At 33.9% G+C, this 72,089-nt stretch overlaps 3 protein-coding genes across 5 annotated transcripts; all 3 read left to right on the top strand.

The window, feature by feature from the left end:
• Positions 1-28,699: 28,699 nt before the first annotated feature.
• On the top strand, positions 28,700-34,967 carry LOC144552158 (NAD(P)-binding Rossmann-fold superfamily protein). 3 transcript variants are annotated; one of them, XR_013510961.1, is made up of 15 exons: positions 28,760-28,842; positions 29,031-29,105; positions 29,219-29,332; positions 29,848-29,976; positions 30,675-30,743; positions 31,524-31,646; positions 31,767-31,803; positions 32,102-32,184; positions 32,441-32,515; positions 32,888-32,962; positions 33,107-33,193; positions 33,278-33,393; positions 34,100-34,212; positions 34,358-34,407; positions 34,554-34,632. XR_013510961.1 is itself a non-coding variant. In XM_078300276.1 (14 exons), exons 2-14 carry the CDS (start codon positions 29,061-29,063, stop codon positions 34,691-34,693), a joined length of 1,143 nt encoding a protein of 380 aa, XP_078156402.1. In that variant the 5' UTR covers positions 28,700-28,842; positions 29,031-29,060; the 3' UTR covers positions 34,694-34,967. The 3 variants fall into 3 exon arrangements, 1 of the variants encoding a protein (XP_078156402.1); XR_013510962.1 differs by having other exon boundaries at positions 34,151-34,212; XM_078300276.1 differs by lacking the exon at positions 34,100-34,212 and having other exon boundaries at positions 28,700-28,842; positions 34,554-34,967.
• Positions 34,968-37,183: 2,216 nt separating this feature from the next.
• On the top strand, positions 37,184-40,575 carry LOC144552159 (splicing factor-like protein). The gene is made up of 2 exons (XM_078300277.1): positions 37,184-39,566; positions 40,337-40,575. Exon 1 carries the CDS (start codon positions 37,274-37,276, stop codon positions 39,530-39,532), a length of 2,259 nt encoding a protein of 752 aa, XP_078156403.1. The 5' UTR covers positions 37,184-37,273; the 3' UTR covers positions 39,533-39,566; positions 40,337-40,575.
• A 13,160-nt stretch (positions 40,576-53,735) lies between these two features.
• Positions 53,736-54,484, top strand: LOC144552160 (chaperone protein dnaJ-like protein). The gene has a single exon (XM_078300278.1). The coding sequence runs from the start codon at positions 53,854-53,856 to the stop codon at positions 54,166-54,168; it is 315 nt and encodes a 104-aa protein (XP_078156404.1). The 5' UTR covers positions 53,736-53,853; the 3' UTR covers positions 54,169-54,484.
• Positions 54,485-72,089: the final 17,605 nt, after the last annotated feature.

Below are 72,089 nucleotides of genomic sequence, written 5' to 3' on the forward strand. Positions count from 1 at the left end.
AACACCCTAGTTCTACTCCTATAATTGACTATATAAACTAACCTCGATCCCATAAAAAAAGTCCCTTTTGTTTTTAATTAAAAGGTGATGCACATAATAAATATTATTTAATTATAAAGAATATATATTTGCATTTCATATAATAATAATAATAATAATAATAATAAATAATTAATATTGTTATGTAATTGTTTAATATAGTTTATTTAATTACAAGTAATAATTTTATTAATAAAATAATAGTTTAATATCAAACATTTTAAAAAGAAAAATAAAAATTTTCACATCTAATTTTGTAGCACAACTGAACACTCATGTTAGCACTTTCCGATAATCAATCATACAAGTACTCATGAGTATGGGTTTCTGAACCCGTTAAATCTTATCTCGTATAATCTAACAAACAAACATGCTCTAATTATGAGAGCATACTGAAATAGGTATTCAATTGTACCACGAGATTAGTTGTGGAAAATCATTTTTTTTTATTCCAAAATACTTGATATTATATAATTATTTTTGTTAATAAAATTATATGAGTAAAGCTAGCGTGTGACATGCTCACCAAGAAAGTTTGGTGAGCATAACTCCAAAAGTATATCGGATCGACGTCAAATGTCAAATTCAAACCGTTGAAATCCATGTACTTCATGAGTGATGCATATATATGCCAAATTTTACAAGTTTCTAGTTTATTTGCTACACGGTCAAGTGGTCAAAGAAATGAACATTTTATTATAAGTTATTTTATATATTCAATTTTTATTATTTCTTTGACCACTTGACCGTGTAGCAAATAAACTCGAAACTTTCAAAATTTTGCATATATATGCATCACTCATGAAGTACATGGATTTCAACGGTTTGGATTTGACATTTGACGTCGATCCGATATACTTTTGGAGTTATGCTCACCAAACTTTCTTGGTGAGCATGTCACACGCTAGCTTTACTCAAATTATATATCATGAGATTATTTATTTATTTTTTTTTTTTTGACAAAAGGCAACAAGTGCCCGTTTCATTCAAGAAACTAGTGGTAACTTACGAAACAGTTTTTATCCATTCACATAGTCAAATAATAGCTAATTACCACATCACATCAGTAAAACAAAAGACATAAGCTCTATATTTAGTTGACCACCAAAACACAGTTATATATAGAAAACAAGATACTAACTAAGCCTCTTTTCAATGGGCTGAGGTAAAGTGGTAAACACATCCTAAAACTGAATCTAGACAAAAGGTTAAGTGTGGTATCTTCATTCAACCATCAATTGCGGCCCCAACATCTGCACCTTGATACGGCACTATATATGTGTGGAGTAACTGGGTCTAACATCTGTAAAGGGATGATGTGGATGTCTCCAGGAAGCCATTCTGCGACGTTGTCTTTGAGTTCTTTGGGAGTATGACCTGTCCAATATTCACTTACAAAAATGATAAGTAAGATAATGGATGCTTGAGAAAAAATAATGTCGTTTCTATGTTTTCATAAAGTCCAACACAGAGCACTAAACTCCATTAAGATAGCTTTTTGCTGTAATTCACCTAGTGTAAAAGAGAGATTAAATAATTAAAACATCGGTCTGTATCCGGACAATGAAAATAAATGTGCTTTGTGTGATAAAAAAAAACATCGGTTTGTTAAAGTTTAATTTAAATTATATATATTTTTATGAACTTTATGTGATAAAAAAAATCGGTCTGTATCTGGACAATATTGGAAATAAATGTGCTGTTATTCCTTGGGAATAACATGAACTTGTTATTCTAATCTCCAACTGTTAATTTTTGTTGAGATTCGTGCATGAAACCTTACTTCTTTGAGATTCATGCTTGGAAAAGTTTGAACAATTAGGATTGGAGTACACAAGTTTCTGTTATTTTTAAGGAATAACAAGGAATTAATTTGTCTGGACAATTAGATTAGTCCCACAATATATAGTAAAATAACACAAGTAGACTAATCAAGGTAGACTAATTTAATTAACCACGTAATATGTGAATCACGACACATAATCGACTGTGTCGGAGACGGCTCTACGTATACTGTCTACACCCGGTGTATCGATAAGGAATTGAAAGAAGAAGACAGTACTATGACTATGAAATGATGACTGTTCCGTGGTACTGAATAGTGAATAGTTAATACTGTTAGTGGGCTACGGTGTAACGTTCGGTCAACGGATCGTTGACTGACTTATCTCTTTTAGCTTTACTTTAGCTAGCTTTATCATTAATTATAGCTAACTTTGCTTGTTCCCGGTTAGCACGCTTTCATGCCAAGCAAAAGACACCAGGCAACACACCTCTTCCTTCTCTCATTGTTCATTAATGTTTCTCTCATGCAAGGATGCATGCCAATGAATCGGACCAATATTCTTTCATTATTTTTTTTCAATCCCATTTGTTTAACTCAAATGATTATTTATTATTTTTAATTTATTCATTTATATAACTAATCTTAATTAATATAATTACTTTGTAATAAACGTTAATTAATAATAAGTTTCAAACTAAATCTAATTAAATATAATTAAATATAATTAAAGAATTGGGTTCGATCCAACTAAACTGGATCAAAAATTTTGAGCTCATGTCTCCATTGAGAGACGGAGCAAAACTTTCAAGTTATAGGGGTCAAATGTGAATGGGGTCAAGTGATTTTCTAAAAATTTTGTATGATTTAAATCAAGTGATTTTCTACCTATCTAAAATAATAATAAAAAAATTCTAAAAAATATAAAATTTAGTTTATAAGTACATATTCATATGGAGATCACGTTGAACGGTTCGGATCGACCGTTAGGATTTTAAAAACTTAAATATTAAGCCGTTGCACGGAGGCCCTCTGAGCTATAGTGCATTGCAATGTATAGTCCCTATTGTACATTGGACTTATAACTGTTGGATTCGAAATTCAAATAGTCGAAATTGTAAAATCCTACTTGGTATAGCGAAGTACTCTGTACGTTAGTATATCAGTGAACCCTCCCCCCCCCCCCCCCCCCCCCCTCTCTCTCTCTCTCTATTTATATATATAGAGAGTTGAGCTATGATGCATTGCAATATATAGCCCCTCTTGTACATTGGTATTATAATTGTTGGATTCGAAGTTCAAATAATTGATCTGAAGTGCTAATGCATTCTTGACATTAAAATGTGTCTAGAGACCAAATTTTATATTTTTTAGAATGTTTTATTATTTTTTTGGATTTTTTAAAATCACTATTTTCATATATATATATTTTTATCATATTAAAACAGGGATTTTAAAAAATCCCAAAAAATAATAAAAGGTTTCTAAAAAAAATGTAAAATTTGGTCTTTAAAGACACTTTAATATAAGTAATGCATTGATCACTTCCGATTGACGGTTTAAACTTCAAAATCACTTGATATAACGAAGTGCTCTGTATCAACGTTAGTATCTTAACCAACCTCTCTCTATATAAATATTTTGTTTGAAATTCCACCACATATCTTCATAATAGACAAGTTTTATTATTCGATTCCTCCATCTTTTAAATTAAGAATTCTATCTAAATTAACTTCTATCACGTCAGCGTACTTGCCGTCACATTAGTATAACTATCACGTCAGCGTACTTGAATTTGAGTTATTAATTCCGATTCAAAAGTCACTTCTGAGTAAATAAATAAAATATCATGGTCCTTCAAGTACATTCAAATTCTAAAAAACTATCTTAAAATATTTCTTACAAAACTATCTTAAAATATTTCTTACAGCTGTAAAACGTCCAGCTTGAAAAATGTTGATCCAGGTTATTTGTACCAATCTTTCTGATAAATTCAATTATATAGTAATCTATCTATATTTAAATAAATATAAAATATTTCTAATATTTAATACAAAAAATAAATAATTCATAATATTTTCTATTTAATTAATAAAAACAAATCCGGAGAATAATTTTTCGGAAAGAGACTCTTTGGATCCGAAAAATTATTTTTCGGATCTAGGGGTTGGATCTGAAAAATAATTCTCCGGTTTTGGTAGAGCTGAAAATAAGTTGAATTTGAGTGTAGATTTTGAAATTTTGAATTCTTTTTATATTAATAAAAATTTCGGCACTATTTTCATGTGGATGTCATAATTCATTCATATACATTGTTGGTTTTAGAAGATGAGTATTGTCGTATTGCAAACTTGTATAATAATTTTCAAGGCATGCGCACAACATTTTATTTTAATTTTGTGCTTGCTTACCAAGAATTCCATTGGATTTGGACTTTTCCATTGTTATCTTAATAAATATATCAAGTCAATGGCTTCCACATAATTAATGCTAGCTTAAATACTATTGAAATGATGTTATCCTGATAGCAATATCGATCATCTTTAAGTGTATTATGTCTTATACATATAAAATAAGTAGAGGATCACAAAAACAATTTGAAAGTGTCAACTACTTTGAGGCACACGACTATGAAAATGACAAACTCTATAATATTCAACAAAATCCGGAGAATAAATCTTGGCTGAAAATATGTGCATATATTAATCTGATCAATTAAAAAAAAATCTTGTTATGTACTATATTATCAGTTTTGTTGAAGAATGAGACTAATATCATGACTATGGCAAAAAGGGTTATCTGCAACCGATATTAGCAACTGACAGTGCCGGCCCTGACCCAGGGCAGCCAGGGCAATGGTCCTGGGCCCCAAACTCCAAAAGGGCCCCGAAAAAAAAAAATTGTATGTATTAAAATTGCAAAACAGAAGATCAATTATATCCGTGATACGTTGCTATTAAAATCTCTGATTGATATCCGTGAATGGTTGTATTAAAATCTGATTGATATCCGTGATTCAATCATTCCTTTTTTTTTGTTTTTTCATTTCATTGTTGGTCAAAGTTTCTTTATTTTGAAACTTTCAATATATTCTTCAACAATATTGCTCACTAAATTATACGAAAGCATATATGCCAAGAAATTAATTGAGGTTATACCAGGAAACAATCAACACTATTGTTCAACAATCAACGATGACACATCCAACGTGATTCCAGAAACCTAGAAAATTGTCAACGTGATTCCATAAACCTAGAAAATTGTCAGCGAGCGCGGCCTCTATATTGGACTGCTCTACCTCATTGCCTAGGTTTTATCATTCTATTACTTTGTTTTATCTTTTAATTTAAAATAATGTTTCCTAGAAAATATGCATTAGGTAGCAAAAAAAGAAATAGAAAAGGATGTTTTGGTTGCTTATAGAGTTTTACTAACTGTACCTATTACTGTGGCATCTGCAGAAAGGAGTTTTTCAAAATTAAAGTTGATAAAATCTTATTTACGAACAACTATGACTCAAGATAGATTGAATGGATTAACAATATTAAGTGTTGAAAAAAATATGTTGAAAACTATTGATGTTGAACATATAATTGATGATTTTGCTTCTAAAAATGCAAGGAGGGGTCATTTCAGATAAGATGTGGTTTATACGTGCTTTTTGTGTAGGTACAAAATACAAGGAAGGTTTTAGAATTGGTTTATCAATAAGCAAGGAGTAAGGAGCAAAAAACAAGTAGCAAGAAGCATGATATAGGTATGTTAATCATTGACTTGTTGTATGTGTTTTATTTTGAAGGGTATTGGCTTTATGTCCCTTATATTTTGTATGATCTATTGATATATCAATAAAAAAAAATATTTATATTAAGACCACAAATTTTTCTCTCGCCCCGGGTCCCAAAATCTTCAGGACCGGCCCTGGCAACTGAGGCTGTGCGCTCCTTGTTGATATTATTTTTTTCAGAAAAAAAAAAGAAATTACGAGCTTCTGGCGACCAACAATATTAGTGACAATTTCAGCAACCAGCAACAACATTGGTTGCAAAAAGTTTTGATAAAAAAAAGAACGTGCGACTAACCCATCCCTCCCACCTTTCTCTCGATCAGACCCAAAACCCTCGACCTCCTTCATCTCTTCGCTAGATTCAAAACATTTTTATCTCAATCAGCAGCGGCGAAGGCTGTGCGATTTCAAACCTCATTGTTCCCTCTCTCCATTTCGACAGTACTCTTTCTGTGTGGATCTATCATTTAGGGGTTTTTCTTTTTGTGCTTAATTGGATCGATTGCATTTTCTTGCTCACTGCTTCTATTTTGGAATTGAAGCACGATATTGGCTCATGTTGTAGTTTGAGCAATTGAATACGGGAGGGAAGAGATGAGAAAATTTGAAGAGGCGAAGCTGGACATTTGAATTGAGGTCTAATACATATGAGTATTAATCATATAATTTTTTTTACGAAAAATAGAGATCAATTTTACAGTACTATGATAATTTTCTTTAAATTATATAAAAAATTATATATAAATATAAATTAATCATATAGTTTTTCTTTCTGTTTTTCTTTATTGTTTTCTTTTACGATTAAATAAGCCTAAGGGCAAAATTGTAAAACCTGACACCCCTGGTGTCTGATAAATGAAACTTAGAGGCTTGAACTCTAAATTTTCACAAAAAAAAAAAAATAATAAAAATAGAGATCAATTCACCACATTACTTCTACTTAAATCTGCTTCTAAATATATATACATTGAAAATGGTTGCAACGGCTAGTATATCATGAGTAATTAATTTCATAGTTAAATTAGGATAGTAAAAACTGATGAAAGCAGCGGCAAACAACTTGAGAATGAAATAAGACCACAAGGGCAAAAAGTGTGAGTGGGTTTTTTTTAGGACTTTCAAAATAGTCTCATTCAAAAAATTAGGTCCAAAACCGTTTGATATGCAAATTCGACTTTCAAAATAGTCTCATTCAAAAAATTGGGTCCAAAACCGTTTGATATGCAAATTCGTACAGTTTAGATTCAAAGACTATTTAAATTTTTAAATTTTTAAATCTGTTCTTACACATGTGAACACAAATTGAACGATTAAGACTGACTTTTTGGATAAATTTGTCCAAATTTCTATGGACAAAACCTAATTCCAAAAATATTCAATAATATTCATACGAGTAATAATAGTTATGATATTCAGTAGGTTATGTTGGAGATACTGAGCATAGTGTTGAGTATTTTAAGTATAAAATTTTATGTTTGTTTTTATACTCTTTAGACTTTTAAATTTATAAACTTAAATACTTAAAGAATGGTCAATCGCAAGTGCACAACCTATCTTTGTAGTACTTTGGGTATCGATTCACAGGGAAATCGGAAAATACTCTTTCAACTTTATCAATTCGTTTCAGATTTTGCAAGAAAGTAAAGGTTGATTGGGGGTTTGTTTGTTCTAACTTCCTAGGGTTTGGGCTCAATACCCGAGAAGAGGAGGTTTAAAACAATAAAATAAAAAAAGAAAAGTAAAATAGAATCTTGGTTGCTTTCAAGAATTGAAAAGATTTAAGGGCATTCGGTCTACAATCCCTTGCTAATTTCATTTCCTCGGTTTGTTTAAATTCATGTATGATTTGATTATGTTTATAACCTAATATGTTAAAAAGGGTAACTTTCGTGAATTAATAATGTGTCTAGCAGTCTAGGTAATTCAGATTTCATGGTTAGGTCCTTCGCCCTAGCTACCTAGACCATAAGCTCTTGTTAGTCTCTCCTCTCCTCGAATATCGGTACTTCACAATTAAGTCCTTCATACCAATATCCGATTTAATTTGAGATGTCCTAATTAGGGGTTGACTTCACAGTTACGTCCTTTACCAAATCAATAACCTTAATTTCTGTAGTTCCAGTTTGGATACCAAAGTACGGTCGCTTCCAATCCAAACCTAGGGTATTTGTGTTCATAATTTGGTACTCTCCTCTCATCCTAGCAATATTGGTTCTTTCGAATCCAACACGGGACTACATCGATTTCAAGTACTAAACTATGTAATCAACACAAATGATAAATCTAAGAAATTAACAATCAAATCCCATAAAACAATCATAATAAAAACAAATAACCAAATAAGATAGAATTAAACAACTTCATACATTGACCTAAACCCCTGGAGAGGAAAACTAGCCTCATGGAGATACAAGAATTCAACAAAAGATTCATTACAAAGATTGACTAAAACAAAGAGAAATTAAATAGAGAAATGGATTACAACCTTCTCTAGATGACGAACCTTTATTCTTGCCTTCTTGAATTCTTCTTCTTCCTCCTTGAATTGCTTCCTTGATTGCATAATTTTACGCTAAGTATTGGTGAGGAAGAGATTTTGAGATATGAGATGATCTTTGCGAAGAGATGGATGTCTTGAATGGGAATGAACCCCCTCTTTTATAGCTGAAAATAATGTCCAATTTAGAGGCTAGAATGTGGGGTTAGTGGGTGATATTTTTACATGTTTTCCAGATTGGCATGTCTAATTTTAGGTTCTTGAAAAGTGATCAGTAGTTTCAAAAATAGAAAAATACGTCCAAACTATGCTTCTTAGTTGTAGAGCTTCTCACTAGCTTTCCGAAAAGTGATTATACGCTCAAAACGGAGTTACGAGTCAAAATCTATGGCCGTTTTAAGTTCAGGCTCCAATTATGCTTTCTGCTACAATGTGTCCGCATCCGCACGAATTTTGATGCACAACTTATTATATTTTTTTAAAATTGGCGCACGTCCAGAAATCCTTCTAAGCAATGTTATCAAAACCGAACCGGACATCAAACCGCTAAAGCTCTAGTTCAACGGTTCACTGGTCAGACCGATGGTTTTACCGGTTCAATTGCTGATTTTAAAAAAATATATATAACTTATTATGATATTATCTGAATGGTGACTAATTGATATGCTTTTTTACTACATCATCTGATGGTGACTATCAGATATTTCATTAAAATATCATCGTATTGTTACCAGTGTATGCCAATATGAAGTAGCTCATTTGTTCATAAACCACAAAGTATCCAACTACAGTCAAAGCAACATTATAGTGGTCGTTAACTTGTTTTCATTGGTTTACATTTTGCCCCCAAGAAAAAGAAAGCTAACTGGAGTCTAAAATGACCTTTTCTACCTTTCTCAATATCACGGCTTTGGGACAATCTCTTAGAGTACAGATCAAACAGTTCATTTTAAAAGGAACACAAACAAATCTTTGTTTAATAAAGAACTAGATTTTGAACTTCTAATTCTGAATATTTAGAACACTGATAATTTTATTTGGAAACCAACAACACAAATGCAAGCTTTTCTTCAGCTCTATACACCATTTTACCTTCTACTACCTTTGTAAATGCAATTATGGTTTCGTACAAAAATATACTCACAAGTATTTGATTGAGAGAGAAACGTGTATAGATTTATTACTACACAATTAGACAAAGTAATTGGCAACTCTACCACTCTCATCTAAATGTTATTTTAATTTGAGCATTTCATGGAACACCTTTAATGCATTCATCTATTCAATACAATCATCTCAAAAATTCAAGCTTTTCAAGTGCATGAACTACAAATCTGAATTAAATGATCAAATGAGAATACTTATAGTATCTAATGCAAGTTCTTGGGTGATTTCGTTTCAAGTTTATGCCTTCAGAAATTAGAAGGTCCTTGAGCCTATGTGCAATATACCACAAGAAATACCAAGAGATTGTAGAAGAAAGCCTGATTGAAGTAGAAAGGAGAACAAATTTCATATTTATTTCCATCTCAGCGTGTGGAGAAAAGGCAGGAAATAGAGAATCCAGCGAAATTGGAAGATTTGCAAAATTATCGCTTCTGCAAGAGGAAGAATCTAGCGAAATAGGAAGATATGATTTGAACCGTGGTTTAACCCGGTTTTCTCTAGCAAATTTTTGACATGAACTGGCCGATAAAACCACTTTTAACCGATACAACAACATAAGCGGTAATTGAAAGGAACCGAACCGGACAGGTGGCCGGTTCTGGTTTTTTCTGGCCAAACCGACTGGTTCGATTCGGTTCTGATAACACTGCATCTATGTACTCAGTGCGGCCGTATCGCAATCCGTGCATCTGCACTGGGTATTTTTCTTCGTTTTTCTTAATTTTCTGCAAATTAAAACCAAGCAAATGCAGTAACTTGATTCTAGGTATATTCTATTTTCTTTATATTCAAAATGCAAAATATTTGATGTTATTTCGTAATAAAAATCAGATCGAATATATATATAATTTAGACCGATCACATAGCTTGTTTTTTTTTTTTTCAGATTCAACTCCATTTCTATTCCTTTTATTTTAGCCTTTATATATATATATATATTTGTTATTTTCGATATTACCGTAATAGGCTAAAAAAAACATTGCCTCCTTTTCCATTTCTAGACAAATTTCTAACGGCTAGTAAATCTTTGTAGAGTTTTATAAATATAGATGCTTTGGGTATTGTAAAAACATTGTATTAAACCAATGGAGGTTAACCAAAATCAAATTCTCCAAAAGTATTTTAAAACGGCTAGTTGATCAAAGCAAAGATACATCATTTTCTACAAGGAAATTTTAAGATATAAAATCTATTCAAGAAAAAAAAAATGGTCTTTTGTGGCTGGCTATTGGTTCACAAAATATATTGGCACAGACCTATGAAATCGGGTCCAGATATCCTAAAGTAACTTAATCTTTGGATTTTGGATCGAGATCGTCCGATTCGTATCTGTCGCTCGAGATTGCTTCGCGATTCGAATTCATCTCTTGGAATGTGTGCACTCCACTTTGAATAGATTGTTACAGATTCAAATCGAACGGTCCCAATTTAAAACTCAATCTTTGAATTACTTCACTGGATCTGAACTCTATGAAATCTTGGCAAAATACAATATTTTGTGTCTTACAATTTAAATGTATGATTTTTGTCCATTTGTTACAGAGAGATGCATGAAAGCTAAAATATCGTATGTTAGATTTCGATTAATAAATAAATAATTAAATATGTATAGATTGTGAGATTAGAAAATGTCCTTAAAATCTATATATCTTAACACTGAGAGTTAATAAAAAAAAGGTGTTGATTCACTGACTGTTGTTTACAATTGAACAATCAGTATTGAAATTCTTCTTATTTACGATTTTGCCACGCAGTCTTTACATTGACTGTTACACGTTAAAACCGTCGATGATTGAGGGTCAGTGAAAGAGTTTTTTATACTAGTGACATATTTTGAGCATTTTGGAAAATTAATAGTCGTAGGTGGCATTTTTGCCTCAATTATAGTGTGCCACATCATCTTACAAATGTTTTAAGTATCAACCATGCTCAAATTTAATTTGTGCAGACTTAACACTATACAAATTATGTCAATTCTAGACAAACTTAAATTTATATATATAATATTGGAACTTGACATAATAAATTGATACTTCGTAAAAGGGGGCGTGTTTTAAGGCTTCTAAAGCATGTACAGTCCTCAATCTTTTTCGATTATTGTATTAAATAATTAATTATTATTTAATTATTGTTTAAGTATCGAATCCAACATTCAAGTATCGAATATGTGACTGATTCTTGCAAATTTCCCAAACATGCTCGGAAAATTAGAGTAAAACTACGATAAAAAAACTGTACTTTCTGATAGGCTGTAAATGAGCTGAGTTTGAGCGAGTTACCTTCAACTCGTGTTGGGGTGTCAATAACGAGCTGTACATGTAAAGCCAACTCGGATTGGCTCACAACTCGTTTAACCAGTCAATTTTTTTAGTTATAGTTATATAATAGTAAGAATTTATCTAAACAAAAACAGTTCAAATGATTTAGTAAAATTTATCTAAACACAAACAATTCAAATATAATTCAGAAGAGAACTAACATAATAAGAAAAAAAAATCCAAACAACAACTTAGGAGTTATTTAGAAGTGCATGGGGATTTATTGTGACGAATTTTGTGTAACTCGAAGTGTTAATGGGCGAGTTGGGGTATGCTCAAACTCAGCTCATTTATTAAACGAGTCAACCAACTCGAGTTGTAAATGAGCGAGTTAAAGAGAGCACTTAGCAAGCGAGTTATGAGTTTGAGCGATTTTGTACAGCCCTACTTCCTGATAATATGTTTGTGGAACATTCATGCATGGTCTTATTAATAGAACAAAATTAGAGTGTGTTGTGTTCATTAAAAGAATCTAATGAGCACAATTTTAAAAATATATTAGGTTGACTTCAAACGACGAATTAATTACCATTGAAATTCATCTATTTCACAAGTGATGTGCTTATATGAATTTTTTTGAAAGTTTCGAATTCATTTATGTATTGAAAGTCAAGCGATTAAAAAAAAATAAACTTTTTATAAGTTATTTTATAAGCTAATTTATGCATTCATTTTTCATCTATTTTGTACAGCTTGGCTTTCTACTAAATAAATTTGAAAATTTTAAATTTTTACATGTACACACATCACCGTAAAGTTGTGATCACCCAACTTTCTTGGTGAACACACAAATTAACTAACTTTGCTCCTTATTAGTAATATTTATTTATTTTGAAAGAAGTTTCTGTTGTTATTTATTAAATAATGGTAACTAATGCTTCGTCAGAAAACCGAAGGAGGTTATCACGACCTAATAATACACCAATAAAAAAGTGATTATTTCATATTTGCATGCATGCATGCGACCTCTTAATCGCTGTATTGCATCATATTGTACCTAACTTATTTGCTTATGTTGTAACTAATAGATTGGTATAACAATTAATTTACTAATGAATTGAAATTATGATGTGCCTGCTGTACATTTTATTTTGCCATGTTTAGGAAGATAAGTATGAACCTTCATCAGCATGATGAATTGATGATATATATATGAACATGCTTGAAGTCAAAACCTACTAAGAATGGATATATATGTTGATACTTTGTCAAACAGCTAAATTTGGAAAATCAATATTTAATTTTGAACTTGTTTGTTTCAAACTGTACTTAAGCATATCACCATCACATCCAACAAAATACTGAAGTGCACTCCAAAAGTTTAATTCCTTGTAGTGTAACTAGCATGTATATATGAAGAATTTCATGCATGCCCTTGGAAAACTTCAAAATTTAATCCAATTAATTGTCTTATCTATCAAAGCTCATTTTAAATTTATAAAAGTACTTATTTTATCCTTATTTAACAAATATAAAAAAAAGTATGCAACATGTTGAAGAGAAATTTTATATCTTCTAATTGATTGGTTGTGAGGATATATTGTTCATTTTCTTGTCATGCGCACACAAATATATGTCTAAATGTCATTCTGTGTGGATCACAAGAAAATGAACTATTTCCCTTACGAACGGCCAATTAAAAGATATAACATATCTCTTCAACATTTTATATATTTTAAAAAAATAATAAAATGGAAACTTTATAAACTTGAAATGAATTTTAATATAAAAATCATAAATTGAATAAATTTGTGAGTTTATGAAACTTACAAGGATAAATACGATATTATGAATTTTAGACAGAGAAAAATACGTAATTTTGACGTTTTAAGGGGTATACATGAAATTATCTTTATGTTAATTTATTGATCGTGATAACTGATAAACTGGTCACATTAAAAGCAGGTATGACAAGGGAATAAATAAAAAACTGAAATGGAGAAAAACACAAAAAGGAGTGGAGGAGAATTTTTAAGCCAGATAAGATATATATAGTACAGCAGTCATATCAATTGGTCTCCTATTATGTTAATATCTGAAATACAGATATCTAATAGCAAATAAATAATATCTTCTCATAATTACAATTTACAAGTGAAGATAAATTATAATAAAAGAAAATCATAACATATCTGAATTTTATTAATCCGAAGTTTTATTTTGTTGTTAGTTATGGTATATTACACATTTGTATTTTGAATGCACCCTTAAAATTTTGACACGTACTTGTCGGATACATCCTATAAAATTTTAATAATACAAAATAAAATCCGAAATTTCTCACAAGGTCAAAATAGATTCCCCAATAGATTGTTCATATCTTCCGAGATTCTTTTATTGGATTTTCTCTGCTCAAAAGGGCTTTACCTGGTTCTCTTATTTCATAATTTATCTTTTGACTATATGCATTACAACTTTTGTCAAATTGAAATAATATCCATTAAATATTTTTTGTTATAATTGGGATGGAGATTTTGTTAGCGTCTTGTCGAGATTTGGTATACCTTCATTTTCCTTTGTTCAGAATTCAGATTCATGTTTGTTGGCAGTTATGATTTTAGGCTGTTTTACAAAGGATCTTGGCCGTACTTATACATGCATATCTCGTTTTGCTATTTTATGTAGGGAAGAAAATTAGTTACAGCGTGATCAGTCACGTTATGGAATGTTACAGAATATTACATCACGTCACATCATGTGTGCCAATTATGTAGGGAAGAAATTTAGTCACAGCGTGATTAGTCACGTTATGGAATGTTACAGAATATTACATCATGTCACATTATGTGTCAATTATGTGACATGACTTGCATGTTATATGATGTGACCGCATTCGAACAAAAATTATATGTCACGTCACATTACATCACCGTATGAAACATAGAGTATTTAATTTTTTTTATAAACATAAAAATATCTTGGTTTCTCTTTTATTGTAGGTTCAATAATACTGTATTGGTACTCATGTAGTTTAATTTAATAAATATTTATAATTTAATTTTTTAATTAAACTAATGTCAGATGTCTAATGGTCTTTTTAAAAAGAAAAATTACAACATTATTTACTTATTTCAGAATTTTTAAATTTTTTCATATTATTTTATATTGTTTCTAAATTTTCAATAATTTAAATTAAAATATAAAAAAAATTGGCATGACTAATTTACGTCACATTACTGTGACAACACGTGACGTGACCATCCGCTACTATTTTGATCACGTTATATCATGTCACGTGAAAAAAAAAATTAGTCACATTACGTTACATTATGTTACGTTACGTTACGGCATGTCCTGATAATGCTACCCGCTTCCGAATATGCATTAACTCAAATTTTGAGTTAAGAATATTATGTCACGTTATGGAATGTTACAGAATATTACGTCACGTCACATTATGTGTGCCGATTATGTGATGTGACTCGCATGTTATATGATATGACCGCATTCAAGCAAAAATTATACATCACGTCACGTCACGTTACATCACGGTATGAAACATAGAATATTTAACTTTTTTGATAAACATAAAATATCTTGGTTTTTCTTTTATTCTAGGTTCAATGATACTGTATCGGTACTCATGTAGTTTAATTTAATTTTTTAAATTAATGTCAGATGTCTAACGATCTTTTTAAAAAGAAAAATTACAACATTATTTACTTATTTCAGAATTTTTAAAAAATTTCATATTTTTTATATTGTTTCTAAATTTCCAGTAATTTAAATTAAAATATATAAAAAAATTGACGTGACTAACTTACGTCACATCACTGTGACAACACGTGACATGACCGTTCGCTACTATTTTGATCACGTCATATCATGTCACGTGAAAAAAAAATAGTCACATTACGTCACGTTACGTTACAGCACGTCACCATAATGCTATCCGCTTCCGAATATGCATTAACTCAAATTTTGAGTTAAGATTTGAAACGTTCGATTTAAATCGGCCATAATATTAAAGGGTCTTGTACGTTATATATAGCCATATAGGTTGAATCGGTCTGAATTCTGATCGTATAGTCATAAATTAACTTAATGATACATATTCCTAGCTTCTTGTGTCTGTCGTGTCTACTGTCAAAAGTGTCACATCACGTTATTTGAAATAATCCTTTGGATCTTATCTCTTTGGATCTTATCTTAGTGTAAAATATTCATCATGAAATTTTAATGTAAATTTACTTGAGAAGGATTAAAATGTCTCACGCTTTTCATATTTCATTACACCTCATGTACTTTATCTTCGTTTTTAAAGTGCAATTACTCATCAACATAATTTTCATATTAAAATATGTTTGGGAACCAAATTATATATTGTTTTAAAACTTTTTACTACTTTAGATAGGTACAAAATCACTGTTTTCATATCATTCAATAATAACGATATTGTATCTATCTAAAAAATAGCAAAAAAAAAAAAAAATCAAGAAACATAAATTTTGGTTTCCAGACATATTTTTATATGAATATTATGTCGAGTAATTTAGATTAAATTTTAACTTTAAAAATAGGGACAAAGAATATGAGACTCGATAAGACATGAAAGATATGAATTTGGATCCATTTCAATTTACTTAATTTCAAATATATATTAAGAAATGTCTAAGATTTTGATATTTGGATGTACCGTATATATAAATTTAAACTTAAATATGCTATAAAATTTGATGGGCTCACCTAATTTCACCAAAATATATATCTTCTTTATTCGAAATATGTACTTTTAACTAGAATAAATTAGATCCAAGTTGGGTCAACTAGTAGGCTGTCCCTGTGCTTAATTAGCTGAATATCAAGTTAGGTTGATTTGACATGTACCAATTTGTAATTGCAGAAATTAAGCGCACTAATTGAAATGGGTACCACTCCTTAACTAACTAGTGCTACTTAAAAGAACCCCTATTATTTAGCATCCTATGATCCTACATATATATATATATATATATATATATATATATATATATGAGGAGGGATCAAGTTACAATATTTTTTTAGTTACAACAAGTTACAACAAGCATTATTTATATTTTCAAAGTCCAAATCGTCGATTCAAACCGTTAGATGTGACGTGACCGTCTGCTACTATTTTGATCATGTCTTATCATGTCACGTGAAAAAAAAATTAGTCACATTACGTTACGTTACGTTATGGCATATTACGGTAATGCTACCCGCTTCCGAATATGCATTAACTCAAATTTTGAGTTAAGATTTGAAACGTTGGATTTAAATCGGCCATAATATTAAAGGGTCTTGTACGTTATATATAGGTTGAATTGGTCTGAATTCTGATCGTATAGTCATAAATTAAGTCAAACGATATGTTAATGCAAATGATACATATTCCTAGCTTCTTGTGTCTGTCGTGTCTACTGTCAAAAGTGTCACATCACGTTATTTGAAATAATCCTTTGGATCTTATCTTAGTGTAAAATATTCATCATGAAATTTTAATGTAAATTTACTTCAGAAGGATTAAAATGTCTCACGCTTTTCATATCTCATTACACCTCATGTACTTTATCTTCGTTTTTAAAGTGCAATTAGTCATCAACATAATTTTCACATTAAAATATGCTTGGGGACCAAATTATATATTTTTTAAAACTTTTTACTATTTTAGATAGATACAAAATCACTGTTTTCAGATTATTCAAAAACAACGATATTGTACCTATCTAAAAAATAGCAAAAAAAAAAAAAATTCAAGAATCGAAAATCGTGCTAACAAAATGGAAGTTTAAACCTTAATTAAGGTTCCTCTAAATAAGTAAGTTAAGTGTGAATCGAAACCGCGTTGAAATTTCGAGATTCTGAAACCTTATAGGCTGAGTGCGGATGGGTTGACCCGCACTGCGGGTGGGTGCGTCCGCACTCATGCAATTCTGTGTTGGTCTGAATTTTCTGAAATTCTTCCAAGTCCTGAGTGCGGATGGATGGACCCGCGCTGCGGGTGGAATGCATCCGCATTAGGCTCGGACATTTTCTGAACTCCTGTCGAAAATTGACTAAGTGCCCAGTGCGGGTGAAGCCACCCGCACTGCGGATGAGTGCGTCCGCACTCAGAGATATCTGTGTTAAATTTTATTTTCTGAAAACCGACTAAGTGCTGAGTGCAGGTGAAGCCACCCGCACTGCGGATGGGTGCGTCCGCACTCAGGGTAATTTTAACCGTAAAACTCAAATTGAACCTTCTCTCTCTCCCACTTCATTCCTTTCCCCATTTTTATGTGATTTTCGCCCAAGAGAGAAGAAAACGAGCGTGAGAGCTTCCTTTCCCTCTCAAGCCCCGATTGTTGCGAGAAATCGAAGTTGGAACCGAGCAAACGGCCGTAGATCTCTCCTAACTCTCCGATTCGGTATTCCTTTCTCTCCTTCTCTCTTTCGAAAACTCGAATTTTCTCGATTTCTCAGGTTTTCATTTTAAACCCGAGATTTGTGTTCGAATTGCTCGAGGATTAGTTCCTCTACACTCCTTGCTTGTTTATTTGTCAATCTTTTTTCTGATTTCCTTCCGATTCGTGGATTTTGATTTTTAGGGTTTCGTGCCAAAACTGAAATCGGGCCTAATCGTGAATTGATTTGTTTAATCCAACCGATTAGACTTGTAATCGGTAGGGTTGCCTCTTGATCTTGAATTGCTAGAACGTTTAACGGTTAATTTGAGGTTTTGACCAAATTAGGGTTTAACCAATCGGTAAATCAAATTGTTACGAGAACCAAAATAGAGAACTGGTACCTAAATTGTTACCAAATTGGATTGTATATGGCTAGAGGGCCTAGATGCAAATATGTGCAGTTGTAGAGATGGTTAATAAGAAAGAGGGAACCGAAAAGAATTGAGTAAGGAATGTACCAACCATTAATACACTAAAGTAAACGTATAGACCACTGAACCAAAGTTAAACCAAGTATATGTGTAATATAGGCGTAGACTCGATTGAGCAAGATCTTGCGGGACACTTCGAGACGTCTGATCCTTAATTAAGCGGTACGCTCGTCGTAACCAGGTGCGGGATTCTTGGACTTGCTTGATACTTTATTTTCAGGAATTAAACTGTGTATTCGTTTGTCATGTTGAATATCATTGATTGCATCATTGAATTGTGTAAAGTATTTGCATAGCCCAATCAAATTAAACTCGAATTGATGTGACTTGAGTGATTTGCATGCTGGTATGGTTGTAGGTTGTGTCGATCGATTATGATCTGATTTGATTGAAAGTCACCACGATTTGATTTGATTTGATATGTATGTGAATGGATTTACGAAGTTAAGCACTTGGATCGAATGAATTTGCAAAGTCAGGCTGTATGCTGACTTTGATTCCCAGGATCCTAATGGTCTTAGGTGAACGGCCCTCAATGTTTCCCAGTACCGGTTGGGACGAGGGAGGGTGATTATGTTATGATGTGTGAATTAGAATCGTGGGTGACTAGTGTGTAACGTCTATGACTCGGTGGCATTTTCCTACGTGTTAATGCATTTGGAAGGTCAATTGAATATTGTGAATATTGGAAATGATTCTAAAGAGAATTTTCTTTATGTGACTTGAACTAGACCTTAATAAACGGTTAAGCCAAAGAAATTGCAGATGGGTGTCAGATAAAGGGTCCAGCTCGGTGGGCTATCTGTAGGTGTCAGTAACCCTACAGATGTGGGTTTGATAAAGGGTCCAGCTCGAAAGAACATCTGTAGTTGCTACAAGCCCTAATGAATCGAGTTAAGCCAAAATATATGTTGTGTTTGAAATTCATCTTGGAAATTCCGTAAACTGTGATTAATTGTTGTCGAGCATTGGCATTCTGTTTATTTATGAATATATATATCTGCTTGGAATTGTTTTGGTTTGGGTTTCATTTTTGAATATGGAGTTTGATTGCAAGTCCAATAGTCTAACTGTGGCAAATTCGCACTGAGAATTTATTCTCACCCACACCCTTCGGGTTACTTTACAGGTACTGGTGCGACTGATTCCGAAGAGGCACGAGAGTAGTAGGCCTTAGTAGCTTACCACTTCATGACCCTAGATATATTTTGTTGTATAGATTTAGGGTAGGCCTCATGGTTGGTATCCGGATGTGATACTTTTGTTGTACTATTTTCTGTCCAGACTGTGTACTCTGATTATATATTAGAAACTTGTTTCAATTGCTTGTTGTGTTTTGTTTGAATTGGTAATTGCCTTGTAAGCATACACGGCGTTGTATGCTTACGGCGGGGGAACTGTTACGACCCGTGGCCGCGGGGTGTGACATTATGTTGAGTAGTTTAGAGTAAATTTTTAACTTTAAAAATAGGGACAAAAAATATGAGACTCGATAAGACATGAAAGATATGAATTTGGATCGACTTCAATATACTTAATTTCAAATATTTATTAAGAAATATCTAAGATTTTGATATTTGGATGTACAGTATATATAAATTTAAACTTAAATATGCTATAAAATTTGATGGGCTGACATAATTTGGCCAAAATATATATCTTCTTTATTCGAAATATGTACTTTTAATTAGAATAAATTAGATCCAAGTTGGATCAACTAGTAGGCTGTCCCTGTGCTTAATTAGCTGAATATCAAGTTAGGTTGATTTGACATGTACCAATTTGTAATTGCAGAAATTAAGCGCACTAATTGAAATGGGTACCACTCCTTAACTAACCAGTGCTACTTAAAAGAACCCCTATTATTTAGCATCCTATGATCGTATATATATATTTATTTCTTATCATTAAACCAGTGAAATTTAACTAGTTTGTTGTTAGCCAACTGTACAAATATGTCCGTTGGTTGGCCTTTAGCACATTTCAGGTACAATTTTGAAACCAAACCTAACTACGACCTATAAGTTTCTACTTTCTAGACAAAATGAAGATATTATTTTTTCTAAAAAAGAAAACAAATTCATGTACAATTTTTGGCCACCTTTGAGCCAAGCAAAATCCTACGGAACCCCACCTATATGACCCCAAGTCCATATACACGATGAAATATTATTTTAATCATTATTATCGGCAAAGAAAAAATTGTCTATTTTCTTAGTGTCACATTGCAAAATAAAAAATTATGCGTCAATACGAATATTTATGCACTGTTTGATGCATCTAAAATTTAAAACTTATACAATGCAATCGAATACATATTAATACACTAAAGTGTAAATTCGATACAAATACTTAAAATATGAAACGATCAAACGACGCAAATTAACATACCAGATTAAGTAAGAGCATCGTATAAATTGACATAGAGATTAAGAAGAATCACTTGATAAGGATTATTTTAATAATTTTGACAATACATTTTTTAAATAATTAATTAAATTTAAAAATAAAATGTAATATATAGACATGCTACTGAACATATAAATATTAAGTCTAACAATAAAATTACCTGATCTCTTTAAATCAATATAACAAATGAGGAATTAGATCCTCATTTTTCATAAAAAAATTGCATTCAATTAAGAATAAATTTAATCATGTATCAAAGTTTGGATTATTAGAATTTCAATCATCTAATATACAATGAAAAATACACTAGATCTCTAATATTTTATAAACATGATATGTGAATAATATAGATCATGCCAACGTTAAAATTTAATATATTTATTTAAAAACTGTCAAAATTATAAAAATTTAAATTTTCAAGTATATCTTTAATATAACATTGGCAATTTTTAATTTTATCGAAGTACAAACTTTTGAAGCATCATTTTCATGCATGCACACTATAGGTGAAAAAAATTATACAGTGAATTAATATTTGCAGGTTTGCATGAAAATTACACTGACGACAAATAAAATAATTTCTGATTGCGATGTTAACCATTTTTTTACTTGACAAATGAAAAAAAAACAAATAAAGGAGCAAACAATATGAGATTATAAATGATTCATGTTTTAGCTATTAGCTCCTCCATTCTGTTCTGGATTCAAATTAGCTGAAATCCCAGATGCATGAACAGTAACCCTGAAATTCCTGGAATTCTGAATCCAACCGTTGATATGTTTCGAGATGCGTGCACAGAAAAATTAGCTGTTTTGAGATCCGTGCACAGAAAAAGTTGAACGGTTGGATTTGGAATTCTAGGAATTTCAGCAGTACTGTTGATCCGTTGTGTTCTAGGTCGTGCTTCTACGTTATGTTCTAAATGGCAAAATGTGTGGTCGTTCTGGGTGCATGTAGCATAATAACTGATTGAATTTTGAAATACAAAGTAAAAGAGTCGGAGGTATTTAAACAAAGGCAAAAGCAAAATGGCGAGCAACTTAGTCACCTTATATTCTTATTCTTCAAAAAGTTCAAATATGAGATTATAAATGATAAGGTTTGCTTATTATATACATCCTTTTGCATTGTAGGAATGAACTTTTGCAAATTGTGGTATAAGATTTTATGCTAAATTTTGACAAAAAAAGAATAATTCTTTCAATTCACAGATTGCACGAGGATCTCCGAATATTTTTTAGTTAGCATTTCTGTGAAATGAATAGATGGAGGTCATCGTTTTTCAAAACAAACATTTTTACCAGCTGTGCAAATTCAAGAAGGGGTGTACGTAATTGTTTGATTGTGGAGTAAAGTTAATGAAAATTAAATAATTTACTTTATTTTACTTTACATTTTTTAAATCTCATTTGGTAGTTTAACTAAATTAATTCGTCAAGAGAAGGATGTATTGTAAAATGAACTTTTGTTTATGACAGTGGACTTTACAGATGAAATAAGTATAGAGTAAGTTAATCCATCTAAAGAAGTAAAGTAATTTACTTCGGATTAACTCACTTTTTACTCCATATTACTTCTCTTCCTTTACTTTTATTTTTTATAACTTAAGACTGTGCTCTAATTTTAGAGGTACGTGGAGGGAAAGGAAGGAAGAAATATTGTGCAAAGGAGAGTCTCATCCCAGACTGCAGTTGTCCAATAATTTCTCCTGCTCCACAAGAGTTGAACATAAGAGAGAGCAGAGGTGAAAACATACTGTTCGGAGAGAAGAGCGGAATCACAAAATGTTGATTTTTGAGAAATTTTGTCACCCCAAATAGGAATGTAAAAAATACTGTTCGTAGGTGAGACCACCTCCAATTTGTTCCCTTCATTTCCTTTAATGAGAAATTTACCTCTCCGTTGTGAAGCACAACCGAAGTGTGGAGTAAGAATTTACTCTATCACTTACTCTACAATCAAATATAACTTTAGTCTACAACTAACTATTGATGTTAATATCATTTGTTTGCACATGCAAAAATAATGGCACCTCTGTTTTTTTCTGAGAAATGATAACTAAAAACAAATTCAAGAGGGATCCGGTCTCGATCGAGGACTTGGGCCAGAAGCGTACAAATTTCTTTGTTTATTTTGGATTTATTTTCCGTATGACAAGACATTAATTCAAACAATAAGTTTAAACGGATGCATCATCCAACGTGTAGATCGAAGCTTATACGATTCCATTAATGTTAAGATAAGTTCAAGCCCCTCAATAAATAATAAACTTTCTTAAAACCAAAAACGTGAAGCATGTTTTTAATTACATAAACATCAATAACTGAGACTAACAAATTAACAATGTAAACTTTAAAGCACACAAATATAAACACCTATCATCTTTTGGTGTGTCCGAATCCTCTGAGGTAACATAATATTTTTATTTAGATCTGAACCGTCCGATCAAAATTCAGACTAATCTAGTATGTTAATATTTGTGTCTATTCTTATCAGACTGTTCGGATCTAAACATAATTGTTGTTACTAAAGATGATATGAATTCATGTATTGAGACACCAAAAAATAAGATGACAATATATATTATAATATGTAGTATTATGGACTAATTTCCTACACATCTATCTATATTTCGAAATAGCCAATTTCTTCATAAAAAATAAAAATAGTATATATATATTAAAGGAACAGTAAACCTTATTCTATTGATAATTTTCTCTTCATTTAATATATTAAAAGTATTTATTAGAAGGAAATGAACCAACATATCTGATATCTCTCTAACTAAAGAATAAAAAAATTATAATAGAACAACACCCGATGAAAGCACTGGATTGTTGTTGTCCATCACTTCATCCAAAAAAAAAAATTTCATTTATAGAAAGAAAAATTGGGTTCCTTCAATAATATATAGATCGTTAGATCGTACTTGTACAGTATCAAAAGTAGTTATGTCTAATTGGAGCAAACAAATAGTCTCAAGAGCTAACATTTATAATTATAATTTATAACAGATGCTAATTCACAGGGGGACCCACAACGAGAAAGGTCAAGTGATCTTTGACGTGACAGTTACGGACAAAATGCGAACCGGGGAACACGAGTCGGACCTGTTGGACCTGGTCCGGTAACCAATTGAACCGGGATCAACGCCACGTCACTGACTTGTACACGCAATTTTGTTTTCTTTGCTGCCACGGTGCACAAATATTGGGACCGCTTCAGCCTTCAGCTGTTCATTCCTTCATGCGTACCTTCTCTACAACGTCTTCAACACTTCAAAAATGTGAAAATGACGAAATTAACCCTCAGGCATTTTCTGGGGGCCAACTCAAAGATGTTTCCCAAATGTAATTTAGGTGTCGTGAGGTTATTTTTGTAATTACACAATTGGGTACAGCCAACGACTTTTCCAGGCACAGCTAAAGACGCAAGGCAAGGGGGAGTGACAGTTAAGTAAAGCTAAGTATGTTTTGGGATTAGTAAAACATATGAAGAAATAGTTAATTACTTGATACAATAATTATACATAAATCGACACAAATCCCGTTATTTCTCCTCGATCCATCCAAATTCTTATTCCTCTGGTAATTATTCCAGTTATTCTCGTTTTTTGATGGGGATTGGTGAAGCGCACGAGGGAAGTTTGTGAATACTTTTAATATTTTAACAAATAAAAAGAAGGAATAAATTTCAATAGGTAAATACAAGAAGGCATGTTATTACCGAGTAATAGGGATTAGTTAAGAATTAATGCCAACTGCAATGCCTGGCGTGTGCAATCCCTACAATTATAGTATTGTAGAATACAATTGTCCAAACAACCGATGACTTATTATATTCTTTTTTGGTGACACCATATTACATTCTACATTTTCAAAGTTTAAACAGTCGATTCAAACCATTCAACATAATGAATATATTAAAATGTGCTTGGAACAAAATTTTACATTTTTTATACATTTTTTTTTACTATTTATTAAGATAGGTATACAAATTCAATGGTTTGAAAATAACGATTTTGTAAAATACTTAATAAATAGTAAAAAAATTTAAAAAAAATGTAAAATTTGATCTGCAAGTACATTTTAATATATCCATCATGTTGAACGTACGGTTTGGATCGACTGTTTAGACTTTGAAAACTTTTTAAAATGTATAGTGTACTTCGGTGTCACAAAAAAATAGTGTAGCAGTATTTTAAAAAAATATATATTAAAATATGTTTCGATCGACTATTTGAACTTTAAAAACTTTTAAAATATAGAGTGTAATTGAATGTCACAGCATACTTTTAATATTTCAATAAATTTATTAATGTTTCCGACAAAAAGAAGGGAATACGAAAAGGAGTGACACTGATATAATTTTTTCATTGTGAGAAACTTTATAACTTTTTATTATATTTTAAAATTATTTTTACTTTTGAACCTTCTCCCTACGAGTTAATTAAACCTCCTAGGTACTCCATCATTATCTAAAAAAAATCACCAATTTAGAATGCTTGACATTAAGCAATTAAATATATGGTTGGACGTGGTACTTGTTTAATTAAATATAAGCGCTATTATTATATGGAGATTCGTACTTGATAATTTTAGAGCAGACAGAAGCAAAGAATTGTTTATGTAAAAGAAGGAGAAGGAGATGCATGTTGCTTGACGTTAATTGATTTTGTTCCCCGTTGCAAGAGCAAATGCAACAATTAATGGATGCATCTCTGATTTGTGATTGTTCCACGTACTGTTTTCGTAACAAATTTTTAATTCTTCACATATATATCTATAAAAAGAAATTCAAATTTCAATTATCATATTTTAAAATGGATTTAAATCCACTAAAAATAACATATTTTTTCTCCGAATATTTTATTATTGAAATGGATTTAAATCCTGGTACATGCATGTATATCCTCAGCAGCAGCACCTTCCAAGTGTAGAATTGACAAAAGGTTAATTGTTGACTGGAGCATCATGTCAGTAGAATTAAAGGCGAGAAGATATTTTGTATATGTGGTTTTTAAGTATTTGACCCAACCGTGCGGGTTAAGTTAAAGCCAAGTGGGAGGAATTAAAATTTTCAAATAGAAAGAAAAGAGAGAATTCATGCATATGGATCATTCAATCAATAATTAATTTTACATTCAACTTAAGTGACGTTAATTATTAATTAATTATTTAGAAATAATTTTACATTTAAAAATATATGATCTGAATTACTAAAAATGACACTAATTGCTTAAAAGCTAGATAACTTAGGTCATGATATGCTTTGTATTATTTTTCTTGGCTTGTTTTAATTAATTACACTGGACTGCCTTTGGCAGCAAGCTTCAAGCTTTAGTGGCTGCATGTGGGTCCCCGTGAAAATCTATCGGAAGTCTTTTATGAAATTTACGCATACTAGTTAGCCTTTCATTAAAAGTGAACAGGAGATTGGATGTTTATTTCTAATTAAAATGTAGAAAGTTGATAAGATGACTGGATGTGGGGTAATTTAATTATCATCTAGTAATGCTTTGCAGCTCCCACAATGTGCACATTTTCTATTCCTGCATGAGAAGACTATACTGGCATAATTTCAGATTTTATTTGAACAGTTTATGAGAACAACTAGAAATTTGAGATAGAGGTGGCTGAATAATTTTGTTTTAATATAAATTCATTATTTTATTTGACGGTTAAAAGATATAAGTACTTAAGAAAATTATAAAATATAAAGAAAAAACTGCTAATTTTTAATTTATAGGAGTATCTTAGCTATTTTTAATTATTTTCTAACTCATGGAGTTCAATTGAGGTACACTGACAATGTAAATAAAATTTCTTTTAATTAATATAGAGCAGTAGATGAGACTACATCAATCACATGAATTAAAGTTGAATGAATGCTTCTAAGTTAAAAAGTTTATCTAATTTAAATTTAACTGCTATTTACCAACTTTTGTTGTTAGGTCCCAATTAATTACGGATAAGTATCAGATATCAGCAGCTAATTGATTGCCACACAAACATCACGGAATGAATGATTTGTCAAATGAAAGTCTTCTTTTGGATGTTGTGGAAAAGTTAAACCTAAAAAGGAATTCACATTCTGTTACTTTATCGTAGCTTATTACTTTGGATTCAACTTCTCTCTAATACCGTAGAGAATAGACCTCACTTTACGGTTTGAGTTTAAATCTTACCGCTTTAGAATTCGGGCCAGCACAGGGGGCAGTTTTATTGGGCTTTGGGTTTTGTGTCAAGTTAAAAAGAACAGTTCAAATCCACAAATTGTAAACGATTTTCTTTTCGAGTAATAGAGAGGATGTGAATTCTAGCTAGTAGCTTGCGGTTTATGCTACAAATATGTTAGTATCTCTCTTCATATCACTTTTACTATGAGAATTTGCATTATAATTAGCATGTGACAAAAATGCTCATATACATCTACTATAAATACATTTTACAGTTTGAGATTAACTCTCACCTACTTTGAGATTCGGACTAACATAGGAGACAATATTATTAGACTTTGAGATTTGTACCAAGTTAAAAAGAACAGTTCAGATTCACCAATTCTAAAAGATTCTCTATTATGGTACGGCAAGAATCTGAATTCTACAATTGATATCAATAAAATAACAGTCCATACAAACAATGTCGATGTAATTTAGCTTCATTCTATTAACTCTGTATTTGAATGTGATCCATGTAGTTGATTCTAGTAGCCTTTGATATAATTACATTCCTCAAATTGCTTCTTGCATATTTGAACACATGCTGTTCGTGAGTCATGCTGATGTGAGTTGGTGTCTATGTCGGATTAAATTTACTCGGATAATTTTCTCAAGGCCCATAAGGCCCAAATCCATGACAAACGAAGCAGTCATTGCTAAATTTAAATTTATCTGATAGTGTAAATTAAGAAGCACCTGGGGCAAACAAAACCTCGTTTTGGGCTTAATATATATCCGGTCAAATTTTGTCCACTATAATTAAGCCTTGATTATTCTTATTGTAAAAGCTGTTTTCCTTCTAGTTCAACTATTCCAGTATATTATTCCACTTGGGGTCTCCATGCTCCGAATTTTTTTTAATTACCACCCAATTAAAACAGAATTAAACAAACACCACTCATTCAGCCGAAATTAAATATTCTACTACCCACGCATCCTTAGTCTGTACATCAAATTGAACTAGTGTGCGGACTGGAAAAGCGCACCAATTTGGTGCGCGCACTAGGAAGACGCACCAAGTGGTACCCTTCCCTAGTGTGCGCTCCACCCCTTTTTTTTGTTTTTGTTATATTTTTGTTTTGCAATTTTGGAGTTATGATTTTTTTTTTTGGAATTTGAAATTTTGTTTTGGATACTGAATTTTCGTTAAAAGACAAAAAAAAAAAACTAACAATTAGCTAATTTTAACTAAAAAATAGCACAAATAAAATCACAACTAATAAATTCTACTACAACATAACTAATAAATTATACTACAACATAACTCATAAATTCTACTACTACACAACATAAAATGTAGCACAACATAACACATTCCATTTACCAGTCCAAATTGAAATATTGTTGCAGAATAAAAATATGAAGCACACCATAACCACCTTTGTGTTAGTGTTGTGATCTAGAAGCTAATCACAAGATGATTGTTTTCTAAGTTTTGTTTATGTAATTGAATAATTTTGTTCCTTGAGTATTTTATTATTTACAGATCATTCATGTTAAGAACCTGAAATTGTATAAAGAAAGTTAAAATTCTTATTATTAAAAAATTAGAAACTAATAGCCCAGCTAAATAAAAGAAAAAGAAATCAGCAATAGCAGGCTCAATAAATTAAATGGACGGCCCAGAAAGCCCACCCGACAGACAGGCCCATCTTCTTCCTCTTTTTACTTCACTCTCTTCCAGTCCCAGATCTCTTTTTCCGATCATCAACCCATCTGTCAGTTGCAATTTGCAAACACACTAGAAGTCTAGAACGAAGAATCGGCGTAACTCGGACAGAAGGTGAATTTCTTCCGATTCAAACGTTCTTTCACCAAAATCCAAACCCAATAATCGGATCCGGCAACAGCTTGCTTCGTTGTTGAGGGATTTTGGAGTTCCTGTTATTCTTACTTGTAAAATTTGTTGCAGAGCTTATTTACATGTTCTTCTCAATTTTCTAATTAAAAAGTCTGTAAATTATTTAGCAGACACAAGAACTGAACTGAGTTAGTAGAATCATGAGTTCGACTATGACATCTAATCCAAAGCGATCAAAAGTAAAGGTATGAATGATTTGAGGAGATTATTCTGGTACATTATTGCTGGTATATATCTACTTTGATTTTCTTTTAGTTGTATATTTACTTTGATTGACTACATTAATTTTGTAACTCAGGATATGAGTGCAGAGGTTGTTGATAGCAACCCTTATAGTAGGCTGATGGCTCTTCAGAGAATGGGTATTGTAGAGAATTATGAGAGAATACGCAATTACTCTGTTGCGATTGTTGTATGTACCTCTCTCTCTCTCTCATCCAAACAAATACACCAGATAAAAGATAAATCAAACTATAATTTAATTTAGATCAACTCCTGTTAAAAGGGTACGCGTCCAGTAGTCACCCATAAAAACTCTGAAATGTTTTCCAAAGAACTGATGCGATCCTGCACCTAAAGTAAGGGTTCATTGAGTTCAGAGCCATGCATTCGAGTAAGCCTCAATTGAGATCTCAAAATAGCCCTCAATTAAGCCAAAAAAAGGCAATTAAACACTACAATTAGGCTTGGATGAACAACAATGCATAACATTCCAACTAAAATTTTAGTGTCAGTTCCAATTTGGAGACAGTAATACAAAACCTGAGACAAATTTCCTGGGTTTATACCATGAAGCATTGTTACTAAGCAAATTTTCACTAGCTAACTCGATAGAAGGACAATTATTTTTAAGTTTGCACTCCTAACAAGCATAATATTTCGTCTCTGGTACTTGTTTAATATCAATACACTATTAAATTTGAATAGGGAATAGGAGGTGTTGGCAGTGTAGCTGCAGAGATGCTGACAAGGTGTGGCATTGGGCGTCTGTTGTTGTATGATTATGATACTGTTGAGCTAGCTAACATGAACCGCCTCTTCTTCAGACCAGATCAGGTGACTCTCTTTTCTCCTCTCTTTTTAAATTTGGTATTTTGTTCATTTCTGTTTGGATACTCATTGCACCAGAAAAACCAGAATGGAGTAAAAAAGCAGGGAGAGAAAGGGAGAGAGAGAGAGAGAGAGAGAGAGAGAGCGAGAGGGAAAAGAAGAAATGAACAGGTTTTTTTCGGGCAGGGCGATTGCTTCTAGATTTTTTGCAGACAGGATTCTGATGTACACTAGACTATGGTTAAAATTCTTTAACAAGGGCAGCGAAGGCTCATGGGCACAAACCTACTGTCGGATCCAGATTAGGGTAGAATGAAGACCAACATGGTTACTCATAAGAATGTCTTTTTGCTTTCCCTAAATATGTTTTACATGAAGGTTGTTAGTTGTTTGTTTCCTATTTTACATTTTTCAGTTAAGAGGTTGTTGATTTGGAGAGTGATGTAATTTGTAAAACATTATTATTTCTTTAATCAAATCGTTTGGCAGCTACTGCCAACATTTCAAAAGAGAGAGAGAGAGAGAGATTGACTATAAATTGTGAAATAGAAAATTATTTACCAGATACAAATCCAGTCCTGTCCTCTTTGGTACAGAATGCATGCTTATGAGCTTAGAAGCATAGTATAGGATCCTATAATTATGAATAAATTTTGTAGAGTTATTTAGTCCCATATTTATGTTTAATTTCTCTCTCGTTATAGGTTGGAATGACCAAAACTGATGCAGCTGTCCAAACGCTTTCGGAAATAAATCCAGATGTTGTGTTAGAGGTGCATTTTTATATCTGAAATTAGTAATTCTGTTCCCATGGTAGTTTTTGTTTGTATTTCTTTATTTCTTGTTTTACTCTTACATTGTCTTCATAAGTTTAATTGAGATGCTACCTGGACAATTATCTGAGATCATGAAAGTTTAATTGTACCAATTTTCACCGGTATAATACTGTTATAACAATATGTCTTGTTCTATAAGATGAGCTTTGACCATGAATCAAGTGTATGTTTGATTTAGTACTGCCTCTACTGCTTTATAGTTTAATACATAATAGTACTCACTTGACCTCAATTTAACCTCATTATGCAACTCAACATGAAACAGGCGGATCTTTGAGGAAAATAAATAATAAAACTAGAATAGGAATGATTTTATTTGTTGCAAAAATTTACACTGTATTTTGAGAGTTGAATAAATTTTTCCACATTTCTCTTTTCTAGATATCATATACAGTAAAGCCCTTGCCGCCTGCAGGGGTGCTTGATTTACTTTATATCCCCTTTTACATAATAGTACTCACTTGACCTCAATTTAACCTCATTATGCAACTCAACATGAAACAGGCGGATCTTTGAGGAAAATAAATAATAAAACTAGAATAGGAATGATTTTATTTGTTGCAAAAATTTACACTGTATTTTGAGAGTTGAATAATTTTTTCCACATTTCTCTTTTCTAGATATCATGTACAGTAAAGCCCTTGCCGCCTGCAGGGGTGCTTGATTTACTTTATATCCCCTTTTACATATTAAAAAAAATTCACTTTTTCATCGCAGAGTTATTCAATGAACATAACTACAGTAAAGGGATTTGATGTTTTTATTAATAGTCTGAAGAGTGGAGTTGATCTTGTTCTGAGCTGTGTTGATAACTATGAGGCTCGTATGGTCATTAATCAGGTAACAACTATCAGCAACAACTCAGACATTACCCTTTTATAGTGATTTGTTTCTAACTTTGGTCCAAAATACCTTTCACGTCCACAGATCTTGCTCATGTCTTTCTCTCCCTTTTTTCAGGCATGTAATGAGCTCAGACAAACATGGATGGAGTCTGGTAATATTAATTATTTGGTGTTATTTACGAGTTAGTTATTTTTTGCTGATTTAAAATTAAAACCCTCCCCCATCATTGCAGAAATAAATTAATAGAGAAAGGTTTTTTTGAGTAAAGGTTGGAGGTCAAGCCACCCAACTATTTAATATCCACAAAGGATTGCCCCTGTCCCACACAATTGCCTTTGCCACTAGACCAAAATAATTGGAGAAAGTAAAAAAACCCTAGTTTATCCATAACAAATCAAGAGGTAATATGGAGGTGATATTGATGCAATATTCATCATTCCATATTACAGGTGTATCAGAAGATGCAGTGTCAGGTCACATTCAGCTTTTGATTCCTGGTGAAACTGCTTGCTTTGCATGTGCTCCTCCTTTGGTACAGCTCTTTGACATTTATCATTGTAGTTAGCTTCATAATTATTTTAATCTTGTTTCTTGTGGATCTGGTTTAAGTGAGCTCTCTCTAGAAATTGCATGAGACCCCAAAAAAGAACAAAACAAAAATTCAAATCAAGCAAGCAAAAATTACCATGACCATCTGCAACTGATACATGCTAGTTTATGCTGCAAGAGTACTACAACGTCTAAGTTTGAATAAAAGTTTTTCGAATGTACATTTGCGGTGCCTATAGGTTGTAGCCTCTGGAGTCGATGAGCGTACACTGAAGCGTGAAGGTGTATGTGCCGCCTCTCTTCCTACTACCATGGTAATGGGAGAAGATTTATTTGCAAATGACAAAAAGGAAAAAAAAAAGAAAAGAAAAGAAAACTTTAGATTTCTTTCTTCTTACTCTGTGCAGTTGACTGATAACATACTACCTTTTTGTGTAACTGTCTGGACTCTGGAAAATACTGGTACCTTGACTTTGTTTTTACTTGTATAATATTTCCAAAGCTTGTATTCTAGGAGTTGCTATTTGATTTTTTATTGCTGTTCGTTAAGAAATAGAAACATGTAGCAGAAAGAATACCAAAAATTTGCAAGTCAATTCTGTGGTTGGTCTTAAACTTTTTAGTTTATTCATAATTAAATTCTTCCCATGGTGGTTAATCTAATACAGATTTGGAATTTTATTCAGGGCGTCGTGGCAGGTCTATTAGTTCAAAATTGCTTGAAGTACTTGCTTAAATTTGGACAAGTTTCACCTTACTTGGTACTCTCTCTCTCTCTCGTATGTGCGCGCACGAACGTTTTAACTTTAGTTGTGAATACTTATTTGTATTATTAACAATAAATTCTGTAAAAATCCCCCAGCACTGTGAGAGGTTAATTGACATCCTATTAACTAAATATGCAGGGATACAATTCCTTGAAGGATTACTTTCCAACCATGGAAATGAAGCCAAACCCACAATGTTCGAATGCTGCATGTGTTGATCGTCAGGTTTATAGTTTTTCTTGTAATATATAGAGTATTCTGTTTGTTCAGCATGAGACTTCACTTCAGAAGTGTTATTTCAATATGCAGAAAGAATACATGGAATCAAAACCCGCAAGAGATGCTGCAGCTAAAGCTAAGACTGAAGCTGAGGTATCCAGTGTAATTGAAGAACCACTTCACTTGGACAATGAATGGAACATCAGGTACTGTTTCCTTTTACTCTCTCTCTCTCTCTCTCTCTCTCTATATATATATATATATATATATATATATAGAGTTAGGCTGGGGTGCTATGGATAGCATAGTGGCCTCTATGCTACGGCTCAATATTCGAGTTTTCAAAATCCAAACGGCCGATCCGAACCGTTCATCTTATTCTCCATATTAATATCTGCTTGGAGACCAAATTTTATAATTTTCTGAATTTTTTTACTATTTATTAAGCCACTTTGAAAATCGCTAATCCAACGGTTTTACTGTTTTGTGCAGCCACCGTTGGATCAACAATTTTGTAAAATACTTAATAAATAGTAAAAAAATTCAGAAAAATGTAAAATTTGGTCTCCAAGCAGATATTAATATGGAGAATAAGATGAACGGTTCGGATCGACCGTTTGGATTTTGAAAACTCGAATATTGAGCCGTAGCATAGAGGCCACTATGCTATCCATAGCACCCCAGCCTAACTCTATATATATATATGAGATCATGTATGTTTGTGCTATTCTCTTATTTTTGTTGTATCAAATTTAAAACAATTTGAGCGTCATTTGATATTCTCAATTGACATTGAATTAATTTGAGAATTTTGACAATCGTCATGAATAATTTATAATTTTAAATTCCAGTAGCTGGAATATGATCTGTACTTTATGTATATAATGCACAAAAAATTATGATTGATGCTAATTTTATGGTTCATGAAACGCTCGGAAATTTGCAACATTTCATATTTGACAACCTTTGATAGAAATATCAAATTGCATGAAATTTGATCACAACCAACCTACAAGATCAACAAGGTGCCTATAATTTTTTTTTCTAAATTCAAAAGCGTTTTGTTTGATTTGAGAAATGTCGTCAAAGTCTTTAAGCTAATATGTTATCAATAGATCCCAGTTCTTTGCTTAACATGCGCACTCACATTTAGTAACTATCTTGGTGCAGTATTGTTGATGATAGTGATGCTGGCTCATCAGCTGCTGCAAGCACATCAAGTAAGTCTTGATTAAATTGTGCTTCTATTTCAATTTCTGTACCAAGCAAGTTATTTTAAGCACAATTCTCGAGAAAATGAAACAAGCACAAAAGAAATCCTCTGAAAGATGTCTTTATTTATCTACTTTTTTCCTGTCATGGCTAGGCATTCTTCCAGAAGGCCTTGTGCATGAGCTGCCTACAGCTGACAAATACTCTGAGCAGGTGGGTCCCACAGTGACAGACGGGATTGATGATGATCTGGAAGAGCTTCAGAGACAGCTTGATGCATTAAACTCGTCCTAGGATGGTAAATCAATAGTCCTTTTATTTGTGCTTCATTTCTACGAGGCATGTTATCTTTAATAGGTTTTTGTTATCATAATTATGAATTAATTTGGGTGAATTTTCTAGCAAACTAGGATTGCAGACGGTGGGGGTTTATTTTTGACTAATTTCAACATTGTTTTGTAGTTTTGAATAATGTTGTGTTAGCTAATTTATTTAGCGCTGTAAAATTTGGGTAGCGGGGCTGTCATATTTTAGAAATTGATGCAAGAAATGATGACTTGTTTTTGAATTTTGCTACTTCATAATCTAAGAAAAAATCATGACAGAATTACATGGGTAGAACGTAGTAAATGTTATCTTGTCAGTTTCACTTATTCTAGGTGAATCACTAAACGAGTCGAAGCTTTACATGACTTGGAATTGTGAACAATCCTAACTAATGCTTACTAAGGTCATGTTTGGTTGTGGAGTAAAGTTAAACCGGATTAAATTTCTTACTCCAAGCTAAATCATAGTAAGTTAATCATGTTTGGTGGAGTAAGCTAAACCACCTGTCTAGGTGGTGTAAGTTACTCCGATTTAGCTCAAATCTTACTCCATCTTAAACCGCCTATGTTACTCCTCGTTTGGCTCCTTAAGCGTGGAGTAAGGGGTTTACTCCACCTCTTACTCCACGACCAAACATGGCCTAAGGTATTAAGGTGCATTGGCGCGTCAAAAGATTTAACCCTGTTCGGCTTTACCATATTTTCCAAATTGAACAAAACTGAAAACAATTCTTGGCTGATACTGCCACTGCCAGCTAGAAATAAGTGAGACTTGCTAATTTATTATAAGTTTTGAAGACCATTAACGCGTGCTCACTTTGGCTAAAATATGAACGGTCAGTTGCCGGATTTTTATTTTAATAAATATGAAAAAAAAATTATATTATGAGTTTAATATTTTTTTCTGCTAAATAAAAAATAATCAGGTCCGTCAGATATCAATATTACTGGATAGTATATTTTTGTTGAGTAGGGTTAAAATGCATCATTGATTTGTTTTTTTGTTTACATCTTTATATAAAGAAAATATTGTGATCCTTCTATTTTTGATAAAAACAAAAAAATTAACTGACAATTCTCTGACAAAATTTTTATTTGAAATACTTTTTTCTGACCATTTTTTTTTTCTGAAAATAGAACAATCCAAATATTTTATGTATTTACTTAGAATGGCTTTTGAGCTGGGGTCAATAACTCAGATTCAAAACATTTTTATTTTTTTTTCAATAACAAATAGAAATATTTTAATTTTTCTTACAGCCGCAAAAAATCCGACATTAAAAATGTTGATCCGAGTTATTTATTGCAATCTTTATAATAAATTAAATTATATAGTATTTTATTTATTTTCAAAGAAATATATAAAATATTTCTAATACTTCAATAAAAAAAAAATTATAATTTATAAATATTTATGTTTAATTAAAAAATAAGAAAAACTTAAACATAGTGGTCCTAAAACCGCAAAATAAATTTGCGGTTTTGGAATTCCAAACTTATTTTGCTGTTTTAGGCTGAATTTCTGCAAATAAATTTACCGGTTTGGACAGATTTCAAAATTTCTCAGAATGGGGTGTAGATTTTGAAATTTAATATTTTTTTTGGATATTAACAAAAATTTCGGATTAAAAAGCACCGTTTGTTTTGTGCTCCAACCATACCTCATATATTTATCTCTGTTTTCAAAGTTCAAACAGTCAATCCTAACTGCTCAACATGATCTCCATATTAAAATGTACTTAAAAGACCAATTTTTTTTTGAAATTATTTAATATTTATTTGGATAGATACAAAATCATTATTTCTAAACCATCTAAAAACTGTAATTTCGTGACTTTTTAAATTTAATCTTTAAATATATTTTAAAATAAATACAAGCGGTTCTGACTTAACTGTTTAAACTTTAAGTGTAAATATAAAAATGCAGAATATTATTGAAACAGAGAACAATCATGCATTTTAACCCTACACATTTTTTTTTTGTTAAATAGAAAAAGACGATCCTAGAAAGAATGAAAGACCCACACATCAGTCAACAGTAAATAGTCACCACCTGAGACCCCTCTTGTTTTATTTAAGACTGAAGAAGGAGCTCCTGGTTGAATCCGCATATCCTGACTCCTGAGATAATCGGCTTTTGAGTTTATTCGTGTAAATATCTGAACCGTCGAGCACGAATTTTAAAGCAACTAATTTCTTATTAACAGACTCCTATACAGATGCACCGTTTAAAACTTGTCATGTAAATCCATTAACTCAATCTATGCGATAGCTGAAAGAAGGAGAGTCGTCGCATATGATCAACTCTTGCTATATAATTTGATTTGTAAATTAACTGACCAAGCTTATAGTTTGTTTGCCTACAAAAATTAAAGAAATTTAAAGATCTAAAGAAAGTATCTTCGACCGACTCGCCGCAGACTCGGATCCGTGTCCCATAAATTCCTCGTAGCGCAAGCAAACAAGCCATAACCGAGTTACGAGTTACAGCCGCCTCTACCCAATACCTGCGCTAAAATCTTGAACCTTCTTCTCCACCTCTCGGCCAATGGAGAACCTCACTACTCCAGTCGAAACCCTAACCGATGCTTCCCATCATTTTCAACTCCACGACTCTACCCAAGGAAACCTTGCTTCTCCCGCAAACCTTTCTCAAGAAACCCTAACCGCCCTGGCTTCCTCCGCCCATCCCGAAAACAGCAATCCCGCCTCCACCGCCACCCCAACCGGCGGATCTGGTGGTGATGAAGACGGTTCCACCGGTCGCCGCCGTCGCCGTAGTCGGTGGGACCCGCAGCCAGACGAGAACAACTCCAACCCCTCCGACCAATCCTCAGCTGATGGCACAGGTGGAACCCGCAAGCGTAAAACCCGCTGGGCTGATGAGGAGCCGAAACCTGTTATCACTCTACCTGATTTCATGAAGGATTTCCCAATAGAGCTCGACCCTGAGGTACAATCATTGAACGCCCGCCTTTTAGAAATTAGTCGGTTGCTACAGTCAGGTTTACCATTAGATGACCGGCCTGAGGGTGCCCGATCTCCCTCACCCGAACCTGTGTATGACAACATGGGGATCCGGATAAACACCCGTGAGTTTCGTGCGCGTGAGCGCCTCAACAGAGAGAGGCAAGAGATAATCTCTCAGCTTATTAAGAAAAATCCAGCTTTTAAACCACCAGCTGATTATAGGCCTCCCAAATTGTATAAGAAACTATATATACCGATGAAGGAGTATCCAGGTTACAACTTCATCGGACTGATCATCGGGCCCCGAGGAAATACCCAAAAGCGGATGGAGAAGGAAACAGGTGCAAAGATTGTAATCAGGGGAAAAGGATCCATTAAGGAGGGGAAACTGCTTCAGAAAAGGGATTTGAGACCGGACCCATCAGAGAATGAAGATTTGCATGTGTTAGTTGAGGCTGACACACAAGAATCCCTCGATGCTGCTGCCGGTATGGTAGAGAAGCTTTTGACTCCTGTAGATGAGGTGTTAAATGAGCATAAGAGACAGCAACTGAGAGAACTAGCAGCCTTGAATGGTACGATAAGAGATGAGGAGTTCTGTCGGATCTGCGGGGAAGCGGGTCATAGGCAGTATGCATGTCCTGCCCGATCTACCACATTCAAGAGCGACGTACAGTGTAAGATTTGCGGGGATGGGGGCCACCCAACTATTGACTGTCCGGTTAAAGGTACTGTTGGTAAAAAGATGGATGATGAGTACCAGAATTTCTTGGCTGAATTAGGTGGGAGTGGCCCGGAGTCACTTACTAAAACTGGGGCAACTCTCGCTATCGGGCCAGGGTCTACTGGTTCCGGTAATGGCACCAATTCCAGTACAGCAGTGACAAACCCCCCTTGGGCTTCATCCGGTTCAAATGGGTCGCCAGGATTAGGATTTAACGGAATGAAAAAGGAGTTTGATGAGTGTAATTTATATATTGGATTTCTCCCACCAACTCTGGAAGATGACCAATTGATTAGGCTATTTTCATCATTTGGAGAGATCGTCATGGCAAAGGTTATAAAGGACAAGATCACTGGGGTCAGCAAAGGTTATGGTTTTGTGAAGTATGCAGATGTGTCAATGGCAAACCAGGCTATATCGGCCATGAATGGGTATAACTTGGAAGGCCGTAATATAGCTGTTCGAGTTGCTGGAACAAAACCACCCCCAGCTACCACACCCCCGAGTGCACCAAGACCGCCATATCAAGGCTACCCCACCTCCTCCCCAGCCCCACGACCAACACATCCCAATTCAGCATACCCTACAGCCCCAACAAATGGACAGGTACCTCCACCTGGTGGTATGGCTAGTTACCCACCACCCCCTCAGCATTACATGGGCCCTCCGCCCCCACCGCCACCTGGGAGTTATCAACCTGCCCCAGTGCCATGGGGCCAATCGCATTCAGGCCCACCATCTTACACACCATACCAAACCCCTTCATACTCGACTGTGCCTCCACCCGGAATGCACACTGCTTCATCAGGGCAGCCTGCACCTCCGGTACCGGCATATGGCTCTTCTGCAGCTCCTCCAGCGTATCAAGCTGCATATCCACCACCTCATTATGGTTATGCATCCTACTATTCGGGTGTGACACCAGTCGGCCCACCACGACCACCAGCTGCTGATGCTTCACATAGTGTTGCAAATGCACCTTGGGCTGCTGGTACTGTAGCACCGGCAGCTCCAGTGGGCCCGCCACCGCCACCCCCACCCCCACCTCCACAACCAGCATCCCCTCAGCCAGAGCAGTCGGAATATGAGAAGTTCATGTCGGAGATGAAATAATGGCGGTAGCTTGTGGGCCTGCTTCTTACTTTTGGTAAGGTTACCAAGCCCATACTTGACAGAGACTAATTTAAATGAATCTGAACTGATGAGAAAGAAAGTAACACCGTAAACGTAATTTACATTTCTTTTGTTTGGTAGATTGGATAGGCTGTGGCATGATCTATATTTTTCTGTTAAATAAACAAGCAGAGCAGGGTACATAACTGTCTAAATCAACTATTTTTGTTGGAAAGTTGCATAGGCATAGTAATTAGGTATTACTGGTTACCGGTGTGTTGTACTGCAACCCCTTTTGATTAGGTGATTTTTTTATTGGGTGATATTTGTAGTGCGATTCGTATTTGTTGCTTTTCTGTTTAATATGAAAAATGTTGGGAAGTCCACCATTTTCAAAAGAAAATATAAAATTAAATCCTCTCAATTCTTTTTCGGGATAATTTTATATTTGCTGTTATATAGATGCTTTATGTGTTCTAATTATTTGCAACTTAAAATGTGGATTCCATTTTTAGCCATGTTGTAATATCAATCTTGTATGAATTCTGCATCTCTAGCTTTGTGCCAAGTGCCAACTGATATTTATACATGCCTTAGTCCTAATAAGGTCTCCCTGATTCTGTTGATACAAGGGTATGATTTAATTATCTAAAAGTGTTTTGATAGCAGAAAACAAAAGCAAAAACAAAAGGACAACAGAATGGTTCAGTGATGTGTATTGGAATCTTGATGACATTACTGAATACTTGTGGGTATATATTAACATGTTTTTTTCTGTTCATTTGTTGAATTAACCTTTTACAGGGCATTTGGTGTTTTGGAGCTAATATTGCGAATAAATCTTCTAGCTATTTGACCAATTGTTGGAAGTTTGGGACTCACCTATTTGTGGTACTCATACATAATATGATTTCTGTTTTCTTATGCAGAGAAGCTTCATGGCACATCTTGACCTTGTTATGTATTTGATTTAATTTTGGATATTCAGTCTCTTTGTTTTATGTTGACTTAACCCTCGATTTTTATGTCTCACGAATCCTGACTGTGGTGTGTTGTATTTTATATCTTTATTATCTCTTGCTTTATGCTAGCAGTAAATCATCCTAGGGATCGATCAAGGAGTATGGCACCAAAAGTGGTGGTGAATGCGGTATAGTTGTTTTATTTAACTTTTTTTCATTGATATTTTTCCCTCAAATCTCTGAGCTAAAGTTATTTTTGAGACTTTGGACTATGACAGGCAAGTGCAAGCGGTCGGCAATCTTATCATAGCTTGTCAGAGGCATACATTAGGAGAATTAACTTAAGTATTACATGTTTTTGCTTGTCTGCTTTGGCGAATTTAACTATTCAATTATGTTAAAGCTATTGGGTCATATAGTGTCTAATTTACCCTCAAATGCTTGAAGAACTCCTAAACATAAAACCAAATAAAGATGCTAAACACAGATTGGTGGTTCTGTTAGTCATTTTCTTGTGGTTTAATAACATCAGAGATCCTGAACTTGTCTACAATTCCGCACTTGCTTAGTATTGATTTTTTTTAAATTAACAATTTTGTTTTGTTTGTTGGCATTCCCATGTGGTCTTACATATTTTAGATAGGATGCATACAACTTAATTGCTGCATCTGGGGCACTCACTGGTTTTAGTCCCCTTTATGCTGAAATGATTTTTAGGCTGAGCTTCAGAAACATGAGAGTAGGGGCTTATTCATTTTTTTTTTGGAGGGGCAGGGATGGGAGGAGGAATTCATATCACCTAAAGTAACTCAAATTTTGAGCTTAGATCCGGACCGTCAGATTGGGCAATTCCAGTTTGGGCCAGATTGGCTCAGAATTTGATCGGATGGTCCAGATCTAATGCAAAATTTGAGTGAGTTGAGTGGATCCGGTACTTCATATTTTGGAGGTTTAGCCCAGTTTGAATTCATATCACTAACAGAAATAAATGAGTTTGGATTTCGACTGTCTGATCTGCTTTGGCACGAATACTTCTGTATTCTGATTGGGACTGTTCAGATCCAAACTCTTTTATTACCTCATAAGATATTGATTCAGTCTGGTGAATGCTTGGAAAGTAAAGTACACAAGTCTTTTCTTAATCCACCCTTTGCCACTAGTCTTCTCAAGTGATGTTTCAAAATTTGAAAGCCAAACAGTGTCACATGTTGATCCTGTTCTGCAATTGAGGTGACATTTTAAACTGGACTAATGGATGGTGATTCGAGTCTATCGGGTCTGCTGATTTCACAGCAGAGATGTAAACAGTGTTTATGGCCGTCTTGCTTCTAACATTCTATAATTGTCTTCATTCTTCAAGGGCTCCATCAACAGGCTTTGATGGTGATTTGAGTCTATCGGGTCTTCTGATTTCACACGCATACTAAATCCACATCCATTATTATACAAAAATCATAAATGCTAACATATGTTGCTTGAGGAGGGTTCAAATGCCTTCATTTTTTGTGCCTTCATCGTGACTCTATTTTTAAAAACTTAAATAATTAAAACTTAAACGTCAAAATAAAACCGTTAGATGTAATCTATGGTATTTTCTCTATGTGTCCATAAAAAATTATTACATTTTGATTTTGCTTATATATAAATCAATAAGTTGAAAAATCAACGTTTATAAATTATCCACATTTGTATAGATTTTTACAAGCTCAAGATGACAATCAAAACAAAGTTGAAATGTCATAATTTTTTATATGTGCATAGATAAAATGATATAGTTCATATCCAACAGTTTTATTTTGAATTTTAAGATTTAAATTTTGAGTTATTAAAGTTTTTAAAAATGAAGGCACGATGGAGGCATTTGAACCCTCCTCTATGTTGCTTATTGTTCAGTAAAATTTTCTTGGCACCATTGTTAGTCTTTTTTGATGCATATACGAGGGGAGATTAAATGTGCCTCGTTTTGAAGAAATATTGTTCACACTAGGAAAACTACAAGTACATAGTTTTTTCAATGGGTAAATTTAGACGGCTTTTGTATGGGCTAACAAAATTTTATATTTCAGGTTCCTTAAATTTTGTCGTTTTAATGATGCAGATCACATCTACAAAAATCAATTTAGATTGAATAGTATTCATCTCAGATTGTATCAAATTTATAATAATAAGCATTTTCCCTATGAATCCTTTGTTCTTGATGATTACTCTTTTATTTCCTTATCTTAAAGTGGTATAAACGGTAAAGAATAACAGGCTTGTTCCTCGTCGAAATACAAGCGGAAGTTCCCGGAAACGTCATGCATAGTTACTCTGGTCACTCCCCAGACTTACCTTCTGTTCTCTCATCTAAGTAAACGGTAAACAAATTGACAAATGCATCAAGGAGTTTGATATAATTCTGGTTTCTAAGCAAAACAAAACGGTGCTATAAACTGGACTAACGGATTTCAAAGAAATGTATTTATCAACCAAAATGTAATTAGATAAAACATTAGATTCACCAAATAAAAGCCTAATGAAAGCTAAGTTCTAACAAAACCTAGAAATCCTAATCTAGAATGAAGTCATAGTTGTACGCACCATTACCAATCCCTTTTTAAGCTTGACGAAATCAACTATTCAACTCCATCCAATCAAACGGGTTCCCAGCCCCATACAATTTTTTATACCCCAATCCAACCATTAATCGATCTGCTACAAATTCTCTGTATTGCGCCATCAAATCCCCATTCATTCCCACTAGTGCCACCGGTAATGCATCACACACAAATTGCTTCTCAGTTTCTACCGCATCAGTCACAATCGACCCGACCCATTCTTCGCCAAGCTTATTGTTCAGCAATTGATACAACAAAATGGCAAAATCACAGTGTAATCCCTCATCTGCAGAAATCAACTAATTTGAGAAGGTTAGACCGGTCATATGATAGGGTATGTACTGAAAGCTCATAAAATCATTATGGGCCAAGTATCAAGCTCCATAAAATATTTTGGGTGACAATCATTTATTAATATGTAGATATAATCATGGAGTTTGTGTCAATATATTCAATAGACTACTAATAATACTGAACTCTTTTATTTACAACTAAGAACTTGTTGTCTTTATTTTGACATTGTCAAGTTGACGTTGTTGGAATATAAACCGTTGGATTATTGCCACATAATAACTATAGTGGTATTTAATTCCCAAATCGATGGGTACTTGATCGAAAACATGCATAACCAATCAGGGTTTGGCACTAAAATTGGTTCATTGGAATCGAAATTGGGAGCTAGAGTTGGAACGGATGGCATTTCAGGGAGGTCTTGGGAGAGTAGAATTTATTTTTGGAAGGGATGAGACTACGAGAGGAAAAGAGCGAGCATGATATTTATATAAGAAGAGGAGCGGATCGAGGTTTGCAAGGGAAGAAACTAGTGAATCTTGTGAGAGAAGGATGAAGAAACAGATAAGCCAAAGAGATCTTCAACGTTATTTTTCCGAATTCGTATCGACCTGACTCAGAACAATTGTACGATCCAGATTTCCATGCGAAACAAATTATCTGTGACTATGGAAACTGTTAAGTCTGATTTGAGATTTATGTCAGGTTAATCTGGGCCGTCCCTTGGCAATTGTTCTGAGTCAGGTAGCTGGGACCTGCGAGGATCTGAATTCAGTTTTTCCATGTAGTATTATTGCTGACTTTCGGATTCTCTGCAACTGATTCTGTGTTATTTACACGGTGCCGTATGATCCATTTAGTCGCACAGTGACAAATGAATTATTCGGATTCGGTTCGGCGTGATAAAAAATTCGTGATACGGAAATAATTCAACGATCCAAACTGAATTCGATCAGGGTTACATTCTAAGTATATACTACTCAAGCTTCCTATCCATGAGATCATTAAAATCCGTGCAATATCACAGATCAGAGGCTCAGATTTACTACGACGGTTGGTGAGTTATTTGCGCGGATCTGAGCCCACCTGATGCAAGTTGTGGAGGCTGATTTAATGCCTTGAGAAGTTCAGTCCATTGCCTTGGAAATTTTCCAAGTCTACAATATAACACGTGGCTTAATTTCTCTTGACCAAATCAATCACCACGTGTTCCCGGTCTAAACTTCAAAGACATTTTCTTTCTGTTCATTTCTGACCGCAACGCCTCATATAATGCAAACTTTGTTTGCTAAAAGCACACGCACTGTACCCCTAACAAAATGTGCTTGCATATGAATAAAAAATTTGATGGTTCAATTTTTTTTTTTCAACGAGCGTCGTACTTGTTAGTTCTGTCATGAAGCATGCATTTAGTTTCTTCCAATTAGATATATATGTTTAATATTAAAGAGTGAGGCCATGGACATATATTATTGATTTATATTTTCGTGTCTAAAGTTCAAACAGAAAATTTAAATTGTTCAACACGATTTTTATATGAAATGTACATTGTGACCAAATTTTTTATATATTTTTGAAATATTTTTAATATTCTTTTAGATAGGTAGAAAATCATATAATTAATTTAAAGATTCCAAACCAACTGAAAGTATTAATTTTGCTACCTATATAAAAGAATAGCAAAAATAATAATATATAATTTGATTTACAGGTATATCTTCATGTAAATATCATATTGATTGATTCGGATCAACTATTTAGTTTTTTATCAATTGATATATAAATTTATAGTACGTACTAATCTACGAATTGCAAAGTATGATAGCCTCATTCATATTAAAATTACCACACTGAAACTTTTATGTTGTAACATATATACCTCAAAAATTGTATGATGTTATTGCCTACGATCTTTCAATTTGTGATAATTACCAAGTTTAAAACCTCATGTTATTTCGGTCCATTATTTTAATTATTTTGTATCAATAATTTTAGAATTAATTTTCTTCATACCCTTCAAAATATCTCTAATTTCTTATTTATCCCTTTTAAGTCTTAAATTTATCTGATTTGTTCCTTAACTTTTATAACAGTTTCTTATTTATCTATTACTCAACCAATTCAAAATTATCTCTAGTTAAATTTATAAAAAATATTAATTAAACTTTGATTAAAAAAAAGTAAAAAACAAAATTCCTCTTTTTATTTTCTTTCTCTTTCAAGTGACATCAATTATGACCACTTCCATTGCATTAGCAGGTGGCTCAAGACTCAAAAGCATGATTACTAGATGTGTTGGATTCTGCTATTTTACAAGGCCTCTTATGAAAAAAAATATCATCCTTTGTTTTGAACGACATAATTAGTTGTATGTTTGACATTGTGCTGTGGTACTTTTAGTCTTATTGTTGTTAATTGATGGATTGGTTCTCTATGCTTGTCGCATTAGAACGGTTTTTGTAACGTATAAGAATGCTTTAACCGTTTAACGGTTGCTTGCCTCTTTTGTGCAAGAAAATTTTAGAACGGTTGCTTGCCTCTTTTGTGCAAGAAAATTTTAGAACGGTTGCTTAAAAGTCTGAAAAAAACAACGGTGTTCGGTTAAAGCGAGAAGGTACCCCTGTTCGAGTCAAATCGCTTCGTCTTCTTTGCCGAAGACAAGGATAAAGACGAAGGTCAATTTTATCTTTTATTTTTTAATCAAAGTTTATCACAAAGCTCATGGCTCATGAGCTGCTTGAATTCAACTCGGTAACGAACTTGCTAACAACTCGTTCGTTAAAAACTCAAGCTATTCTAACTCGAGTTGAGCAACTCATTAACTCACAAGTTGAGTTTGAGTTGGACTCAACTCGGACTCGGTTGAGTTCAGTACCTGCATTCCATACCCTGACTTTTTAAACAAATGAACAGTGTTTCAAGAATTACTATGACATACGTGAATATTTACAAGAATTACTGCTAGCTAGGACTGTTGTTTTTTGAACAAATGAACCTTTTTAGAAATAGTTTATTACATAACAACAGTTCAACACCTTAAAATTTAAAGTGCTAGACTGCTATTAGGTAATTAGGATCACTGATCACGAGTTAATTTACGAGTTACGAGTCAACTCGAGTTACTCGCGCGTGAGTTGAGTTTGAGTTGGCAACTCGACTCTCTATTTTTCTGAGTTGAATTCGAGTTACCTCGAACTCGAGCTAACTCAGCTTGTTAGCAGCCCTGCGCGAGATATTCAAAATTTTTAGTTCGAGCTCGTCAGTAGTGCAAACATATTTAATATCAAGCCAGTACTCATGGTAAAAATACCAACCTAAATTGAGGCGAGATAAAAAACAAATTGCAGTCTAAATGATAGTACCACCAAATTTTTAATCAATTACTTATTTTTATTGAAAATAGCCTACACAACCAGCAGTCTGACCGTTTTAATGATCTCATCAGTATCTCGTGCACTCACAATTTCACAGATAAATGCTGAATTTTTGTTAAAACCATATAAAATAGTTGTGTTTTAAAGACTGGGATGAGAAATAAAAGGACACTGCTTCGTGTCATTGTTTCAGAAGACGTGATTAATAAAATAATAGCTAAATTAATTTGCCAAAAGAATATAATAATTATATCCCAAATCATTACTCCCGGCTAGGGCTGTAAATGAGCCGAGTTTGAGCGAGTTATCCCCAACTCGAACTCGGCTCGTTTAATAAACGAGCGAGCCAACTCGAGTTGAGATGATAATAACGAGTTGTAGAGCCAACTCGAACTCAGCTCGTTATCAACTCGAGTTGGCTCACAACTCGTTTAACCAGTGATATTATTACAACACAAGTTCAAACTTAGCTCGTTATCAACTCGAGTTGGCTCACAACTCGTTTGTAACTCGTTTAACCAGTGATAGTATTACAATACAAGTTCAAACATATTTTACAGGAATCTCAAAGCACAAATAACAGTCTAGAGATTCAGATTTGATTATTTTGGGATTTATTGTGACCAATACTATGTAACTTTATGTAACTCGAGTTATAAATGAGCGAGTTGGGGCCAACTCGAACTCAGCTCATTTATTAAACGAGTTGGGCAACTCGAGTTGTAAATGAGCTGAGTTAAACGAGCTGTAAATGAGCGAGTTACGAGTTTGAGTTTTTTTGAATGTTTATTCTAGTTCAGATAAATCATAAGTGTTTATTCTAATTTAGACAGTGTACATTTTAAACTGGTTTAAACAAAAAGTTTAGAATTTTAATTCAAGTTTTTATTTAGTTCAGACAATTGTACATTTGGTTCTTTGGGAGGTGTGAATAATGGGTCTGAAATACGGAACGACAATTGTTCAGAAAGTGCCAGAATTCAAGCATTTATTATGTTCACAACGTGTTTACATTGTCACAATGCGTTATGACAATTGTTGATAATTATTTTAAATCGAAATAGACATTCTTTTTCTTAAATTTATACAAGCGTGTATTTTCGACAATAATATCTTTAATAATATAAAATATGAAATTTAAAATTTTCAAGATTTCGATGGTTATATCCATCGACGTGCATGCGGGGTCGGAAACGTGAACCACTTCGTCCATGTTCTCGAACCCAAGTTGTGGTCGTCGATTTTTAGGTTTTCAATAACCAAGATTTTTTATTTTAATATTTTTGTTTAAATATTGAAATTTGCTGCACGCCACAAAATTTAACTTATTTAGTAAATATTTGGTTGATTTCGATGTACACATTATTCTTATGGGTCATGTTTGGTTGTGAGTTAAAATTATAATGGCATAAGTTGTTTATTCTAAATTATAACAACATAAGATATTTTTATTTAGTTATGGGTTAAAGTTAAGTTACGGATTAAACTTGAATAAATGAATTAATTTAAAAGAAGAGACATGTCATAAGTTATGTAGTCTAAATTAATAGGTAAATTAATTTATGAAGGTATAAGTAATTTATTATGTTATACTATTTCATTACATTTTATTCATATTTGACAGCATAAATACATAATATATAAGGTACTTATTCCATAACTTACACCACAACCAAACATATCCTTAGTACAGAAACACAACAGTATTTTTAATGTTGGTGTCAATGAAAGAAGCCACACTTTTCAATAGTAGATTCATGATGCACGAGTCAAACTATAAAATTGAAATTGATGACATGTTACTATAATATAATAATATTTTATAAAAATAACTAAAATATATAAATACTTATAAAAATTATAAAATATAAAGAACAAAATTATCAATTTTTAATTTATAGGTGGCTTAGCCAATCTAATCAAGCTTTAAATTTCTCCTTGATTCATCAGTTAAAACTATCTAGTAGATTCAGAACTCATTAGATCAAATTTTAAAAATTCAGTCTCCACAAGTTAGAAAAGCGCTCTGTTCCACTCAGTGTTGTAAAAACATTTGTTTAGGCTGATTAATCGTTAACATCGATTAAATTATTACGGATCATTTCAAATAATTAGCTGATTATTTTCAATTATAATCAATTATTTTTAATTAATCTCAATTAATTGCTTCGAATATCCTATCCATCTAAAAAAACACATATAATTATTTACATCACAGTTCCACAGTACCACTGTCAAACTGTTTCACAAAAAAAATGATGAGGTGGAACAGAGCCCTTTTCTAGATCCTAATAGAACAGACTAAAAAAATGTAAATTATTCAAAAAAATATTTTAATTAAATCAATTCTATAAAATAAAATTTGGTGGCGTTTTGTCAAAATTAACATGTTACGGTCGTTTTTTTCAATGTAAATTTTTTGACTACGTTCGATCGGCTGTACCTGAATTGAAAGATATATATATCTTGTACAACTTAAATAACATGCCTCCACGCCTCTCCTACCACTATATTCCAAAAAAAGAAAGGCAACAATTCGTCGGTCCTAACACCTGTAAACAAAAACAAATTAATACCATATGAAATTTAGCTGGTTTGGAGGCTTGTTCATACAGTATATAAACCTAGAATAATTAAAAATAAATCAAAATAATAATTGTTTTTTCCAATTGATATTCTTCAAATTAATATATATATATATATATATATATATAGGCTGTGGCTAATTTGCTGCCGGCAGCATTTCTGCCGGCGGTGCTGCCACTGTTTTTTCTATTTTTTGATGTTCAAACGACAAATCTAAACCGTTAGATGTTTAATCTATATTATAATCTACTTGGAGACCAAATTTTACATTTTTTGGAATTTGTTTACTATATATTAAGCTGGTTTGAAAACCGCTGATTTCAATGCTGCAGAAATTTACTGAAATCAGCGGTTTTCAAACCAGCTTAATATATAGTAAAAAAATTTCAAAAAATGTAAAATTTGGTCTCCAAGTAGATTATAATATAGATTAAACATCTAACGGTTTGGATTTGTTGTTTGGACATCACACGACTAAATATAGCCCCGACAGCACCTCTGCCGAAATGCTGCCAGCAGCAATTTAGACAGACCCTATATATATATATATATATATATAGGCTGTGGCTAATTTGCTGCCGGCAGCATTTCTGCCGGCGGTGCTGCCACTGTTTTTTCTATTTTTTGATGTTCAAACGACAAATCTAAACCGTTAGATGTTTAATCTATATTATAATCTACTTGGAGACCAAATTTTATATTTTTTGGAATTTTTTTACTATATATTAAGCTGGTTTAAAAACCGCTGATTTCAATGCTGCAGAAATTTACTGAAATCAGCGGTTTTCAAACCAGCTTAATATATAGTAAAAAAATTCCAAAAAATGTAAAATTTGGTCTCCAAGTAGATTATAATATAGATTAAATATCTAACGGTTTGGATTTGTTGTTTGGACATCACACGGCTAAATATAGCCCCGGCAGCACCTCTGCCGAAATGCTGCCAGCAGCAATTTAGACAGACCCTATATATATATATATATATATATATATATATATATAGAGGTAGTCTACGGTGAGTTGCGAAGTAAAACGCGTTTCTACTTCACGCTGTATTTTTATTTTGAAAGTCCAAATTACCGATCCGAACCGTTAGATATTTAATCCATATTGAAATGTGCTTGGAGACCAAATTTTACATTTTTTGGAATTTTTTTACTATTTATTAAGCATTTTTAAAAATTGCTGTTTTGCTGTGAACAGTAAAATTTTCTGGACCATCAGATCAGCGACTTTCAAAATTGCTTAATACATAGTAAAAAATTCAAAAAAAATGTAAAATTTGGTCTCCAAGCACATTTCAATATGAAGAACAAGATGAACGGTTCAGATCGACGTTTTGAACCTTAAAATCACAAAATATGAGCATGAAGTAAAATAGTCTCTTTACTTTGCAACTCACCGTAGTCTAGCTCTATATATATATTTATATATATATTGTACAAAGTTGTAGTGTATTTATAAAGTCACAAGAACTATCTCTTTTTTTTTTTTCAAAAACAAAAATATTTACTTACATAATATTATGTAATGAACTCGTGACGATCTCTTTTTAACATAATTCAGACACATCTAACTTAAAAACTCATACTGAAAATTAAGATGTGAGATATACGGTGTTTTGAAAAGTAAATATTATTTTACTTTTCACTCATATCTTCATTTTTAAAATTTAAAGAGTCAATTTGAATCATTTAATATGATCACTATATTAAAATGTGCTTGAAGACTAAATTTGATATTTCTTTTGAATTATATTTACTATTTTTTATAATTTTTTTTAGAAAATGCGTGAACCATAAAAAATAGTGATTTTAAAAAATACTAACAAAATTGTAAAAGTGTCAACAAATATAAAATTTAATCTCAAAGGTCATGCTGAACAGTTCATATCTATACTTTGATATGGAAGTTGTGTTAAACAGTTCACATCGACTGTTTGAACTTTAATATTGTAAAATATGAGTAGAAATTAAAATATAAATTTTACTTCCCAAAACATAATAGACCACGTCTACTCGAAATATTAATTATTTTTTTTTTCAAAAACAAGATTTCGATGGTAGGTATATGCATCATTTTTCAAAATTTCCCCATCATTTCTTCTTACCTTCAAGAAATAATGTTCATCTGGTATGTATGACAGTATGAGAGAGAAGGGACAAGTCAGTATGACTGCACTAGCTAGACCTACGACGTACTCTCCATAATTATCAGATCAATTTTATGAGTGTATCAAAACCCCGAAATTTTTATAAATATCCAAATCAAATAACAAATTACAGAATCTACCCTGTTTTGCAATGAAATTTGAAAAATACCCAATCCGGTTATCCAATAACCGGATTTAATACAAATGTCCGGTTACCCACTCCCCGGACTCAACAAAACAAATCCGGTTAATGGTTAACCGGATTTGTGCCTTTTGTGTTTTTTTTTTTTTTTTTGAAAACAGAAATTTTTTATTATTTATTATTTTTTGTATTAAAATATTAGAAATGTTGAATATATTTCTTTGAAAATAGATGTAATACAATATAATTTGATTTATTAGAAAGACTGCAACAAATAACCCGGATCAATATTTTTCAGATCGGATTTTTCGCGGCTGTAAGAAAAATTAATATATTTATTTATGTGTTATTGGAAAAAAATAAAAATAATTAGATTCTGAGTTATTGATCCCGGTTCAAAAGTCATTTCTAGATAATCCAAAAAATATTGTGACTTTTCTAGTACATTTAATTTATAAAAAGTTGTATCTATTTTGAGAATTCTTTTTGAAAAACAATCATTAAATAAATTAAAGTTTTTGATTTTTTTCAAAAATAGATACAATTTTTTATAAATTAAATGTACTAGAAGGATCACAATATTTTCTGGATTACCTAGAAGTGACTTTTGAACATGGATCAATAACTCATAATCTAATTATTTTTATTTTTTTTCCAATAACACATAAATAAATATATTAATTTTTCTTACAGCCGCGAAAAATCCGATCTGAAAAATATTGATCCGAGTTATTTGTTGCAGTCTTTCTAATAAATTAAATTATATTGTATTCCATCTATTTTCAAAGAAAGATATTCAACATTTCTAATATTTTAATACAAAAAATAATAAATAATAAAAAATTTCTGTTTTCAAAAAAAAAAAAAAAACACAAAAGGCACAAATCCGGTTAACCATTAACCGGATTTGTTTTGTTGAGTCCGGGGAGTGGGTAATCGGACATTTGTATTAAATCCGGTTATTGGATAACCGGATTGGGTATTTTTCGAATTTCATTGCAAAACAGGGTAGATTCCGTAATTTGTTATTTGATTTGGATATTTATAAAAATTTCGGATCAAAACCTCTACTGGTTAATTAATGTCTTTATTAAGACCAGTGTTGTAAATAACAGATGTGTTTGTTGGACAGACAAAGTACAGTAAAAAAATTAATCAGAAATAATTGACCGATTAGTCGAAAAAATTCGTGATGATTTGATCGCCGCAAAGACTAATCGGCAGATTATAATTGTCTAAACAGCCGTTTTTTACAACACTGATTAAGACTAACAGAAATGAAACTCTGACCGGTCAAAGAATTAATTAGGATTAAAAAATAATCAACGGTTTGGTTTGTATTAATTAAGCATTAAAACAACAGAAATCATTTTGATATTAATGTGATTAATATAAATGTAATATTATCACTAAAATCTTTAAACAAATAAAAGGTAATATTTTCTTAAAACTTACTAATTTTTTAACCTGAACTGATAATAAATTTTAGCAAAGAAGGAACAAAACCGGTTTCAGTCTTTTTGATAGAGCTCTACAGTGATGCATCTTTCTGTTAATCTGAAAGAAAATTACCTGTGGACTTGGTTCAAAGGAAAATGAAAGAGAAGTTCGTAAATGATCACAAGTATACACGTGGACCGAGAGCAGTGAGCGAATTCGTATCCTCTGCATTAACTCAAAAAAGAATCTTTTGAGTTAATACATATGGACCGTCTAATTAGCTTTAAGATTCGTGCAAATTAAATTTACACAAATATTAAAGACCCTATGTTTTAGATTGAGACCAGATAGACTCTATTTATAATCGGACGGCCGATATCTATTAACCGAAAAGATGTTCTTTTGTTAAAGTAGACGATGCGGACTTGAGCTTTGAGCAGCCAAGTAACTAACCTGATCTCTAATGATCTAAAAATTTCTAAAGTATATTCCTAGGATTACCGTCAACGCCAAGTTATAGTAAAAATCAACCACACATACAAAAACAAGCACCAAGAGCCCCCACATAAATAATCAAATCAATCTAGATCTCTGTCGACCTAATCAAACACGCGCTCTCTCTCTCCTGTTGTTACGTAGCCCCCTCTCTTACCACCAACCCCTCTTAAATATCTCTCTCGCCAAAAATCACAGTATACAAAACAAAACAAACCCCACCTCATTATATTACAAATCGTTTCCTTTCTCATCCCTTCTCTCCTCTCCTCATACCATACAATGGGGCCTATTGTTCTTGCATCTCAGCTCGTCACCGGGATTGGCGTAATTGCCGGTGCCATGATTGTGAAGACCGCCATGGACCAGACGGGCATGAACCCTATGTCCTCCTCGTCACGTCCTCGTTGCTCCACCTGTAACGGTACTGGCCGTATCACTTGCCTGTGCACACGCTGGTCTGACGGAGATATCGGTTGCAGTACCTGTGCTGGGTCGGGTCGCATGATGTGTAGGAGTTGTGGCGGGTCGGGTACGGGTCGACCGATGCCTGTGCAGTTATCAGTAAGAAACAACCGCTCCCCTCCGTATTCTTAGGATGAGAAGAGAGGGAGAAGGAGGAGATTGCGCGTGGTTTAGTAGATTTTCTCTTTTCTTTTCTCCTCCTTGGTATTAATTTGTATATTGCTTGGGACAATTGCGGTACTTTTGCAATTATGTTCCCTTCTGGTGGGAATTGGTTGGCTCTTTTTTTTGACTGAGAAAAAAGGGGTTCTTGAACCATGGAATTTAGGTTTTTTTGGTGGGTATGTATGCAAAGAATAGACAGAGTATATTTTACATAGTATTATAGCAATATTAATTGAAAAGAAAAATTGACAGAAATAGACAGAAAATGATGTATTTATTGTGATTCTTTGTTGTTTGCATATATTGGATACTTCTAGATTACACATTTGAGGTCATCGATCTCCTTCTCTTTTAGACAATTGAGTGAGCAGACTTGATTTTGCTAACAAAATACAATGTTTTCTGAGCAAAGAAAAAAAAAAACCAAAAGTCCTTGTGCATATAATGTTTTTTTTTTGTTTCTATTTAGAGAAAGATCGAGGTTACGCCTTTAAATTTTATTAATTAAATTTCATCATTAGGCCATGTTTGGTTGTGGAGTAAGAGGTGGAGTAAACTCCTTACTCCACGCTTAAGGTGTCGAACGAGGAGTAGCATAGGCGGTTTAAGATGGAATAAAATTTGAACTAAACCGGAGTAACTTACACCATCTAGAGAGGTGGTTTAGCTTACTCCACCAAACATGATTAACTTACTCCGATTTAGCTTGGAGTAAGAAATTTAATCCGGTTTAACTTTACTCCACAACCAAACATGACCTAAGTGACATTAGGGGTCCTGTGCTTCCCTTGCATATATTAGCCAATTTTTTTGAAGTTATTTAGGTCCGTTAACGCAATAATAGGCAGGTACAGCCGTGCAGGTATCACGCATGATTGGTACTGTAGTTTTGTGTCAGATAAGATTTATGAATCTGAAATTTCAAATGGAGAAGATATATATTTTTTTGTTTAGTAATTAAAATTGGAATCTTAGGTCATCCAATATTCGTAAAGAATCTTTTATTCGCATTTTGATTATGTTACATCCTAGACAGATAAAATGATTGTTAACAATTGACTAAAGCAGGGTCTTTCTTTTCGGATTCCAATCATTCAAATTTGTTGAGATTTGTGCATGAATTTTTTTTTTATAGAGATACGTGAATAGAAAACTTTGAATGGTTAGAATCGGAAAAACAAGACCTTGCTTTTCTTATAGAAAAGCAGCAGAGTCGGATCCAAATGGCAGATGTTGTTTCTATTATGATTTTCAATTTACCTTTGTTCGGTCTAGAAAATGATGTAAGATATTTCTACAGTCCCGGCCCTCCGAATATAACACGGTCACACAAAAAAAAGCGCAAATCGAGATGAGTATATATATCTCACTGCCAGTGTTGCATGTAAGAAATGGTTTTAATGGCCAATTAAACATATGTTCAATCATTAACAATGATCAAATCGGTTAGGGTTTCAAAGTAGAGAGCTCAGGAACAATAGATAGAATTTTATGAAAAAAATTTAATTGTATTCTTGACTTGTAATTAATACAGATAATTATAACAACATAATTCTCTAAAAAGAAAAATCTATAAATAGCATGCACCTTCTAAATTACTCTACACTAAATTCTAAATTATTTCTCCTTAATGTAGCATGCCAAATATAGCTTACTAATCATGTCATCCATCTAAACTAAACTTGATGAAAATATATGATGAGGTGAGAGGTATACATAACAATCATTCCCTTGACTTGAAATCTTATTCTGAAACAAAAGACGCTTAGCTATCATCCAATCCCTCAAATATCCGACATAATATTTATTATCCTCCGCACATGCCAAAGTACAAAACTAGTGATATCAAACACGACTGAACTATATTATTCAAATAAAAAATCCCTTAACATCTAAAACACCAAAATACCAAAATTTCTCATCCTCAAAATCACCAAAATTGGAATTACCATAACAAAAACTACCAGAAAACCATCCAACATCTAGAAACCACTCGCCAGAAGTACACTCCATGTATCGGTGCGAGACAAACTTGATTTAGTTATACATATCAGAACATCATGATGTTATCTATTAGGGTTTGAATCCATGATAACACAATCATCATAGAAGATGAATGCACACTAGAAGAAGATGAAATACAACCAGTAGTAAATGAAAAATAACCAGTAGAACATGAAAGACAACTAGTACAAGATTAAAGACCACTATAAAAAAATGAAATACAACTAGAATGCGATCAAATACAACTAGTACAACAAGCAAGACAACCAGTACAAGTTGAAAAATAATTACAAGAAGATGACAAACAACTAGTAAAAGATGAATGATAACTAGAAGAACATGAAATCCAACCAGTATAGTAGATCAAAGACAACTAGAAGAAGATGAAAGAACTAAAAAAAGATGACGTACAATAAGTAGTAGATGAAAAACAACATGTAAAATATGAAAAAACAAGTAGAACATGAAAGAAAAAATAAACATGAAATACAACTAGTACAAGATGAAAGACATCTAGAAGAAGATGAATTACAATAAAAAGATGATCAAATACAACTAGTAGAACATGCAAAACAACCAATACAAGATGAAAGACAACCAGTACAAAATGAAAGACAACTAGAAGAAGATAAAAGAGAACAAGAAAAAATGAAATACAACGAGTATAAGATGAAAGACAACTAGATGAAGATGAAATAAATATAAAGAAAAAGAAATATAACTAGTAGTAGATCAAAGAAAACCAGTAGAACATGAAAGACAACTAGTGGTAGATAAATGACAACCAATACAAGATGAAAGATACTTAGAAGAAGATGAAAGATAACTAGATGAAAGATAACTAGATGAAGATGAAAGACAACTAGAAGAAAAAAAAAAATACAACAAGCAGTAGATTAAATAAAACCAGTTGAACATGAAATGCAACTAGTAGTAAATAAATGACAACTAGTAGAACATTAAAAACAACCAGTACAAGATGAAAGATAATTAGAATAATATGAAATACAACTAGTAGTAGATGAAAGACAACATGTAGAACATGAAAGACAACTACTAAAACATGAAAGACAACAAGTACAAGATGAAAAATAATTAGTAGAAGATAAAAAATAACTAGTACAATGTAAAAGACAACTAGAAAAAAAAATGAAAGACAACCAGTTAAACATGAAAGAAAACCTTTACAAGATGAAAGACAAGTAGTATAAAATTAAAGACAAGCTGTAGAACATGAAAAACAACCAGTATAAGATGAAACACAACCAGCAGAACATAAAAGACAACCAATACAAGATTAAAGACAATTAGAAAAAAAATAAAATACAACCGGTATTAAATGAAAGACAACATGTAGAACATGAAAGACAACCAGTAGAAAATGAAAGACAACAAGTACAAAATGAAAGACAATTAGCAGAGGATGAAGAACAACTAGTATAATATGTAAGACAACAAGAAGAAGATGGAACACAATCAATAACAGATGAAAGACAAGCTACAGAACATGAAAGACAACCAGTATAAGATGAAACACAACTAGAAGAACATGAAAGACAACCAATATAACATGAAAGACAACAAGTACTAGATAAAAGAATAATATGAAGAAGATGAAAAACAACTAGTACAATATGAAAGACAACTAGAAGAAAATAGATTACAATCAATAGTAGATGAAAGACAACATTTAGAACATGAAAGACAACTAGAAGAAGGTATTTGGAGCACTCTAGTAATGTCTTTATATGGAAAGAGAAGAAGGTAGTTGCAACTCTAATATAACACTCCAATTGAAGGTGTTTGGAGCACTCTAGTAATGTCTTTATATGACAAGTGATAGGGTGGAAATCAATGCTAATAATATTTATAACCCTAATATTTACTCTACTGTCGATTCACAAGCGTATGAATCTATCGTACAGTATAGATTGGGGTGGCTCGATCCGCAGAGATGGTGTATTAAGAGATCTAAGATATAAACTAAGGTCTAGGTTATCGGTTCCTTTAGGTTGATTGATTGTTGGTTGCTCGGTTGTAATGTTGAATTACAATAGAGGAGTAGTAGTAGATTAAGTGTTTAGAAGATGGCCTTTTAGGGAATAAGACATTATATCATTCAAACTTGTTTAATCTAGGTTCTGGTTGTCATAACAATAGCGCACGGTCTGTCACCAACCGCATGCTACTGCTAATACCTATCAGTTACAAAATTACTTAGTAGCATGCGGCTCTATCTCCATCCGCACACGTTATGGGTAAACCGTACAAAGTCTGGTTTCAACTCCAGTCGAAATCGCACATGGTTTGGCCTGAACCGTACATGCCTTGTATTGGTATCTATGTGATTTGAGAGCTGCTAATCCTATTTTAGTGTTGATCTCTGGTCAATCTCACAACACCCTAACTGACTAAGTACCTAACCTTTGGTAATAGCACAATTGCATGTAGATTAATGATAAGTCCTAATTACTAATATTACAAAAGGGTCAAGTTCACTTGGTCGGTCCTTCCTCTAACCTTTGGTAATAGCAACAATTAAGATTATCCCACTATTAGTTATGGAATGCGACATTCGTCTGCTAAACCATATCCTAATTGGTCCTTTAACTGTAGTTTGAATACAAGCGGTCAACCGGTCAGTCTATTCTACTTGTATCTAAGATAACTTATATTCTTCGGATATTAGTTAACCCCAATTAGGTATGAATGGATTGTACACTCCATTCATACGAGGTCACTTTAAACACACAATAAACAATACAAGGCATAAAATCTCAGCAAGAATTCAGATCATAGTGCAAAGATAATATAAATGAACCACTAGATTAAACTCATAAGAATTCAAGATTACATGTCTTCACCATAGAATATGGTTGCTTAGCTGCTCATGGTAGGTTCAACAACAAAATAAACAAAGTACATAAAGAAAGATAGCAATAAAGAGAGATGGAGGGAGAACACCTATGCTACCCCTTATCTCATGCACGCTGTCTTTACACATTGTTCCTTCCTCATCTTCTAGTAGAGACCTTGCTATTTCTTAGTGATTTCTCCTTTGCATAGCCTCCACTAGAGTGAAACCCTAGTTATAAGTGCTCTCTGATGTGTATTTTCTAGTGGTACAAGAGATTCGAGAGAGAGATCTTTCCCAGGCGTCCATTTGCTTAAATAGGCCTTGGTTGGGAAGTTAGATCTGTAACTGATGTTCTAGTAGTTTTTGCGTGAGGATGCCAGAATAGCATGCGGTATGGCTGAGATCCGCACGGGCGTTATAACCTCCTGCGACAGTTCTTCCAAGTAGCATGTAGATGAAGCCATTCGTGCGCCTGAGGCCGAGATGTCAGAATTGCGTGTTTTATGCCTATTTTTGCTCTAATAACATTGAAAATTTGCAATTATAACTTGATAAAATTTTATATTATTATCTAAAATCAAGTGAAATAACAAAAAAGAATATGATTCTCTATAAAATAAGCAATTATAACTCGATAAATGACAATAATATAGGCTAAGTGATAGGAAAAATAGTGACTTATTTGACCCTTATCAACAAGAGAATAGGGTAGTTGCAACCCGAATACAACACTCCAATTGAAGGTGTTTGAAGCACTCAATTATAAGAACATGGTGGCAGTGATGCTATTCACTACATGACAATTAGAGGGTCTTATGGGATACACTTTGGGCGGCAGCGGTGTGGGCATTGTGGCGAGAGAGAAACAATACATTTTCTGAGGAGAGGAAGCAGATTATCACCTTAAGCAATGAGACAAATCTTCAAATCAAACTATGGTTGTCTGTACTGTGAAGGGGGACCCTTAATGGTTCAGAGTATTTGGGAAAGAGACCAATCTAGCTGCTTCTGTGTATTATTAGAAGTTTTATTTCACAGTTAAATAACATCTACTTTTTTATTGTACGGGGCTGTGGAGACAAATATTTGTGACATTGTAAATATTTTTTCATTATTTAATACAAAATGTTGGTGAGCCAGCTCGCTAACCCTAAAAAAAATGTCTCTATATGGCAAAGAAGAGGGTAGTTGCAATCCTAATACAACACTCCAATTCAAAATCTTTGCAGCACTCTCTAAGTAGTGTCTCAAGTTGGTAACATAAGAGCGTAACTGTAACCCTACTAAAACACTCCAATTGAAGGTGTTTGGAGCACTCTAGTAGTGTCTCTAGATGAGATAATATGGCATTTACAACCCCATTACAACACTACAACTAAAGGTGTTTGAGCACACTAGTAGTGTCTATAGATGACTAGATAATAGGGCATTTACAACCCTAATGAAACACTCCAAATGAAGGTGTTTGGAGCATACTAGTAGTGTCTCCAGACGACAAGATAATGAGTCATTTACAACCCTAATACAACACTCCAAATAATGGTGTTGGGAACACTCTAGTAGTGTCTCCAGATGACAATATGCCTTTACACCATAATACAACACTCCAATTGAAGGTGTTTGGAGTACTCTAGTAGTGACTCTAGATGGCTAGATAATATGTCATTTACAACCATAATACAACACTCCAACTGAAGGTGTTTGGAGCACTCTATTAGTGTCTTTATATGGCAAGATAACATGACATTTACAGCCCCAATACAACATTCCAATTGAAGGTGTTTGGAGCACTCTACTAGTATCTTTATATGGTGAGATAATAGGGCATTTACAACCCTAATATAACACTCCAACTGAAGGTGTTTGGAGCTCTCTAGTCGTATCTCTATATGGCAAGATAATAGAGCGTTTACAACCCTAATACAACACTCTAATTAAAGGTGTTTGGAGCACTCTAGTGGTGCATCTATATGGCAAGATAATAGGTCATTTACAACCCAAATACAACACTCCAATCGAAGGTGTTTGGAGCACTCTAGTAGTGTCCCCAGATAGCTAGTTAATAGGGCATTTACAACCCTTAATACTATACTCCAATTGAAGGTGTTTGAAGCACTCTTGTAGTGTCTCCATATGGCAAGAGAATAGGGCATTTACAACCCCTATACAACACTCCGATTCAAGCTGTTGGAAGCACTCTAGTATTGTCTTTATATGGCGAGATTATAGAGCATTTACAACCCCAATACAATACTCCAATTCATGGCGTTTGGAGCACACTAGTAGTGTCTCTATATCGCAAGATAATAGAGCATTTACAAACCTAATACAACACTCCAGTTTAAGGTGTTTGGAGCACTATAGTAGTGTCTCTATATGGCAATATAGTATAGCATTTACAACCCCAACACAACACTCCAATTCAAGGTCTTGAAAGCACTCTAGTATTGTGTCTATATGGCAAGTTAATAGGGCATTTACAACCCCAATACAACACTCTAGTTCATGGTGTTGGAAGCACTATTGTATTGTCTTTATATGGCGAGATAATAGGGCATTTACAACCCCAATACAACACTCCAATTGAAGGCGTTTGGAGCACACTAGTAATGTCTCTATATCATAAGATAATAGGGCATTTACAAACCTAATACATCACTCCAATTGAATGTGTTTGGAGCACTCGAGTAGTGTCTCTATTTGGCAAGATAATAGGGCATTTACAACCCTAATACAACACTGCAAATGAAGGTGTTTGGAGCACTCTAGTAGTGTCTTTACATAGTAAGATAATATGACATTTACAACCCGAATACAACACTCGAATTGAAGGTGTTTGGAGCACTCTAGTAATGTCTCTATATGGCAAGATAATAGGTCGTTTACAACCCTAATACAATACTCCAATTGAAGGTGTTTGGAGCACTCTAGTAGTGTCTATTTGGCAATATAATAGAGCATTTACAACCCCAATACAACACCCCAGTTGAATGTGTTTAGAGCACACTAGTCGCGTCTCTACATGGCAAGATAATAGGGCATTTACAACCCCAATACAACACTGCAATTGAAGACGTTTGGAGGACTCAAGTAGTGTCTCTATATGGCAAGACAATAGGGCATTTACATCCCGAATACAACACTCCAATTGAAGTTATTCGGAGCACTCGAGTAGTGTCTCCGGATGGCAAGATAATAGGGCAATTATAATCCGAAAACAACACTCCAATTGAAGGTGTTTCGAGCACTCGATTAGTATCTCCAGATGACAAGGTAATAGGGTGTTTACAACCCTCCAATTAAATATGTTTGGAGCACAGTACTAGTGTCTCTATATTGCAAGATAATAGATCATTTACAACCCTAATACAGCACTCCAATTAAAGGCATTTGCAGCACACTTATAATATCTCTATATGGCAAGATAATAGGGCATTTACAACCCTAATACAACACTGCAAATGATGGTGTTTAGAGCACTCTAGTAGTGTCTCTATATGGTAAGATAATATGACATTTACAACCCAAATACAACACTCCAATTGAATGTGTTTGGAGCACTCGAGTAGTATCTCCAGATGGCAAGGTAATTGGGCATTTACAACCCTAATACAACACTCCAATTGAGGTGTCTAGAGCACTCTAGTAGTGGCTCTATATGGCAATATAATAGAGCATTCACAACCCCAATACAACACTCCAGTTGAAGGTGTTTAGCGCACACTAGTTGCGTCTCTATATGGCAAGATAATAGGGCATTTACAACCCAAATACAACCCTCCAATTGAATGTGTTTGGAGCACACTAGTAGTGTCTCTATATGACTAGATAATAGGGCATTTACAAACCTAATACAACACCCTAGTTGAAGGTGTCTGGAGCACTCTAGTAATGTCTCTATATGGCAAGATAGTAGGGCATTTAGAACCGTAATACACCACTCTAATTAAAGATGTTTGCACTACTCTAGTAGTGTCTGTATATAGCAAGATTATAGGGCATTTAAAACCCCAATATAACACTGTAATTGAAGGTGTTTGGAGCACTTTTGTAGTGTCTCTACATGGCTAGATAATAGGGCATTTACAATCCCAATACAACACTCCAATTGAATGTGTTTTTAGCACCCTAGTACTGTCTCTATATGACAAGATAATAGGGCATTTACAACCCCAATACAACACTTCGATTGAAGGTGTTGGGAGGACTCTAGTAGTCTGTCTATCTGGTAAACTAAAAGGGCATTTAGAACCCCAATACAACATTCCAATTGAAGGTGTTCGGAGCACTCTATTAATATCACTATATGGCAAGATAATAGGTCGTTTACAACCTTAACACAACTCTCCAATTGAATGTGTTTGGAGCACACTAGCAGTGTCTCTTTATGGCAAGATAATAGGGCATTTACAACCCTAATACAATACTCCAATTGAATGTGTTCGGAGCACTCTAGTAGTGTCCCTATATGGCAATATAATAGAGCATTTACAACTCCAATACAACATTCCAGTTGTAGGTGTTTAGAGCACACTAGTAGTGTCTCTAAATGGCAAGATAATAGGGCATTTACAACCCCAATACAACACTACAATCGAAGGTGTTTGGAGCACTCTAGTAGTGTCTATATATGACTAGATAATAGGGCATTTACATCCTAAATATAACATTCCAATTGAAGGTGTTTGCAGCACTGGAGTAGTGTCTCCGGGTAGCAAGATAATAGAGAGTTTACAACCCGAATACAACACTCCAATTGAAGGTGTTTGGAGCACTCGATTAGTATCTCCATATGGCAAGGTAATAGGGTGTTGACAACCCTAATACAGCACTCCAATTGAAGGCGTTTGGAGCACACTAGTAGTGTCTCTATATGGCTAAATAATAGGGCATTTACCAACCCGAATACAACACTCAAGTTGAAGGTGTTTGGAGTACTCGAGTAGTGTCTCCGGATGGCTAGATAATAGGGCATTTACAACGCTAATACAACACTCTAATTGAAGGTGTTTGGAGCACTCGATTAGTATCTCCATATGGCAAGGTAATTGGGCATTTACAACCCTAATACAACACTCCAATTGTGGTGTTTGGAGCACTCTAGTAGTGGCTCTATATGGGAATATAATAGAGCATTCACTGGCTCTATATGGCAATATAATAGAGCATTCACAACCCCAATACAACACTCTAGTTGAAGGTGTTTAGAGCACACTAGTTGTGTCTTTATATGGCAAGATAATAGGGAATTTACAACCCTAATACAACCCTCCAATTAAATGTGTTTGGAGCACACTAGTAGTGTCTCTATATGACTAGATAATAGGGCATTTACAAACCTAATACAACACTCAAGTTGAAGGTGTCTGGATCACTCTAGTAGTGTCTCTATATGACAAGATAATAGGGCATTCACAATCGCAATACATCACTCCAATTGAATGTGTTTGGAGCACACTAGTACTGTCTCTATATCGTAAGATAATAGATCATTTACAACCCTAATACAACACTCTAATTGAAGGCGTTTGGAGCACACTTATAGTATCTCTATATGGCAAGATAATAGGGCATTTACAACCCAAATACAACACTGCAAATGAAGGAGTTTGGAGCACTCTAGTAGTGTCTCTATATGACTAGATAATAGGGCATTTACAAACCTAATACAACACTCCAGTTGAAGGTGTCTGGAGCACTCTAGTAATTTCTCTATATGGCAAGACAGTAGGGCATTTAGAACCGTAATACACCACTCCAATTGAAGGTATTTGCACTACTCTAGTAGTGTCTGTATATAGCAAGATTATAGGGAATTTAAAACCCCAATATAACACTGTAATTGAAGGTGTTTGGAGCACTCTTGTAGTATCTCTACATGGCTAGATAATAGGGCATTTACAATCCCAATACAACACTCCAATTGAATGTGTTTTGAGCACCCTAGTACAGTCTCAATATGGCAAGATAATAGGGCATTTACAACCCCAATACAACACTCCGATTGAAGGTGTTGGGAGGACTCTAGTAGTCTCTCTATCTGGCAAGCTAAAAGGGCATTTAGAACTCCAATACAACATTCCAATTGAAGGTGTTTGGAGCACACTAGTAGCGTCTCTATATATCAAGATAATAGATCATTTACAACCCCAATAAAACACTCCAATCTAAGGTGTTTGGAGCACTCTGGTAGTGTCTCTAGATGCCTAGATAATTGGGCATTTACAACCCCAATACAACACTCCAGTTGAAGCTGTTTGGAGCACACTAGTGGTGTCTCCAGATAGCAATATAATAGGGCATTTACAACCCCAGTACAACACTCTAATTTAAGGTGTTTGCAGCACTGGAGTAGTGTCTCTGGATGGCAAGATGATAGGGCATTTTCAACCCTAAGACAACAATCCAATTGAAGGTGTTTGGAGCACACTAGTAGTGTCTCTTTATGGCTAGATAATAGGGCATTTACAAACCTAATACAACACTCCAGTTGAAGGTGTCTGGAGCACTCTAGTAGTGCCTTTATATGGCAAGATAATATGTCATTTATAACCCAAATATAACACTGGAATTGAAGGTGTTTGGAGCACACTAGCAGTGTCTCTATATGGCAAGATAATAGGGAAACAACAACCCGAATACAACACTCCAGTTAAAGGCTTTTGGAGCACACTAGTAGTGTCTCTATATGGCAAGATAATAAGGCATTTACAACCCTAATACAACACTCCAATTAAAGTTGCTTGAAGCACTATAGTATTGTCTCTATAAGGCGAGACAATAGGGCATTTACAACCCCAATACAACACTCCAATTCGAGGTGTTGGAAGCACTCTAGTTTGTCTTTATATGGCTAGATTATAGGGCATTGACAACCCCAATACAATACTACATTTAAATGCGTTTGGAGCACCCTAGTTGTCTCTATATCGCAAGATAATAGGGCATTTACAAACCCAATACAACACTCTAGTTGAAGGCGTTTGGAGCACACTAGTAGTGTCTATATATTGCAAGATAATAGGGCATTTACAAACCTAATACAACACTCCAGCTGAAGGTGTTTGGAGCACTCTAGTTGTGTCTTTATATGGTAAGATAATAGGGCTTTTATAACCCGAATACAATACATCAATTGTTGGTGTTTGGAGCACTCTAATAGTATCTCCAGATGCCAAGATAATATGGCATTTATAACCCCAATACAACACTCCAATTCAAGGTGTTTGGAGCACTCTAGTAGTGTCTTTATATGGCGAGATAATTGGGCGTTTTCAACCCCAACACAACACTCCAATTGAAGGAGTTTGGAGCACACTAGCAGTGTCTCTATATCGCAAGATAATAGGGCATTTACAAACCTAATACAACACTCCAGCTGAAGGTGTTTGTAGTACTCTAGTTGTGTCTCTATAAGGGAAGATAATATGGCTATTACAACCTGAATACAACACATCAATTATTGGTGTTTGGAGCACTCCAATAGTATCTCCAGATGGCAAGGTAACAGGGCATTTACAACCCCAATACAACACTCCAATTTAAGGTGTTTGGAGCACACTGGTAGTGTCTCGAGATGCCTAGATAATTGGGCATTTACAACCCCAATACAACACTTCAATTGAAGGTGTTTGCAGCACTCGAGTAGTGTCTCCGGATGGCAAGATGATAGGGGGTTTACAACCCTAATACGACACTCCAATTAAAGGTGTTTGAAGCACTCAATTAGTATCAACAAATGGCAAGGTAATAGGGCGTTTACAACCCTAATACAACACTCCATTTAAATATGTTTGGAGCACACTAGTAGTGTCTCTATATGGCTAGATAATTGGGCATTTACAAACCTAATACAACACTCCAGTTGAAGGTGTCTGGAGCACTCTAGTAGTGCCTCTATTTGACAAGATAATAGGGCATTTACAACCCAAATATAACACTGGAATTGAAGGTGTTTGGAGCACACTAGCAGTGTCTCTATATGGCAAGATAATCGGGAAACAACAATCCGAATACAACACTCCAGTTGAAGGCTTTTGGAGCACACTTAGTGTGGCAAGATAAGAGGGCATTTACAACTCTAATATAACACTCCAAATAAAGGTGTTTGAAGCACTCTAGTATTGTCTCTATAAGGCGAGATAATAGGGCATTTACAACCCCAAACAACACTCCAATTCGAGTTGTTGGAAGCACTCTAGTTTGTCTTTATATGGCGATATTGTAGGGCATTGACAACCCCAATACAACACTCCAATTCAAGGTGTTTGGAGCACTCTAGTAGTGTCTTTATATGGCGAGATAATTGGGCGTTTTCAACCCCAACACAACACTCCAATTGAAGGTGTTTGGAGCACACTAGCATTGTCTCTATATCGCAAGATAATAGGGCATTTACAAACCTAATACAACACTCCAGCTGAAGGTGTTGCTAGCACTCTAGTTGTGTCTCTATATGGTAAGATAATATTGCTTTTACAACCCGAATACAACACATCAATGATTGGTGTTTGGAGCAGTCTAATAGTATCTCCAGATGGCAAGGTAATAGGGCATTTACAACCCCAATACAGCACTCCAATTGAAGATGTTAGGACTCTAGTAGTCTCTATATATAGCAAGCTAATTGGCATTTAAAACCCCAATACAACACTCCAATTGAAGGTTGTTTGGAGCACACAAGTAGTATCACTATATGTCAAGATAATAGATCATTTATGACCCTAATATAACACTCCAATTGAAGGTGTTTGGAGCACTCTAGTAGTGTCTCCTGATGGAGAGATAATCGGGCATTTACAACCCCAATAGAACACTCCAATTGATGGTGTTTGGGGCACACTAGTAGTGTCACTATATGTCAAGATAATAGGTCATTTATGACCCTAATATAACACTCCAATTGAAGGTGTTTGGAGCACTCTAGTAGTGTCTCCTGATGGAGAGATAATAGGGCATTTACAACCCCAATAGAACACTCCAATTGAAAGTGTTTGGAGCACCCTAGTAGTCTCTAGATGGCAAGAAAATAGGGCATTTACAACCGCAATACAACACTCCAATTGAAGGTGTTGGGAGCACTCTAGTAGTGTCTCTATATGGCAAGATTATAGGGCATTAAGAACCTAACACAAGACTCCAATTGTAGGTGTTTGGAGCACTCTTGTTATGTCTCCAAATGGCAAGGTAATAGGGTGTTTAACAACCCTAATACAATACATCAATTGTTGGTGTTTGGAGCACTATAATAGTATCTCCAGATGCCAAGATAATATGACATTTATAACCCCAATACAACACTCCAATTCAAGGTGTTTGGAGCACTCTAGTAGTGTCTTTATATGGCGAGATAATTGGGTATTTACAACCCCAATAGAACACTCCAATTGAAGGTGTTTGGAGCACCCTAGTAGTGTCTCTAGATGGCAAGATAATAGGGCATTTACAAACCCAATACAACACTCCAGTTGAAGGCGTTTGGAGAACACTAGTAGTGTCTATATATTGCAAGATAATATTGCATTTACAAACCTAATACAACACTCCAGCTGAAGGTGTTTGGAGCACTCTAGTTGTGTCTTTATATGGTAAGATAATAGGGCTTTTATAACCCGAATACAATACATCAATTGTTGGTGTGTGGAGCACTCTAATAGTATCTCCAGATGCCAAGATAATATGGCATTTATAACCCCAATACAACACTCCAATTCAAGGTGTTTGGAGCACTCTAGTAGTGTCTTTATATGGCGAGATAATTGGGCGTTTTCAACCCCAACACAACACTCCAATTGAAGGAGTTTGGAGCACACTAACAGTGTCTCTATATCGCAAGATAATAGGGCATTTACCAACCTAATACAACACTCCTGCTGAAGGTATTTGTAGCACTCTAGTTGTGTCTCTATATGGTAAGATAATATTGCTATTACAACCCGAATACAACACATCAATTGTTGGTGTTTGGAGCACTCCAATAGTATCTCCAGATGGCAAGGTAATAGGGCATTTACAACCCCAATACAACACTCCAATTGAAGATGTTAGGAGGACTCTAGTAATCTCTCTATATAGCTAGCTAATAGGGCATTTAAAACCCCAATAGAACATTCCAATTGAATACGTTAGGAGGACTCTAGTAGTCTCACTATATAGCAAGCTAATAGGGCATTTAGAACCCCAATACAACACTCCAATTGAAGTTGTTTGCAGCACACTAGTAGTGTCACTATATGTCAAGATAATAGATCATTTATGACTCTAATATAACACTCCAATTGAAGGTATTTGGAGCACTCTAGTAGTGTCTCCTGATGGAGAGATAATAGGGCATGTACAACCCCAATAGAACACTCCAATTGAAGGTGTTTGGAGTATTCTAGTAGTGTCTCTAGATGGCAAGATAATAGGGCATTTACAACCCCAATACAACACTCCAATTGAAGGTGTTGGGAGCACTCTAGTAGTGTCTCTATATGGCAATATTATAGGGCATTTACAACCTAACACAACACTCCAATTGTAGGTGTTTGGAGCATTCTTGTTTTGTCTCCAGATGGCAAGATAATAGGGTGTTTAGCAACCCTAATACAACACTCCAATTGAAGTAGTTTGGAGCACTCTAGTACTGTCTCTATATAACAAGAAAATATGGCATATACAACCCTAATACAACACTGCAATTAAAGTTGTTTGGAGCACCCCTGTAGTGTCTCTATATGACATGATAGGGCATTTACAACCCCAATACAACATTCCAATTGAATGTGTTTGGAGCACACTTGTAGTGTCTCCATATGAAGGACATTTACAACCCAAATACAAAACTCCAGTTGAAGGCGTTTGGAGCACACTTATAGTGTCTCTATATGGCAAGATAATATGGCATTTACAACCCTAATACAACACTGCAATGGAAAGTGTTTGCACTACTATAGTTGTGTCTCTATATCGCAAGATTATAGGGCATTTACAACCCTAATATAACACTGTAATTAAAGGTGTTTGGAGCACACTTGTAGTGTCTCTATATGGCTAGATAATAGGGATTTACAATCCCAGTACAACACTCCAATTGAAGGTGTTTGGAGCACTCTAGTAGTGTCTCTATATGACAATATAATAGAGCATTTACAACCCCAATACAACACTCCAGTTGAAGGTGTTTAGAGCACACTAGTAGTGTCACTATATGTCAAGATAATAGATCATTTATGACCCTAATATAACACTCCAATTGAAGGTGTTTGGAGTACTCTAGTAGTGTCTCCTGATGGAGAGATAATAGGGCATTTACAACCCCAATAGAACACTCCAATTGAAGGTGTTTGGAGCACTCGAGTAGTGTTTCCGGATGGCAAGATAATAGGGTATTTACAACCCTAATACAACACTCCAATTAAATTTGTTTGGAGCACACTAGTAGTGTCTTTATATGGCTAGATAATAAGGCATTTATAAACCTAATACAACACTCAAGTTGAAGGTGTCTGGATCACTCTAGTAGTGTCTCTATATGACAAGATAATAGAGCATTTACAATCGCAATACACCACTCCAATTGAATGTGTTTGGAGCACACTAGTACTGTCTCTATATCGTAAGATAATAGATCATTTACAACCCTAATACAACACTCTAATTGAAGTCGTTTGGAGCACTCTTATAGTATCTCTTTATGGCAAGATAATAGGGCATTTACAATCCAAATACAACACTGCAAATGAAGGAGTTTGGAGCACTCTAGTAGTGTCTCTATATGGTAAGTTAATCGGGCATTTACAACTCGAATACAACACTCCAATTGAAGGTGTGTCAAGCACTCTATTAATATCTCCAGATGGCAAGATAATAGGTCATTAATAACCCCAACAAAACACTCCAATTGAATGTGTTTGGAGCACACTAGCCGTGTCTCGATATGGCAAGATAATAGGGCATTTACAAACCTAATACAACACTCCAGTTGAAGGAGTCTGGAGCACTATAGTAGTGTCTCTATATGGCAAGATAATAGGGCATTTACAACACTAATACAACACTCCAATTGAAGGTATTTGCACTAGTCTAGTAGTCTCTGTATATAGCAAGATTATAGGGCATTTACAACCCTAATACAACACTCGAATTGCAGGTGTTTGGAGCACTCTAGTAGTGGCTCTATATGGCAAAATAATAGATCATTTTCAACCCCAATACAACACTCAAGTTGAAGGTGTTTAGAGCACACCAGTAGCGTCTCTATATGGCAAGATTAACTGGGCATTTACAACCCTAATACAACAATGCAATTGATGGAGTTTGGAGCACTCTAGTAGTGTCTCTATATGGCAAGATAAGAGGGCATTTACATCCCGAAGGCAACACTCCCATTGTAGGTGTTTGGAGCACTCGAGTAGTGTCTCCGGATGGCAAGGTAATAGGGCGTTTACAACCCTAAAACAACACTCAAATTGAAGTTGTTTGGAGCACTCGATTAGTATCTTCAGAAGGCAAGTTAATACGACATTTACAACCCTAATACAACACTCCAATTGAAGGTGTCTGGAGCACTCTAGTAGTGTCTCTACATGGCAAGATAATAGGGCATTTACAACCCTAATACAACACTCCAATTGAAGGTATTTGCACTAGTCTAGTAGTCTCTGTATATAGCAATATTATAGGGCATTTACAACCCTAATATAACACTATAATTGAAGGTGTTTGGAACACTCTTGTACTGTCTCTATATGGCTAGATAATAGGGCATTTACAATTCCAATACAACACTCCAATTGAATGTGTCTGGAGTACCCTAGTACTGTCTCTATATGAGAAGATAATAAGACATTTACAACCCCAATACAACACTCTAGTTGAAGGTGATGGGAGGACTCTAGTAGTCTCTCTATCTGGCAAGCTAAAAGGTCATTAAGAACCCCAATACAACACTCCAATTTAAGGTCTTTGGTGCACTCTGGTAGGGTCTCCAGATGGAAAGATAATAGGTCGTTTACAACCCTAACAAAACACTCCAATTGAATGT

This window comes from Carex rostrata, chromosome 3, assembly GCF_964058835.1.
Source record: "Carex rostrata chromosome 3, lpCarRost1.2, whole genome shotgun sequence".
Classification (NCBI taxonomy): Eukaryota; Viridiplantae; Streptophyta; class Magnoliopsida; order Poales; family Cyperaceae; genus Carex; species Carex rostrata.

Coding starts and splice junctions, on each gene's coding strand:
- LOC144552160 (XM_078300278.1), top strand. CDS start 53,854: ATGGGGCCTATTGTTCTTGCATCTCAGCTCGTCACCGGGATTGGCGTA.
- LOC144552159 (XM_078300277.1), top strand. CDS start 37,274: ATGGAGAACCTCACTACTCCAGTCGAAACCCTAACCGATGCTTCCCAT.
- LOC144552158 (XM_078300276.1), top strand. CDS start 29,061: ATGAGTTCGACTATGACATCTAATCCAAAGCGATCAAAAGTAAAG. Junction 33,194..33,277: donor CTGCATGTGTTGATCGTCAG/GTTTATAGTTTT, acceptor TTCAATATGCAG/AAAGAATACATGGAATCAAA. Junction 33,394..34,357: donor GACAATGAATGGAACATCAG/GTACTGTTTCCT, acceptor ATCTTGGTGCAG/TATTGTTGATGATAGTGATG.